Source organism: Telopea speciosissima, chromosome 5, assembly GCF_018873765.1.
Source record: "Telopea speciosissima isolate NSW1024214 ecotype Mountain lineage chromosome 5, Tspe_v1, whole genome shotgun sequence".
Classification (NCBI taxonomy): domain Eukaryota; kingdom Viridiplantae; phylum Streptophyta; class Magnoliopsida; order Proteales; family Proteaceae; genus Telopea; species Telopea speciosissima.
The window spans coordinates 11,116,408-11,179,535 of record NC_057920.1 but is presented as its reverse complement, the minus strand read 5'-3'; the positions used below and the strand labels follow the sequence as shown (position 1 = coordinate 11,179,535).

General features: G+C 38.2%; 7 protein-coding genes and 1 pseudogene across 9 annotated transcripts; 4 read left to right on the top strand and 4 right to left on the bottom strand.

Moving 5' to 3' along the window:
* Positions 1–4,381: 4,381 nt before the first annotated feature.
* Positions 4,382–8,231, top strand: LOC122662351. Its single transcript, XM_043857964.1, has 2 exons — positions 4,382–4,856; positions 4,959–8,231. The coding sequence occupies exon 2, from the start codon at positions 5,054–5,056 to the stop codon at positions 7,889–7,891; it is 2,838 nt and encodes a 945-aa protein (XP_043713899.1). The 5' UTR covers positions 4,382–4,856; positions 4,959–5,053; the 3' UTR covers positions 7,892–8,231.
* A 17,149-nt stretch (positions 8,232–25,380) lies between these two features.
* On the top strand, positions 25,381–37,750 carry LOC122662353 (B3 domain-containing protein Os11g0197600-like). Of its 2 annotated transcripts, XM_043857965.1 has the most exons (5): positions 25,386–25,506; positions 26,855–27,221; positions 28,148–28,377; positions 29,265–29,585; positions 29,632–29,762. In XM_043857965.1, the coding sequence occupies exons 1-4, from the start codon at positions 25,420–25,422 to the stop codon at positions 29,535–29,537; spliced, it is 957 nt and encodes a 318-aa protein (XP_043713900.1). In that variant the 5' UTR covers positions 25,386–25,419; the 3' UTR covers positions 29,538–29,585; positions 29,632–29,762. The 2 variants fall into 2 exon arrangements, with proteins under 2 accessions (XP_043713901.1, XP_043713900.1); XM_043857966.1 differs by lacking the exons at positions 29,265–29,585; positions 29,632–29,762 and adding an exon at positions 37,429–37,750 and having other exon boundaries at positions 25,381–25,506.
* Positions 32,595–36,042, top strand: LOC122662354 (B3 domain-containing protein Os01g0723500-like). 2 transcript variants are annotated; one of them, XM_043857968.1, is made up of 3 exons: positions 32,595–32,686; positions 34,747–35,110; positions 35,637–36,042. In XM_043857968.1, exons 1-3 carry the CDS (start codon positions 32,600–32,602, stop codon positions 35,906–35,908), a joined length of 723 nt encoding a protein of 240 aa, XP_043713903.1. In that variant the 5' UTR covers positions 32,595–32,599; the 3' UTR covers positions 35,909–36,042. The 2 variants fall into 2 exon arrangements, with proteins under 2 accessions (XP_043713903.1, XP_043713902.1); XM_043857967.1 differs by having other exon boundaries at positions 34,744–35,110; positions 35,637–36,040.
* Positions 37,751–42,953: 5,203 nt separating the features above from the next.
* On the top strand, positions 42,954–44,169 carry LOC122662356 (B3 domain-containing protein Os11g0197600-like). Its single transcript, XM_043857971.1, has 3 exons — positions 42,954–43,191; positions 43,303–43,547; positions 43,633–44,169. Exons 2-3 carry the CDS (start codon positions 43,512–43,514, stop codon positions 44,008–44,010), a joined length of 414 nt encoding a protein of 137 aa, XP_043713906.1. The 5' UTR covers positions 42,954–43,191; positions 43,303–43,511; the 3' UTR covers positions 44,011–44,169.
* A 4,806-nt stretch (positions 44,170–48,975) lies between these two features.
* On the bottom strand, positions 48,976–52,939 carry LOC122662771 (annotated as a pseudogene).
* Positions 52,940–56,552: 3,613 nt separating this feature from the next.
* Positions 56,553–57,155, bottom strand: LOC122662770. Its single transcript, XM_043858488.1, has one exon. The coding sequence runs from the start codon at positions 57,153–57,155 to the stop codon at positions 56,553–56,555; it is 603 nt and encodes a 200-aa protein (XP_043714423.1).
* Positions 57,156–59,739: 2,584 nt separating this feature from the next.
* On the bottom strand, positions 59,740–60,576 carry LOC122662769 (B3 domain-containing transcription factor VRN1-like). Its single transcript, XM_043858487.1, has 2 exons — positions 60,328–60,576; positions 59,740–60,077 (listed from the first exon to the last, which is right to left on the bottom strand). The coding sequence occupies exons 1-2, from the start codon at positions 60,574–60,576 to the stop codon at positions 59,772–59,774; spliced, it is 555 nt and encodes a 184-aa protein (XP_043714422.1). The 3' UTR covers positions 59,740–59,771.
* On the bottom strand, positions 60,502–62,408 carry LOC122662355 (B3 domain-containing transcription factor VRN1-like). The gene is made up of 2 exons (XM_043857970.1): positions 62,218–62,408; positions 60,502–61,052 (listed from the first exon to the last, which is right to left on the bottom strand). Exons 1-2 carry the CDS (start codon positions 62,326–62,328, stop codon positions 60,576–60,578), a joined length of 588 nt encoding a protein of 195 aa, XP_043713905.1. The 5' UTR covers positions 62,329–62,408; the 3' UTR covers positions 60,502–60,575.
* Between the last annotated feature and the right edge of the window lie 720 nt (positions 62,409–63,128).

The window sequence follows — 63,128 nt, the reverse complement described above, 5'->3', positions numbered from 1 at the left end:
GTACAGAAAACTGCTTCCCAAAAAATAAATAGTAAAAACTAAAACATGGAAGACTAATGAATAATGTTGGGTCAAATTAACAAGTGTAAAGCCCATCTTACATTCTTACCATCAATAAGGACAAGGAGACACCTTAACTGCATTAATAAAAAAATTAAAAAAGAAAGTCCTGCTTTTTAGGCCATTAAGGTGTTAGTTTGAAAATCACCTCCGTATATGCACCTTAGCATCTCATTAGACACTAGTGATTAGACCAGTTGACTGCCACGTGGTTTTTAATTGTTTACATTTCATATTTCACCATCTCATAAAACCAACGTGTAAACAAAACCTAAGGTAGTTAACCAAAAAAAAAAAAAAAACCTACGGTATCTATCCATAGTTTGAGGGGCAAAACTGTCTTTGAGGAATTATTATCGAATCGCTCGTATCAGGTGATACGTATCAATTTTTAAATGATCGATCCAATACCATGATGATACTGTATTGGTGACATGATATAGATAATGGGTAAAATAGTCAAAAACCCCATTTTTAAAGAAGAATCAGAGGCAAATTTGTCTGAAATGGCTTATTCGTGTCGATATTGATTCGATACTATATCCATTTCTGGGTTGACCGATACCCGTTCTAATACCATCACTAAAACCATGATTCATATCGATATCAATCGACACCCATACAGGTATGGATACCAATACCAATGCCAAAAATCTTGACTCTAGTTTTTTTTTTTTTTAATCTTTTTTACTCTTCCTACAATTTGTATTTAAACTTGGATCGTAACATATGGGAAATGGATAAGATATTATTTGTTTTTTTATTCCCTCTATAGGCGTATTTAGAACTTGACATTTTTTAATTGCTCTTTATCTTATTCTCGAAAGATTTTTAATATAAGGGCATAAAAGGATATGCAACTGTGTATATGAAATGACACTATTATCTTCACTTAAAAAAAAAAATTACGTGTCATACCAATAAGGTAAAAAAATAAAATTACAAATTTGATACTTCAAGAAACCAATAGGATAATTCAAGGGGGGAAAAAAATTTGATTACACTAAACAAAAGAGTGGGCATAGAAATTCACCATTTGAAAACTACCATATATCCATATATGTGGAGGTAGGTGTCCATAAGACTTCCTTTCATTTCCTTTGTCTATATATGTTTTTGTAGTTACTATAGTTGGGGAAGGCAGCTCATTACGAATTTGCTCTTCTCGCCCCTCCCCCTCCCCCTCAGACTTTTATCCCATCAATTTGTCTATCCGTTAATTTCCTTAATTCCATCTAATGGGGGGGGGGGGGGATGATCACCCGACCTCCTGCTTGAACATATTGTCTGAGTGGGATCCACCTCCTTCTATTAGAGGGAATTGAGGAAATTGATAGGTAAGCAAATTGAGGTGATAATTTTCTCTCCCCCTCCCTTTCCCCTTCCCCTTCCCCTTCCCGCTCTACTTCTCTCCCTCTTCTTCTTTGGCTATGGTTGGTTTTGTGTGTGTGCTTTTTTAAAGGGGGGAATAATCTCTCCAGGAGTGTGGCCTTGGCACCAACACAATTGTCAATGGGAATGCACGTAGAAACATCAACAGAGATACGATATCTACCTTTTATTGAAGGTATAACAGTCATTTCACAAGGCCTGTGTCTAGACATAGGAGCACACTCCCGGACAGACTTCTTTTTCCCTTTTTTTTAATTCTCATGATGGTAATATGTAGCCATCATGCTACTAGATGTTGGCCACCTGTCCGTCATTGTTGCTGAAGTATTGGCACATGAAACTCATTCGGTAACACCGATTTGGATCCATTGAGCCAATTCAATTCCCATGTTGTACATGCTATAAACGGAATCCTCAGTTCTTCAAAAATAAATCCTCTCCACCTATACAGGGTGTATGCCTAGGAAAAATTTTTGTTACTACATTTAAAGCAGGAATATTCCTGCTACAAGATTAAGCTGGCAGCCAAGGAAATAGAATAATTTATTTTTCCTTTGGGTTCATAAATACCCTCTTAATTGTTACTATTTTCTAAAATACCTTTCAAGATCCCATTTCCTTGGCTGACAGCAGCGGAAACATTCCTGCTACTAATGTAGTAGCTAAATTTCGTCAATCCGCCTGCTTGATGAGGGGAATCTTCACCTACACTGTTTACATGACATATGCCAAAGGGATTAAAAAAAATTAACTTGCAAAAGTGATGTTACTACAAGCACGAAGTTCAATGAGAAGAGTAGGTTGTTCACCTCGGAATGGGATCCTCTCCCTCTCTCCGAGAAGGAGGAGTAATTATCCTCCATGGATTAGCTTATAACCGAAGTGTACTTACTATTCTTGCAATAATTATAAATTATTTGACCAAAAGCTAGGGCATTGTGTGCAACCACAACAAGGGTTCACTATTATTGAGAGTGGGAATGCCCGCCAAACCCCACCCCACAACAAGGGTTTAGGATTTTAAGGCTATACACTGTTGTACCGGGGCAGAGATCAATAGGAGTGCACACAGGGGCATCAATACGAAAGGATTTTTTTATTTCAAGAGAAAAAAGGTTGAACGTTAATTGGAAATTGTATGATAAGGTGAAGGATTAAAGAATCAAAATCAACCGTGATCTCAAATATACCTGATCCGACTTGACTAATCCCTTTAAAAAAATCTAGGGTTAAGATATTTTTTGGCCGATTCCTCACTAATATTTTATAGATTTCGATTCAACTAATCAAGCTCTAAAAATCATAGAATTGAGAATCGAAATGGTCAGTGCCGATTCCTATCCAAATCAGCCGGAATCGACCAAAATTGGATGAAAATGGAGTAGAGTTGCCGGATTCAATCGGAATTGACTGGATCAATCACATTCGATTCTTATTCAAATCGGTCCATTCACCGATCCGATTCACGATTTTAAAACCAAGATTGGAATCCGATTTTTACACCTTAGAAGGAGTTGACTGAAATAGTCTCATGTTACACACCCAGGTGTCCACCCATCATAGCTTCCGCATTTCAAGGAGCCAAAGAATCCTCTCTCAAGTCTCACTCACCCGTAGGCTACACTGCTACAGCACCAAAACCACATACATGAAGGGTAATAATGTAAAAGGACAGATGAACGTACATTATTTACTTGCGCCATTACTCATCACCGGCAAAACCCACCACCACTTTACGTGAAGTTCGTGATTACGTGGTTGCCAATCTACCCACTTTAATGAGGTCGCATCCGTCAAATATCCTCTGATTGGGTGGGTAACCCTATTTCTTAACCACAAAAAGCTGATGCGAAACCCACAGATTCATTTCTGGTGGCCCACCAACCCACCAGGCACCAACGACCACTAATGCTCTTAATTTCCATATTAATCCGTCCCTATCCAACCATCGGATTCGAATATATTTTGGGGCCCACAACAAATTTGCAATTCGTATTAAGAGTTAGTAAAGTTATGACTTAGGACAGATAATGGCTTTATAAAGTGGGCTAATTTGACTTTTTAAGCCTTTTGCCACTCTCCGCCATCCAAAGGAAGAAATTGAAAAAAAAAAAAAAAAAGCCTTTGTGGGTCCCATCAGAACAAAAGCATTAGCTTTAATTAATTAAATTCAATTTTCTTTGATGGAGTGATGTAGGATTATTTATTTTAATGGATTGAATTAATTAATTAATTAATAATAATTAAAATTGAAATACATTAATAATTATTTGTTCCAGAGATGAGAAGTCAATGCCTGAACGAAGGTTTTGGGAGAGAGAGAGAGATGAAATGAAAATTTGAAAATTACGTGGCAGTGAGCCAGTGATCATGAGGTTCTGTAAGATAAAAGGGTTTCCTTAATCCTTTAGTAATGGTAGAATTTCTCTTAAAAAAAAAAAGGAAAAAGAGTTAATTTTTTTGGGGAGGATAGGAGTAATAATGAGGGAGGAGAAGAGCAGAGGGACAATCAATGCAGACATGTTTGGAATTGGATTGACTGCAGAAGTAATGAGAAATTGATGTCAAGAAAGGGTCTTAATTTTGTTGCAGAGGTAGAGGAGAAAAACTGAAGAGGTGGAGGTGGAGGTGGAGGTGCCCACAGTGTTTCTGTCTTTTTTTCTGGTTTTAGTCTGAGGGTTTTGATAGGGTTTTTGAGGGAATCCTAGGCTGCCTTTTAAAGGTGAGATATTTTTCAGGTTTTGAGGTGTTGGGGATTTTTTCTGGATCTGGGATTTCTTGCACTGGGGATTTGTCGTTTGGGTTCTGGTTTTGCCTCTGTTTCCATCTAACTAGGTTCAATTTTAATTTTCAGGGGAATTATTTGTTGGGTTTTGGGATTCTGTGAATAATTTTTGGGGTTTGAGGTTCCTTTACGCTTTGGTGGAGTGTGGGGGTTGCTGGATTTGTTTCGGACTCCCTGGTTTTCTGGGGTTTTTGTTTGGTTGTCTGAAAATGTGAAGTTTCATTCTTCTACGGGATTGAAACCTGGAATTTGTTTTGGGATCTTATATGCTCTCTCATTTTCTGTGATGTTGATGTGTTGAATTGTTTCTGATTTGAATCTTGGTGGTTTTGAGTTTCAGTGGTCAGACTCGGAATAAAATTAGGGTTTGACTGATTAAGGTTTAAGGTCAGAGGGGAACCGGATTTTTCTTTGGTCTTTTTCCCCTTTTCCCTTCTTTTGGACGTAGTCTTGGAGTTCTTGTTAAAGTTCTGGGTGTTAATGGAAGAATCTCTGATTCAGAGTGTTTGAATGTTTGGAATAAAGTAAAGCCTCCTGGGTCCAGCCAAAGTTTGGAATGTCGTTGATTCTATGCGGTTTTTCCCTCCTCAAATTAGGGTTTTGATTTTCGAAAGCAGAGGTTTGATTTTTTCGGAAAGCTCAGATTCCTTTTGCTTTCTGTTCGACCTTCTAGGGTTTGAAAATTTGGAATACTGAATCTGTTTTTGTGTGGTTTTTTTAGATGGGCTAACACCTGCGTTCGAGTTGCGCTGTGGCTGGTTTTCATTTCTGGACTTCTCACGTCGAAGATTGATCTTGTGAGGAGCATTTCAATCAATGCATCTTTCACTATGGAAGCCTATATCCCACTGTGCGTCCTTAATCCTTGACAAGAAGAGTAGGAGGAGAGATGGATTGGATTTGACGGAGGAAAGCAGCAAGGGCAAACCTTCGATCCTCCGGCAGTTACAGGAGAACAAGCTCAGGGAGGCTCTTGAGGAAGCATCAGAAGATGGGTCACTCGTCAAATCGCAAGATATGGATTCTGAGTCCTTCTCCAATCAAGATGGGAGCTTCGGCAGGTCGAGATCACTCGCCAGACTCCACGCACAACGGGAGTTCCTTCGTGCCACCTCCCTTGCTGCTGAACGAACCTTCGAGACTGAAGACTCCATTCCCGACATCCATGAAGCCTTCTCCAAGTTCCTCACCATGTACCCCAAGTTTCAATGTTCCGAGAAGATCGACCAGTTGAGATCGGACGAGTACGGGCACCTCTCTGATTTGGTTGCCAAGGTATGTCTTGATTACTGTGGCTTTGGGCTCTTTTCTTATCTTCAGACCCTTCAGTATTGGGAGTCTTGTGCCTTTAGCCTTTCTGAGATAACTGCAAACTTGAGCAACCATGCTCTCTATGGTGGAGCCGATAAAGGCACTGCGGAACACGATATAAAGACTAGGATAATGGATTACTTGAACATCCCTGAGAATGAATACGGCCTTGTGTTCACTGTCAGTAGAGGTTCTGCTTTTAAATTGTTAGCAGAATCATATCCTTTCCAGACGAACAAGAAGTTGCTGACAATGTTTGACTATGAGAGCCAGTCTGTGAACTGGATGGCTCAGAGTGCGAAAGAGAAAGGTGCTAAGACTTACAGTGCTTGGTTTAAGTGGCCGACATTGAAACTTTGCTCCATGGAGCTGAAAAAGCAAATCTCCAACAAAAAAAGGAGGAAGAAGGATTCTGCAGTTGGGCTTTTCGTGTTCCCTGTCCAGTCGAGGGTCACTGGAGCCAAGTATTCTTACCAATGGATGGCGCTGGCGCAGCAGAACAATTGGCATGTCTTGCTTGATGCTGGGTCGTTGGGTCCCAAGGACATGGATTCACTCGGCTTGTCTCTCTTCCGGCCAGATTTTATCATAACATCGTTTTACAGGGTATTTGGGTCTGATCCTACTGGCTTTGGTTGTCTCCTGATTAAGAAATCTGTCATGGGAAGCTTGCAAAGTCAGTGTGTGAACACTGGGTCTGGGATGGTGAGGATTGTGCCTGTTTACCCTCAGTACTTGAGTGATTCGGTGGATGATCTGGACGGATTGACCGGAATTAAAGATGAAGGGATGGACGATAATGAAGAATTGACACCTGAAACTCACCGTGGTTTACAATTGCCTGCTTTTTCTGGTGCATTCACTTCTGCACAGGTGAGGGATGTGTTTGAGACCGAGATGGAGCAAGATAACAGTTCTGACAGGGATGGTGCAAGCACAATATTTGAAGAAGCTGAGAGCATTTCTGTTGGAGAAGTAATGAGGAGCCCTGTTTTCAGTGAAGATGAGTCATCGGACAACTTATTTTGGATTGATTTGGGTCAGAGCCCATTTGGATCTGACCATTCTGGCCAGTTGAACAAAACAAAGCCAGGCTCTCCATTACCACCCTCATGGTTTACTGGCAGGAAAAACCATAATAGGATGTCTCCCAAACCAGCATCAATGATGTCTAGGAGTCCAATCTACGATGACTGTAGAGTAAATCTCAGACCACATGAAGAGCATGTTTTGTCATTTGATGCGGCTGTATTATCAGTCTCACAGGAATTAGATCGTGTTAAGGAAGTACCTGAAGAGGAACAGTTTTCTGAAACAGATCCAACTTCACAGAATGGCGGAAAGGATGCGGATTTTCATCATGTTAGTGAGATTGAGGAAGAATCAACTCTATCTGGTTCTAGGTTGTATTCTACTGCAAATGGATCTGCACTCAAAGATTCTTCTTCAGGTGTTAAGCATGGTAGCCATCAAAATGGCTCAAACCCTGAAGTATGCAAAGAGACCAAGGAAAGTGCAATAAGGAGAGAAACAGAAGGCGATTTTAGGTTGCTGGGAAGGAGGGAAGGTACCAGATTTGGTGGAGGTAGATTCTTTGGGGTGGAGGAGAATGAAAGAGTTATGAGCATGGGTCGGAGGGTATCCTTCAGCATGGAGGACAGCCATAAAGAACATCGAAGTCATATCCTTGAGCCTGGAGAAGTTTCTGCGACAACACTTGGTGATGACGAATTATTGAGTGATGGAGAAGATGAGGATGGCCTAGAGTGGGATAGAAGAGAACCTGAGATAATATGCCATCATCTTGACCATGTTAATATGTTGGGTCTCAACAAAACTACCCTCAGATTGCGGTACCTGATCAATTGGCTCGTGACCTCATTACTGCAACTTCAGTTTTCCAGTTCAGATGGTAGTATGGGAAAGCATCTTGTTCACATCTATGGCCCAAAGATCAAATATGAAAGGGGTGCAGCTGTGGCTTTCAATGTGAGACACTGTAATGGGGGGTTAATTAGCCCAGAACTTGTTCAGAGGCTAGCGGATAAACATGGCATATCTCTGGGCATTGGTTTCCTTAGTCATATACGGGTTGTGGACAGCCTGAAACAGCATAGTGGGTCCTTAGACCTAGATGACACTGCCTTGTGCAGACCAATGATGAATGGCTGCCAAGACGGTAAAAATGCATTCCATCGGGTTGAGGTTGTTACCGCATCCCTTAGCTTTTTAACTAATTTCCAAGATGTGTATAAGATGTGGGCATTTGTGGCCAAGTTTCTTAACCCTTCGTTTGTTGAAGGGGACAGACTACCCACTGTCCCTGAGGGTTCAGAAACATAATCTATGCTGGTGGTATAGATGTTTTGTTTCAAGTTTAAAGTGAGATAGACCCCCACGGCTGCGAAACCCTTCTCATCTTTTCTGGGGAAAAGAGATGATGAGCATTCTTTGTGGTGCACTTTCTGGGACTACCAGGGGGTTGGATATCCGGAACAGTCTTCTGATATTCCTGAAGAGGTTTTCCATGAGCGGGTGGATTTGTTTATTCTTGGTTTTTTTTTTCTTCCTTATTTGGTATGTATTTTTCTCGGGTTCATGTAGAGTTTGCTTTAGAAATGTGTATCATCTCAAGCAGACTTTGGAACTGGATGCATAATGAAATGGGCAGCAATCAAGTTCCGCTATTTTGATTCCCCCCCCCCCCCAGTTTTGTTTATTCGCCTTGTTCTGTGTACATGATCAGTGATGGGATGCTATGATTTAAATGGAGGTTTAACACCATATTTGTGAGTTGTGTGTTGATGTAAGCAAATATATCTGCTTTGTGAGTGATATTCATTATTGTATTTCTTGATGAAGAAAATGAGGAAGTTTTGCTAATGACGAGGGGACTTATAATTCTGTTATTTGACACGCTCTGCATTCTGTAGTTTAACTCTCAGGGTTGCAACATTAAGTTGACAGGAAAGAGATTGGTTCCTTGTAACAGTAATTAGAGCTGAAGAAATAAAGAAATAGATTTACTATTTGAGGCAGGGTGGAAGAATTAGTGGGGGCAATTTGATTAAACAGGTCTGGTAATGCTGGTTTATGGTATGATCTTTGTTTTATTAAGAGAGGGAATTTTATCTATATGACCTCCAATTTCTTTTTTTAGCATGTTGGATTTTGAATCGAGCTAGGGTTTCTTTCTCTTGACAATATTGTTCCGCAGATTTTTCTATTTTTTATGCTTCATTGGCCTCTGAGTTATATGTCTCTCTGCTCCTCCTTGCACCCATTTTAACATCGTTGAATTCAGTCAGGTTATATTGCTGTGAAATTGATGACAATTTGGGTTTCATTATCTACTTTATGAAAGATCACAGATTTCTTACAGTTGCTTGGATTGCAGTGCAAAGCAATTGAGGCTGCTGCAATTCTTTATTTTCGATGACATTATCTTTCTATTGAATGATGGGTTTATGGTTCTTGTTTATCTGTTCTGGTTGCTTTCTTAGGAGGCTATAGAATGAAGTTTCCCATTTCTAATATGCTTCCAACTTTGCATGTTAGATCTGTCATACATTGCAGAGTGCAAATAATTTGTTTGGTAGATAAGCATGATCTTATTTCTGAACTCTTGATATACCATGTAGAGGCATCATGTTTGATTAAATGAGATTTGACTTGGGTCCCTTGGTGCAGAAGAAAAATCCTAATCTTCTGGATTGATTTTTAGTCATACATGAACATAAGAAAACTTGGAACCTTCTAGTCTAATCTTTACTCTTATTTTGTTTTGATTCAGAAGGTCAGGTTCAAGGAGGATCTAGTTTTGCTCTTATTTTGTCTTGATTCAGAAGGTCAAGTCCAAGAATCTGATTCAGAAGATCAGGTTCAAGAATCGTTTTTAGAATAATTCAATGGAGATGCTTATCCCAGAAGACTCACTCCACTCTTACATTAAATATTGAAAACCTATCAAAGTCAGCAACCAAGAAAACTTTATTAATATGACAAATTGTTGTTCTAAATGTAGAATTAACGTGTCCATGTTTTATTTGCTCTATTCAATTAAAGAAGATGCAGAAATTTTGGGCTGTTGACATTATTTTAAAAAAAAAAAATTAATATCGAATTGATCGAATGGGCCGATTTGTATTAGACTTGGCTGCGATTGATCCTATTTTGGACATTCCGGTTCAGTTGATTTTAGGATGCTTTGGTTTTTTTCATTGGATCGTTGGGTTTTCATAACCAAGGGGTCGATTCTAGGATTTCTGAGATCAATTCTAGTTGATTCTGATTGATTCTGATTTTCATAAATCTAGCTGTTGATGATTCTCCTTTATCTTCTTTTTTTCCTTCCCTTCGCGGCTTGAAGATATTTTTAAATAGGGATTGTCTAAATGATGGCAGCTCTAAAGATATACTTGGAATGTATAACCTTCTTTTAATTGTTCTTACTCTGTAGTCAAAAAATATATATTTAAAAAAGGAATTGAGTTTCTTGTCCAGTTGCATAGCTATCATGTCATAGAAAAGAAAAGAGAGATAGCCACAAGGAGGCACCGGGGTTCGCCATGCAGACTGGTAGTGTTCTTTTTTTCTTAAAATAATTTGAAAGTGAATTATTATTATGTTATTATCAAAAGGTGTCACTTTCGTATACATATGAAATGATATAACTTATCTTTATTTGAAAAAAAAAAAAATGTTATAGTAAAAAGGTAAAAAAATAAAATTATAAATTATTTAACACCTTCAAGGTATCATGAAGAAAATCCCTTTTTAGAAAGGAAAAATAAATATGTAACTACGCCTAGTGTATAACGTTTCATTCTTTACTTCCTTGAGTCCTTGTCAGCGAGAACAAAGCAAACATCTCATTAGTACAATTTGGGCATAAAATGAGTGAAGGAAAGTAACTAAAATTACAAAAGATTTCATTCTTTATTTTATATTCATTTTTTATGTTATTTTGATAATTTTACTAAAACTTTGAATAAGAGTTTGAGTCACTTTATATACTTATTTTGGACTAAAATTCTGTTCATTAAGGTGTACATTGTGTCTTCTATCACATGGATGAACCCAGTATTATCGAGTGACAAATACTGAAACATTATACTTCACAAGGTATAGTGATGCCTAGAAAAACCCTTTAAGAAATAAATAAGATTGATAAGTTGACCTGGAAATAGAATTTAACTCCATTTATGGGACTTGGAAGTTGGAACCCCTTTCAACAATTTTTTTTGGGTGATGGGTTTGTGTTTAGGTTTTAATTTCCTTTTTCTGGCTAACAATTAATGAGCCATACCCATTAGGTTCTGTTTGCCAAGCAAATAAATAGATACTTAAATTCTACTTTTTAGCATTTGCAAAAGTTGTTTGGCCTGGACCCTTCCTTTATGACCTGATGATGGTGACTAAAGAGAACAAACAAATTGGTTCCATGATCATGGTGCACCTCAAAAGTTCACCATTGGATCAGGTAGATCCTCAAAAAGACCATTAATGGTCTACCCATGATCCTAGTGGTCCACCAGGTCCACCATGGTCAAAGGGACCAACCTAGCTTTTCCTATGTGAAACAAGAACAAAGCTACAAAAAACATTATTTGGTTCTCCTTTGTTCTTGATTGAAGACCTACATGGCCATAAAAAAAAATTATATAAAAGCCCTTATTGTGGTTTGGTTAGATGAAGAATATCCATTAAAGCTCCTCAAGATATTGGTTACCATCATCATCATCATCATCAAGATAGGTTAATTAGGGAAGAACTTCTAGAATAAAAAAAGAGCAAAAGATCTCTTCAAAGATATCAATGGCTCATATAATAAGCTATGTTCACATGAGCAGATAAACAATCTTATCTAACAATGGCCCCCATAGGATTTACTAAAAGAAGAGAAGCACCCACAAACCATAAGATGATTTGTCTTCTAACCATTTTAATTTTAAAGCTCCTGTCTATATCCCTTTTGCTGCTTTAGTACAGGGGCCAGATCATTCATACTGAACCAAAAGGTGGACCCCCTTAACTAGAAAACACACCCTATTAGAATGGGAGATCAGAAAATATTAATCAATTAGCTTCTAACCCTGTTTGAACTTGTAAAAATGGGGGGATTTTGATTATGGTTTTGCATTAATGCATTTTGTTGGGCCTAGAAGGTCAGCGTCTCCTCACGACTATGAGAATATCCGTCCTTCCTGCATGTGGTAATAAAGTTACATCATTAATACCACTAATTGGTTTTAGTGTAGCGATAAGCGCATAATCTGAAAGACCAACAATTGATATTAGAGCCAATGTCTCTAGTCACTCGGCAAATGCTGAAAATGATTGTTGGACCTAAAAGGTCAGCATCTCCTCACGACTCAGATGAATCAACTCTATTGTAATACTTTGGAATCATGGGGATCGCCTGATTCAATGGTAAGTTTACGCCCTAAATTTAAATCAAGATTGGATATTTCGACAGATCCGGCTTGGGCTGATTCTGTATGGAAACTAGGGTTAAGGTATTTTTAAGTCGATTTTGGATCTTGATTTTGGGTTTTTAAACACTGGTTTATGGAGAAGGAACTTCAGGAGCCACTAAGAACCCACCATCATATTGATATTGATAAAACAGAGTTTCAATTTTGAATTGGAATGTGCAATCATCCCAGTGTTTTTACAAAGGAATGTGGCTAAAAGTGATTTGATTTGCAGGAATGGTTCTTCCACAACAACTGAACTACCTTTGGAGACTCAAACATGAGTTCCACTAGAAAAGTGAAAACAACCAGAGACAGGGGAACATAGTCATCATCCACATATGCACATATATACTAATTAATTCAAAATCTGATACCTTATTAGAAGCCTAAATATGAACTATGAAACACTCAAGTTGTAATGATATCAATAAAGTGTGTGTGTGTGTTGGGGGCGGGGGGGGGGGGGGGAGATTGGCTTTCATATAACTACAATTCGATTCCTCTACTTCCACCTGTCCTACTGTCGTGTGTGCCCCACACACAAGCAAGGCGGAATGTACCGCCTTACCCCTATTCGAGCGTCTTATTTGAGTGGGGGTAAGGCAGTACTTTCTGCCACACTTATGTATGGGGGCGCATGACAATACCAGACAGGCGAAAGTAGAGGAGTCGGATCCCATATAACTATGACCTATTTAAACTAGCTGAAATACCTACTCATAATTGGTTGCTAGGTCATTTAAGTAGTGCAACCACAGCAGAACTTTTTTTGATAAGGATGCAACCACAGCAGAACTCCAGAAGAAAAATGGTGACCCAAGAAAAAGAAACACTCTCTCACCATATGGTGGTCCAGACTCCACATTTGAAATGTCATTTTGGATGGACCCCATCTATAACCAAGAGGACCCATAGATTTGAACTTATCACAATAATTTAGAATGTCTTGATGTCAACTTCATAGGAATTCATGGTTCCAAATAGATACCATTAAATTTTTACATTCAGAGTTTTCAATATTTCATATTTCTTTACCAAAAAAGAAAATTTTCTCATTTTTCTTTTCTCCTCTAAATGGTATCTTCTTGTTTGCTATTTAAGGGATTGAAGTTGTCACTATTCTTTCTCTCTCTCTCTCTCTCTCTCTGGTTTATCTAAGGATTATGAAAGGACAGAGATTGTCATTTTAAGAGGGTACTTGGATCAAATATTAACCATGGAAAAACATTTATTCAAATCAAATTATAGGAACTGGTTCCCGAAACCAGAAACAGCTGTAGAAGAAAATGCTTAAGGGATGGATTAGAATATACATGTCAGATGGGTACGATCTAGCGAAAAATTATCTCCTCCACCCGAGCAGAGTGTTCAGGCAGAGATAGGGTGGTCATTCCAACCTCCCTCCCCCTTATTAGAGGAACTGGAAAATTAGATCGGACAAGAAACTTGGAGGAGATAAAGATCCTGATTTATCCTTCTCTTGAGAGAGTATTACGATCCATTGATTCAAGCAACATCTCAAAAATAGGAGAAAGGGGGTTTGTTTGTTTCTATTTTTGTCATGCAGAATTGTTTCTAAAAATGACTTATGGGTCTGATGAGGATCATAATGTATGCCACTTCACCCCTGAGAAAAGCTGTTTCTAAAAAAATCGAATCAAAATGTTATACTTTTGTCCCACTACCTTGACATCTGTCAAAGTAGGGTGTAGCTATTATCTGTAGATCATTTTCTTGAAGATACCGAAGATCTTTTGGGCTCTAAAGTAACCATAATCATATTGTATTGATGTAATCCTCTGAGTGCCTACTCAACAACTGTAGGCATGGTATCTTGTTGTAATTGATGTTTTAGATCAAGAGTAAAAGATTTTTTTTTCTTTTTCAAGAGGGGAAGAGATCTTTTTATGTGTGTCTTGAATTCTTATACCCGTTTCGAAGATTGACTCGCTCCAACATTTTTGGTGGCTACCTAAATGAAATTTTTTCTGAGGTTTGTGATGGTAGTGGAGGGCTTCGCCGATAAGTCTGGTATGGTTTGATCTGACTCAAATTCTTGTACCCATTTCAAAGATTGGCCCGCTCCGACAGTTTTTGGTGGCAACTTGAATGTGATTTTTTTTTTTTTTTTTTTTCTGAGATCTATGTTGGTAGTTGAGGGCTTGGGTCGATAGGCCCACTACAGTTTGATCCGACTCGAATTCTTGTCTCTGTTTCAAAGATTGGCTTGCTCTGACATTTTTGGTGGGGACACGAATGAGATTTTTTTTCTTGAGGTTTGTGATGGTAACAAAGGGCTTGGGCCGATAGGCCCGGTACGTTTCGATTCGACTTGAATTTTTTGTACCAGTTTCGAAGATTGGCCTGCTCCGATATTTTTTGGTGGTGACCTGAATGGATTTTTTTTCCTGAGGTTTGTGATGGTAGCAGAGGCCATGGGCAGATAGGCCCGGTACAGTTCTCTCCGACTCGTATTCTTATACCAATTCAAAGATTGGCCAGCTCTGACATTTTTGGCAGCAATACGAATTAAAATTTTTTTTCTAAGAATTGTGATGGTAGCGGAGGGCTTGGGTTGATACGGCTGGTACAGTTCGATCCAACTCGAATTCTTACACCCTTTTCAAAGATTGGCCCACTCTGACATATTTTGTTGGCGACCTGATTGAGAATTTTTATTTTTTTTTCTGAGATCTGTGATGGTAGCATAGGGCTTGAGCCAATGGAACGACCTGTCTAGGAGGAGTATTAACCTGTTTCGTGTCTTGTTTCGAGGAGGGAAGAGATATGACCCAGTCGAAAAGGATAAATTTCCAAGAAGAAGCCCACTGCCCACATTAGTATAGAACAAGCAATGTATTGAGGGGAGGGATATATAGCCCAGTAGAAAAAAGTTGAATTGGTAGAAGAAGCCCACTGCCCACATTAGTAGCAGATAAGCCCAGAGTAGAAAAATGTTGAATTTCTAAGAAAAAGCCCACTGCCCACGTTGGTAAGTACTAGAATAAGCAAGGAATTGGAGAGGAGGAAAGATTTGACCCAGTAGAAAAAGTTGAATTTGCAGAAAGAAACCCACTGCCCACAACAATAAGCCAATAATTAGGGTTGTAAATGGGTAACCGAAAATTCGAATTCAATCCGCATCCGTATTCGTTTAGAGATATCCGGACAAAAATCCGAATAGTCCGATAAAAATTCGAATCCGAATACTTAATTATAAAAAATTAAGTAAATAACGATCTTTGGGGTTTTTGAAGATTCAATAGGTTCTAGACGGAAAAGAGAATCATGATCTAAAACTATGGGTTGAGAGTGAATTGTATCCACTAGGGGGAGGAAGGTTCGGGTTACACAAGGTAGAGGTGTAAACTGATGGCCAAAAATCCGAATTCGTTCCGCATCCGCATCCGAATCCGTTTAGAGGTATCCGTATACGACCAGAAAATATCCGAATCCGATTGCATCCGATCCGTATCCGAGCCGAATCCGATCCGTTTACAGGCCTACCAATAATAGAAAAACTTCAATTTCAAAGAAAAAGTTCACTACCCGGAGGGAAGATATGACACAGTAGAAAAAGTTAAATTTGCAAGAATAAGCCTTCTGCAGTTCTGCCCATATTAATAGTAGAATAAGCCCATAGTAGAAAAAGTTGAATTCCAAGAAGAATCTTGTTGCCCAAATTAGTAGTAGAATAAAAAAATAAATAAATAAATTTTAGGTTTGAATTTAGGAGAAACCCACTGCCCACATTGTGTCTATTTCAGTCTTGGAGTCCTAATTTATTTGAATGTCTTAGAGTCACTCTTTTGTTTAGTGTCTAACTGCTTTTTAGAGTTCCTTTGTTGACATCATGTAGCAGTGATTTTCCTAATTTTTTGGGTTGTACCTCTTTCAACTTACTTTCACTTATTTAAATAATTATCTTTTTGGGGAGGGGGGTATTGCTAGTTCAATCTCAACTCTTTAGTTAGTTCTAGAGGTGTAAATGGATAGCCGAAATTCGTTTCCGTATTCATATCCATATCCGTTTAGCACTATCCGAATCCGTCCGAAAACTAAACGGATGCGGATACGGATAGGCTATAGCTATCCGAAAAGCTATATTTACATGTAAATGGATAAAATATCCGATCTGTATCCGTGTCCGTATCCGTTTAGCATTATCCGAATCCATCCGATAGCTATTCGGATGCGGATGCGGATATAGCACTATCCGAACTGAATCCGATCCGTTTACAGCCCTAGTTAGTTCCCTTTTCCCTCAATCCTTTTCTTTCTCTTTCATATATTTTTTCTCTAACCTCTGGTTTGCCACTTTGATAATCTGAGTTTAGCAATTGGTTTTTGTTCAGCCATTGATGTGGATAATTTGTTGACGATAGACTACTCCACATAAGAGATACATTCGATCCAGAATATTGGATCCATCTATTGGTTGAGATTTGGGGAGTATTTATATGTTTTCATGTTCTGTTGTGCAAGCATGTGTGAAACAAGTGAGATTTTTGAGGATTTTTTAGGGTTTTTGGGCGAGAGTTCTTGCTACAGTTTTGATGTTCTTGAGAGATCTCCACTACAATCTTCTTCCATTTGCACAGTAAATCATCTTCTTTTTCGCCCGTAAACATAGCACATCATATTGATATGTAAACCACGTTAAATCTATGTGTCATTTTTGCTTTGTTTTTGTTTATTCTTATTTCTTGATTTTTTTGTTTTAAGTTTATAGCAGATCTTTATAATGACATAATCTCAAATCCTAAAGCATTTGATTTTTTTTCTCATGAAAAAAAGCCAGGCAAGACAAAAGCACCATTAAACATTTTAATCTTCTTTCCCTTTCTCTCTCTCTCTCGGTTTATCTTTTCTTCCCAGGAATCAAAAAGCCCGCGCGCGCCAGGTGGATCTTGTCCCAAAAGCCGTTAGAGAAGATGGAAATTTTCTTTTAAAAGACGACGTCAAATTACTAGAATAACCCCACCCTTCCATTCACTAGGAAGAGTGCAGAGAAAGCTTTGAAAGGTGATTAGAATGATCGAACGGTTAGGATTGATCAGATTTATTTGTTGACCTTCCTTCCAAAACTGGTAACTGTCAAAACTGAAAGCTGGACACTGGTAGCTGATAAGAGCTAAGACTAGCACTTTTGTTCAAACTTCACTCCTCCCTCTCTTGCCCTCTCTCTCTCTTTCTGCTTGTTCTCCAACTCTTATCACTGCTGCCTCTGCAATCTACAACACTCAAAGCTTGGAAAAAAAAAACAAAAAATGGAGAAGAAGAGCAAGAACATACCTCCAGACGAGAGGCCTTACTTCTACAAGATCATGTATCCGCGAGTTCCCACAAGATTGGTTGGTAGTTATTGTCTCTCACATTTAAGAAAAAATTTATTTTCATTTCCATCTTCTGGGCTTAAATTATTTTTTTTCTCTATCCCTGTTGATTCTTGCCGTATTTTGCTAGCAGTTAGAACAGAGGTCTTTGGTTTAGTTTAGAGTTCTTTTGAAAAGAATATTGTAACCATCCTTTAAGAATCAGATGTCTTCCATAGTTTCCTTCTTAATGCTAGCTTGCTTTCTTGTTAAAATGGCTATGAATGTGTTTGGAAGATTGGGTGGCTGATCTTAAACATCTTTTGATAGGTCTGAAAAAAATGTAGATTCATATAGGTCTACAAAAAGAAGTATATCCTTATAAGGGGAAGGTTGGAATCGCATAGGTTTTGTTGGTTTAACCCATTGACTGCATGTTGATGATCTATGTGTATTGTGTTCCCAGGTTTTGATTTAGGAAGGAAGCTCAGGGGAGTAGTTACTAAAATATTTCTTCAGCTATTTTCATTGATTTGATTTACTAGCTTGGACTGTTCTCTACTGGGGAGATATAGGAGCAGTAAATGGCCTTTTCTGCCCTAAAATGTCAAAGAAATTTTTTATGTCTTTCCAATAACAACCTATCAGCCCCATCGAAAAGTAGGGTTTTGGATCATGCTTTGCAAAGGAGACCTGAGCTACCAGTTATGAATTTCTTCACAGAGCTCCATTACTATCCAATTGAAATCCTGTGCTGTAACCTGTAAGAATGTGTACCTGAACATATCCATCACCCTGTAAAATTCCAGATGTCATAGTGTTGGTTGGAACTCTCCCATTTTCACTGGTTAGGACCAGAGAACACCGAACAGTTTCAAGTCAGATACCATTTGATCATAAGGCAGTGGTGGCATAGATGCAGAAAAGGAAACTGAAGAATTATAACTTCATCAGCCTGTTTCTGAAGAGTGCATGGTCTTTTTGGTCCATTTGGACAAATGCAATACCCAGTAGACAACTGTAAATACAGGATGGAGAAGAGCACATGAACAAGATCTCCTCCATTGTCGAATAAGATTCGATAACAACAGTGACAGGTAGTCCTGATATAGAAGTACAATACTTAGTTTCTCTTTTTCCTTATTTTTCGGTTATGTGTAGCTGAACTTTTAACCCATGGTGTTTCACAAACAATTTTAACCAAGCAACATTTGTGTATTGTGCTGCCCTGTATGGACTCAAAACAGGATCCAGCAGCTTTTATTTTCTTTGCCCCTCCATTTTAGATTCTATTGGTATCATGTATGGTCTAACCAAATATTTACTATTCATCCATGCTCTCTCCACCCCAGGTGTTTTTTTCTGCAGCTATGATGAGATTGTTCTGAAAGTTGATTTATTTAGAAGATGGTTTTCACCATACCAATACTTCATTTATTTAATTGTCATAACTTGCAGCAGATCCCACCAGACTTTGTGGAGCACATTTCAACTGAAGCATATAAACTTGCCACCCTAGAGGATTCTTGTGGTAATCACTGGCACGTCAAATTAAGTAAAACTACAAGTGGAACATATATAGAGGATGGTTGGCAAGATTTTATAAAAGATCACTCCATCTATGACCATAATTTTCTTGTCTTTGGATATGATGGAAATATTTGTTTTGATGTAAAAATTTTTGATGGGAGTGCATGCGAGAGAGATTATGTGCTTAGTACTAAACCCAATCAAGAACCTGCCTTCTCCGATGGAACTAAAAAATGTGATAAATCATCAGAGACTTCCACTGATTGTGTTCAAAAAGCCAGTAAAGATGATCCAGGTATGAATTTGAAAAATTACTCGCAGCTCTTGAATTTCTAGCCATATCTTTCTGCTTTAACTGTAAATGCAACTGTCCCTCATGCATTTGAATGCACATGCAGATATTTCCCGGGAAAAAAAAGAAATAAAAGAGATATTTCTATTTTAATCAATCAAAATGGTTAGGAGAAAGTTTTTCTTCACCCATGGTGAATGTTCACCCACCACAGTGATATCATAATTACTCCCCTTATTGTACAAAGGTCCGAAATGCCCTCGGCGCTGCTCCTGGAGTTCCATCCAACCGCCAAAATTGGACACCGGGTGAAGAAATACTGAGTCCAAATGTTTCTAAGATTACCATAACTTCATTAGTTGTTTAGTAAATGTGCATTTAGAGCCTTAGACATGCCACTGACTGGATGTGGAAATGAGAATGCTTTTGATTCATATTCCATAACTTTATATCTCTTTTGGATGCTGCTTCATCGAATAAGTAAGAACTTCTACATAAATATTTATTTTTACTTATAGGTACCTTATAAATGCTACTGTTACATTGGTTTACATGCTACAGGGCAACGCCTTTTCACTTCTACACCAAAGGGGCTTGAAAAAGCTAGAAGAGAGGATGTTGAGCGGACCCATGAACCACTTTCAAAAACTATATGCTCCTCGTCAAGAAGGCTGCCTGCAACTGAAGAAGAAAAGGCAAAAGTTTGGAAAGAAGCAGAGTCTTTTACTTCCAAGTTTCCTTATTTCTTGAGGCGTTTAAATGCATCAAATGTGTGCAAGGGTTCTTCTATGGTGAGTTTTTATGCAACTTGTTTGCTTCTTTTTACTATCTTATGATCAATATTTATATTAAGCCAAACCTATACATAACTAGCTAAATAATTTCTGTAATAAAAATTTCCCGGTGCACTATCTCCAAACTTAAAGAGAGCTTAATGCAGTTGCGAACTGGGCCATGGTCTAGAAAGATTGAGTCAAATTACTCTTAAAGGGCATTGTAAAGCGCCTCATGACCAGTTAAGATCATAAAGGAAGTAGATTAAAAGACTCTCAATTTGACTCTCCATCTTTGGAGCATTAAACTTGCATTCCATTTTTTATCCTTGCAGAGGTAAGAGTTCTGCATGAAACCCAAGCTTATTGTTCCCTACGAGTATATTTCAGATGGCTAGCTAAAATGGAAAACCTTAGCATCTTTGTATGGATTAGCTGGATTAATACGTAGAGAAATACCAATTTCCAAGGATGTTTTAACTCTCTCAAATTCCTTGGTCAGCATTAGATAAAAATGTCAAAAACTATAGAAGTTTCTAGATGGGATTTCATTTACATGGTTGATGGTTTGGTTGAGGTGGAGAAATTACCCATAAAGTAAATAGTAGGGTTGCCTGTATTTGGATGTCAAATGGTGATTTGGTTTGTCAATTTTTGTTTGGTATTCCTTGTTCATGTACACAATTAATTGGAAATTGAAGGTTCACTGTTTTGGTTTGTACCATCTTATTACGCTTTCATTTGTTTTTTGGAGAAGCCTAAGTTTTCTTCTTTCTCTGTTAGTTATCCTATTGTTGGTTTTTGTCAGGCTATAAATTAATAGTGTTGCATTGTTGGCAGAACTTATCTGTGTGTTTCCCAAGTTTGTTCTGTCCATCTTGTCAAAACTATACTAACAATTAGTCTCAAGGAATTTAATTTAGATTTTGAGGGATTTATTGTTTCTGACTTGTTTATCTATGGTGCTGCTTGGACTTCTAAAAAGAATTGTATGTATCTGTCTTGACCAATGTGTGTTTTGGTTGCTACTTTTGTGAAGCTTGGATTTGCTTCCATTTCCCAATCTATCTTCCCTCCCAATGCTTTTTGTTATTTCAGTAATTATAGTTTTGGATTAGGCTAGATGCCCACATGCATTAAAATAAAAGAATCAAATTTAGAAGTGAGTATATACATGCACATTGATCATTGGCCTTCCAATTTCCAAAAGTTTGAGATAGAAAAATATGAACTCATTATATGAAATTATGAAGGTAAGCTAAAAAGTCCAGATGTGGATCAGCTTCTCTATGAAGGTGCTAAACCTTGCTGTAAAATATTAGAAAAAGATATCTAGTAATGATAATGGTGGATGGCACCTATTCAAAACCTTCCAAGGACAAGCACATTTCATACATGGTTGTTATAGCAAGCTATTCTTTTATTAACAGGAATTTTTTGTTATTATTATTGATTTTTCTTTTACTAATTGAACATTATTCACACAGTATATCCCAGTTGACTTTGCCAGAACACATATTCATCTTCCGCAGAACGGAAAGGTTACCCTTTGGACCAGAAAAGGCCAAGCTTGGAGAGTAAACATAAAAAGATTCGGGGAAAAGATTTTCCTAACTGGAGGTTGGCCAGCATTTGTACATGCTAATAAACTTGAAGAAGCAGATACCTGCATTTTTGAGCTTGTGGGTAAGTTTAAAATGCAGGTCCATATTTTCCAAGCAGGTAAGAAAGTGAAATTTGCGAGTGAAGAACAAATTTGAAATCTCCTATCAGGATGGGGAATTATCCTGTTATCTCCTAGCTCCCTATGATAAATCCATAGACACAGAAGAAGGTAATTAGATTGTTGTTGGAAATACTCCTCTAGGCTTTTCATTTGTGCTTGGACAAAGACAATGTTGCTCCGGCATGGTTCCATTAGATATTTCAGCACAGAAACTCTTAAAAATTTTTGTATGCACCATGTTTTGCTTTCAGCTTATATATATATATATAGTTACGAGTAGAATTCTTAGCTCTGTGAATAGAAGTGACCCATATGTGATACAGCTTAGATTTGATTGAAATATTCCATCACAAAGGTTGATGGAATGTTTTCAAGTTCCATAATTGGGATTTTAGTCCATGTGTATTGAGACAAAGATTATAATCCAACAGTTTTTTCACAGTTTAAACTTGGAGCTATTCATCAATCCAATGGAAACATTCCCATCCAAATGTTTTTAGGGGAATGGGACCCTAGAACTGAGTTTAGTTCTACCATATTACATTAAAAGAATAATTTGGGTAGGGATGGCTACATGTTAGGTTCAGCACTTATCATTTCCCTACCAAATCTATCCATCACATCCTGTGGTATATTAGTGACCACTGACCATGTAACCTGGATACTCCAAACTTTGAGCTGTACCCATGTTCAACACTTCAGCCAATGAGAATTCTGGAAATGGAATCTTTGCCACACCCATTCACCCATTGTATCCTTTGCCATGTCTGAAAACATAGATTAGGGACACCTACGAATTTTATGGAGTAATCACAGGTCTTTTGCATTCTTAAACCATCCCTTATTCATCAAGGATCATACAAAAATTTATCCAGTTGGGACAAGGCAAAAGGTCTAAGCCAGTTGATCCCTCCCATAAGAATGAAGCATATCGTCGTATATTCTAAACATCCAAGTCTCAAGGTGCCTGTTGGAAATGCTTCTGACAGATCTCACATTTTTTACACTCTTATAATACATCAGATCAAGAACCTCCATTTGAACTGTTGATTATGAAAGTTGTTCATTTACTAACAAACAGTATAATATAAGATGGAAGGAACTTACCTGATTAGATTTTACATGTGCTGTTCTCAAAGTTACCAGTAATCTTTGCAAGAGCAGACTCTGTCTCATAAAAAGTAGAAGTGATTTGCATATCTTATGGCATGTTCTCTTCCAGTGACCTTGGAGGTAAATTTTCCCACTTTGTGACAATTATTACAGGAACAAAGATTCTTGTAATTCGAATGGTAGTACCAGGTTGGGTTCTCATAACCCAAAAGCTATTGCTAGCTTCTCACTATGGTGATACAGGATGTTTATCTGTCTCATCTGGTAGATCCTGGAAAACATAATTGGTGTCTGATACATGTCCTGCTGCTTCAATCTTTGTAATCAAACCCTTTAACGTCTCATAAATTTCAGGATACTGGGGGTGATCTCTGTCTCTGGCCATTAATGTATGGATCACTCAATCTATCTCAATTGAAGTTAACCCTGGGGCTTCTTCAATCCCTTTGATCTCAATAATACTCTGGTCATTTTGATACCCTCCAAGTTTCCAGCAGCAGCATACATATTTGAAAGCAAGATGTAGTTACTTGTCAGCATCATCTGGATCCAACTCTAAAAGCTATCGCGAAATCTGTAGCCCCAAGTCTATATTTCCATGAACTCTGAAAGCACCAAGCAAGGCCTCATAAACCCCAGCATCAGACTGCGCATAGTGTTGCAAATTCGTCATTATAAGCCAATCTTTAACCATACAATTGATAATATGGAGCCCATGATCAACCATTCCAGAATGGTTACATGAACACAGTACACACTAGAGTAGAATGAATTTTCAGGCTCTAAGCCAGACCTATTCATTTGCAGAAAGAGATGAATTGCATGATCAACCATACCCATTCATCCCACCACCAGAAATCATGGAATTCCAGCAAGAGCCTATTCTCTGCATCAACTTCACAAGATTTTTTTTTTTTTTGTTGGGCATTCTGTCAAACAGAATGAATGAGAAATGTTTCTATAATGGCATTGACATCCAAGCTGAACTGAAGCAAGAAACAGTCCAATGTTCCCTATATGACTCAAAGTCTCAAACACAAGTTAGCAATGGCAGGTAGGAAGGGGAGGGGAGGGATTTTGAATTGACAGGGGATAAAGAGAGGTGGAAGTTTGTTTTTTCTTTAATAATTAGCCCATAAATAAATGAGTACAATCTAGGGACTGTCTTAAATAGGATTAGTACTAGATTCAACTACTACAAGAGGGTTGACCTTGAGCTTCAAGGAGCTCACAGGATCAGGGTTTTAGGAATCAGTACATGGGGTTGGTCTTGGCCGATACCGATGTAGAGCAATCCGTATCGGTCTGGATAGGACAGATTTACACTTGATTTTCATTTAAAAAGTGATTTTTTATTTTTATTTTTTTGCCTTTGGTCTTTGCTGATCCACCGATTTGGGATCACTCATGACCGATACCATTTCGATCCAAGCGATTCTGCCGATCCACTACGATCCCTAAAACCATGCACAGGAAATTAGGAACTCATTGTTGAGCCTCAGTTCCTCCCTTCTCCAACTAGCCACTGCCCATGATGCATGGCAATGGACTTCGCCTAAATCAAGCGTTCAAATAAAATAGGCTATAAAGTGATTAGAAAAGATCGAACGGTTGACCTTCTTCCACTTGAGAAAAAAGAATCATTTACTTCTTACAGTTAAGGGTGTCAAAATGTAATCAGAACCGAATCCAAAACCGAGTCGAATTAACTAAATCGAATCAAACCGAATTAATTTGAATCGACCAAACAAGATTTTATTTCGATTCTATTTGGATATGGTTTCAATGTAAGAACCATCGGTTCTAACCGAATGACCGAACCTAAATCCCTAGTTTTTTTAGTTTTACAACTTTACGTTTAAGAGTTGACCTTTAGGTTTTAGGCTTTAATGCTGTATTTCTTCATTCCTTTGTTGCAGGAGACTCTTTACCTTCCAAAGTTCCAAGTTCCAACCTTTTATAATTTTAAAAGAGTTTTATTATCTCTATTATCTACAACTCTTCGTCTCTCTCAAATCCCAAATTCCAAGTTCCAACCTTTCATAACTTTTTAATTAAATGGATTTTCAAACTGTGCATTTAAAAATATAAGGCCCAAAAATACAAGATGGGCATTTGTAGAACTTTTAATAGCAGATGTTGCTGGGAATTTAAAGCCAAATAGTAGAACCGTTTAGCAAACCGAATACGAACTGATCTGTATAATTGAATTAAAACGTATCAAGACTCGAATTGAAACCGTATTCGAACCGAATCGAACAGGTTTGGATTTGGATTTGGATTTAATTCTAGAACCGTTCTCGATTTGGATGTGGATCACATCATTACTTCATGAAATCGAATCGAAACCAAACTGAATGGCCGAAACCGAACCGATTGACACCCTTGTAGTTCGAGTCTGGAATATGGATTCCCGCAATTAATGATTTGATATAACCGCAAGTCTTCCCTTTTGTTGCAGTTGCAGTATCTGTCTCTCTCTCTCTCCCTTACTGTTCTCCAACTCTTATCACTGCTACTCTGCAATCTACAACACTCAAAGCTTGAAAAAAAAACCAAAAAATCTCCCTTACCTGTTCTCCAACTCTTGTCACTGCTGCTCTGCAATCTACGACACTCAAAGTTTGAAAAAAAAAACCAAAAATGGAGAAGAGGAGCAAGAACATACCTCCAGACGAGAGGCCTCACTTCTTCAAGATCATGTTTCCGGGCTTTTCCACAATGAGATTGGTAGTTATTGCCTTCCACCTCTAATCATAAGTTTATTTTCATTTCCATCTTCTGGGCTTAAAACTTTTTTTCTCTAAGCTAGAATAGAGTTGTCTTCCTCGGTTTCCTCCTTACTACTAGCTTGCTTTTATGCTATGAATGTGTTTGGGATATTGGGTAGTTAAATGACAGACGCAGTGGCTGATCTTAAACATCTTTTCAGTTGTCTGAAAAAACGTAGGTTCATATTGGCCTTGTTGGTTGGACCCATTATGTTGATGATCTATGTAAGTAGTGTCATATTGATCCCAGGTTTGGTTTTGATGTAGGAAGAAAGCTCAGGGGAGTGGTTAAATATTTCTTCCAACTATTTTCACTGATTTAGTATACTAGCTTGGGCTGTTATCTACTGGAGAGATATAGGAACAGTTTATGGCCTTTTCTGCCCTAAAATGTCTGAGAAATTTTTTGAGTCTTCCCCAAAACATCCTATCAGCCCCATCTAATGGTTGGGTTTTGGATCATGCTCTGCAAAAGTGACTAGAGCTCCCAGTTGTGAATTTCTACACACAGCTCCATCACTATCCAATTGAAATCTTGTGCTGTAAGAATTTGTACCTGATCATATATATCCATCACACTGTAAAATTTCAAATGTCATAGTGTTGAACTCTCCCATCTTCACCGGTTAGGACCGGAGAACACCGAAAGTCTCAGGTCAAATACCATGTGACCGAAGGCAGAGGTGCATAGATGCAGAAAACTTCATCAACCTATTTCCAGAGTACATGGTCATTGTGGGGGCATGAATATATGTGCACAGCCTGTTCTGGTCTATTTTGTCAAGTACAATATCCAGCAGCACAAATGAAAATACAGGATGGAGAAAAATGTATGAACAATATCTCCATTGTTGTATCTGATTCGATAACACTAGTGATAGATAGTCCTGATACAGCAGTACAATACTTGTTTCTATTTTTTTTTTTCTGGTTTTGTATAGCTGAACTGCTAACCCATGGTGTTTCGAATACAATTTTAACCAAGCTACATTTGTGTATTGTGCTGCCCTGTAGTAAATTCATGGAAGGGTAAAAACTCATTGCAGGGTAGGTTCGATCATAGTTAAATTCAGACACAACTCTTTTGGTTTAGAATTAGAGTATTTATCTGCTTCATGGAATCAAGAATGGATCCAGCAGCTTTTATTTTCTTTCCCCCCTTATTTTATAAGAATTCAAACATACTAGCATTATATGGGTATCATATGTGAATTGACTATTTATGGTCTAACCATCCTGGGTGTTTCTTCTGCAACTTTGATGATATTTTTCTGAAAATTTGTTTATTAAATTGTTATAACTTGCAGCGGATCCCACCAGACTTTGTGGAGCACATTTCGACTGAAGCATATAAACTTGCCACCCTAGAGGATTCTTGTGGTAATCACTGGCACGTCAAATTAAGTAAAACTACAAGTGGAACATATATAGAGGATGGTTGGCAAGATTTTATAAAAGATCACTCCATCTATGACCATAATTTTCTTGTCTTTGGATATGATGGAAATATTTGTTTTGATGTAAAAATTTTTGATGGGAGTGCATGTGAGAGAGATTATGTGTTTAGTACTAAACCCAATCAAGAATCTGCCTTCTCCGATGGAACTAAGAAATGTGATAAATCATCAGAGACTTCCACTGATTGTGTTCAAAAAGTCAGTAAAGATGATCCAGGTATGAATTTGAAAAATTACTCGCAGCTCTTGAATTTCTAGCCATATCTATTATGTGCGTCTTGAATTCTTGTACCCATTTCAAAGTTTTCCCCCGCTGCGACAATTTTGGTGGCAGCCCATTTTTCCTATCCTATGGATCAACCTGACAGTGTTTCTTTGTTTTATTGTCCTGTTGTTTAAGCAAGGAAAAAGAAGTGAGATTTGGGGCTTTTTCATGTTAGGGTTTATGGGGAGAGTTCTTATAGTGACTTTTGGTGTTCTTGAGAGATCTCCACTGTATTCTTCTGCCATCACATAGTGAATCATCTTCAGTTTCGCCCGTGGATTTAGCACATCAGATTGGTGTGTCAACCACGTTAAATCTGTGTCATCTTCCTTGAATCTGTTTTGTTTCTTCGTGTTTCTTGGTGTTTGTGTTAACACTATCTTTCCACTTTAACTGTAAATAGAACTGCCCTTTATGCATTTGAATGTATGTGCATATATTTCTTTAAAAAACTCAAAATGTTTAGGGGAAAGTTTTTGTCACCCACGGTGAACATTCACCCACTACTGTGATCTTATAATTATCCCCCTTATTGTACAAAGGTCCGAAATCGGCACGGCTCCCAGGAGTCCCATCCATTTGCAAAAAGTGGGCTGTGGGTGAAGGAATTTTAAATCCAAATGTTTATAAGATTACATAACTTCATTAGTTGTTTAGTATATGTGCATTTGGAGCATTAAGACATGTCACTGGCTGGATCTGGAAATGAAAATGCTTTTTTTTTTTAATTAAAAGAAAATCACACTAATTGAAAAAGTTCATGAAACATTGTTCCGAGGAGTTGAAATGAAAATGCTTTGGATTTATACTCCATAAGGTTACATTTTTTTTCTAGGTACCTTATAAATGCTTTTGTGACATTGGTTTACATGCGACAGGGCAACTCCTTTCAACTTTTAAACTAAATGGGCTTCAGAAAGCTAAAAGAGAGGATGTTGAGCTGACCCATGAACCACTTTCAAAAACTATATGCTCCTCGTCAAGAAGGCGGCCTGCAACTGAAGAAGAGAAGGCAAAAATTTGGAAAGAAGCAGAGTCTTTTACTTCCAAGTTTCCTTGTTTCTTGAGGTGTTTAACTGAATCAAATGTGCACCGGGGATTTTATGTGGTGAGTTTTATGCAACTTGTTTGCTTCTTTTTATAATTTTATGATCAATATTCTAATTAAGCCAAATCTATACATAACTAACTAAATAATTTCTATAATAAAAACTTCCTGGTGCACTATCTATCTCCAAACATAAGAGAGCTGGATGCAGTTGCAAACTAGGCAAGGTCTAGAAATATTGAGTCAAATTAATCTTAAAGGGTATTGTAAAGCACCTCATGACCAGTTAAGATCATAAAGGAAGTAGTTTAAAAAGCTCTCAACTTTGACTCACCATTTTTGGAGCATTAAACTTGTATCATCCCATAATTTGTCCTTGTAGAGGTAGAGAACTGCATGAAACCCAAGTTTATATTGCCTTAAGTTGTCTCCAGAACCTAACTAGAACCTGAAATCATCCACAAGGACAAAAACATGAGTGAAATATATCTCGGTCAATGTGTGTTTTGGTTGCTACTTTTGTGAAGCTTGGATTTGCTTCAAATTCCCAATCTTTCTACCCTCCCAATGCTTCTTGTTATTTCAGTAATTATAGTTTTGGATAAGGTGAGATGCCCACAAGCATTAAAATAAATAAAAGAATCAAATTTAGAAGTGAGTATGTTCAAATTGATCATTGGCCCTCCAAATTCCAAAAGTTTGAGATAGAAAAATATGATCTCATTATATGAAATTATGACAGGAAGCTATAAAGTCCAGAGGTGGATCAGCTCCTCTATGAAGTTGCTAAACCTTGATATAAAATACAAGAAAGAGATATCAAATAATAATAGGAATTTTTTGTTATTATTATTGATTGTTATTATTGCAAGATATTCTTTTATTAACAATAATTTTTTGTTATTATTATTGATTGTTCTTTTACTAACCAAACATTATTCACCCAGCTAATCCCAAGCGACTTTGTCAGAACACATTTTCATCCTCAGAAGAAAAGAAAGGTTACCCTTTGGAACAGAAAAGGCCAAGCTTGGAGAGTAAACATAATTTATACCACAAGAAGGACTTCCCTATGTGGAGGTTGGCCGGCATTTGTACGTGCTAATAAACTTGAAGAGGCAGATATCTGCGTTTTTGAGCTTGTGGGTAAGTTTGAAATGCAGGTCCATATTTTCCGAGCAGTTAAGGAAGTTAAATTTGCGATTGAAGAACAAATTTGATGTCTCCTTTCAGGATGGGGGATTCTCCTCTTATCTCCTAGCTCCCTATCTATGATAAGTACTTACAGAAGATGGTAGTTAGAATGTTGTTGGAAATGCTGCTCCAGACTTTTCATTTTTGCATGGAGAAAGACAGTTACTCTGGCATGGTTTCACTAGATATTTCAGCTCAGAAACTCTTAAAAAAAATTTGTATGCACTGTGTTTTGCTTTCAGTTTAGCTATATATATAAGTAGAAATCTTAGCTCTGTGAATAGAAGGGACCCATAAGAGATGCAGCAGCTCAGATTTTATTGAAATATTCTATCACAAAGGTTGATAAAAAGTATTTAAGTTTTCCACAATTGGGATTTTAGTCCATCTGCATTGAGATAGAAGATTAGAATCCAACAGTTTTTTCGCGGGTTAAACTTGGAGCTATTTCATCAATCCAATGTAAACATTTCCATCCAAAGGTTTAGGACAACCCTAGAACTGAGTTTAATTCTACCACATAACATTAAAAGAATAATTTGGGTAGGGATGGCAACATGTTAGGTTCATCACTTGTCACTTCCCTACCAAATCTATCTGCAAACTAGTACACCAAAAGATATCCATCCCACCTATGGTATATATTAGTGACTATGTTATCTGGATACTTCAAACTATGATTTGTACCTGTGTTCAACACTGCATTTAAGCCAAGGAGAATGCTAGAAATTGAATCTTCTCCACACCCCGCTGTATCTTTTGCCGTGTCCGATAACATAGATTAAGGTTATGGGGTAGTCTCAGGGCTTTTGCTTTCTTAAACCATCTCTTATCTACCAAGGATCATACAAATCTTAACCAGTTGGGGCAGGGCAAAGGTCTGAGCCAGTTGATCCATCCCATAAGAATGAAGTATAGCATTGTAAATTCTGAACATCAAAGTTTCAAGGTGTCTGTTGGAATTGCTTCTGACAGATATCACATTTTGTACACTCTGTATCCTTATTCAGTGCACCTGCACTTTACTTACATATCAATTAGAGCAGTCTTGGCCATTTCTAATTGTGTAACCATGAATTGCAGTTCCTGTCTGTAAACAACCTCAAATTGAGCAAACAGATATGAAGCTCGTAATTGTCATGAGATCTACAAGGAACCCATTCTTTGCATCAATGATACATATAAGATTAGCTCACCAAAGGGTAAGCGCTACATGGTAGGGACTCAAGCTTCAAGTCATGTAAGCAAGTCCACACATGAAGAGACAAATTCTGTTCAACGATTCTCGCTTGGATCTCCTGCCCAAACTCGAAAGTATGTGTTCTGCATGAGCTCAAGACTACGTGAATCTGAAGCTTACGTAAACTCAAGACATTCCTTCCTCGTCCTATGAAGAGAACTACAACACTTGAAGTACACAGGTGAAATCAAGCAATCTTAAGCCTACTGCTCTTTATACTCTCTCGCTCCACTGTTGTTTCCCTGAGATCTGACTTAGGCATCGAAGAGTCCCCCAGACTCCCGGAGCTCACTCCAATTAGCTCTTCGGTCATGCTTCTTGGCTCTCTATGTGCAGGTTCACCTCATGCGGATTTCAGCCGCAACATCAATTTAAAAAGACACAAAGAACCACTTCATTAAATCCATTATACGAATAGCCTGAAATAAGACATCCCAAGAAACATTTTTTTTGTTGGGCATTCTGTCAAACAGAATGAATGAGAGCTGTTTCTATAATGGCATTGACATCCAAGCTGAACTGAAGCAAGAAACAATGCAATGTTCCCAATATGAGTCAAAAACAAGTAAGCGCTGTCACATTGGAGAGGAGTAGTTGGGGGGGGGGGGGGGAGGATTTTGAATTAACAGGGGAGAAAGAGGTAAAAGTTTGCTTTTCTTGGATAAATCAGAAAAATAAAAAAAAAGTTTGAAGTAGAAGAATTTGAATAAATATAGAGCAAATATAAAGGAGTGATAATAATGACCATAAATATCTGAGTACAATCTTGAGACCATACTTTTACCAAAAAAATCTTGAGACCGTTAAGTTGACCTAATGCTTCAAGGAGCTCACCGGACCAGGGTTTTAGGAATCCGTATTGGATATGGATCGGTCTCGGTAGATACCGATCTGGATCACCCAATGTCAGTCTGGATCGGACGGATTTACCCTGGATCTGTATCTCCTCCAGTTCTCCCGGCCCAGTTCCCCTAACAAGGGGGGGGGGGGCAATGACCACCCTACCCCTACATGAACACTCTGCCTGGGTGCAGTCCACTGCCCCCCTTATTAGAGGGACTGGGGAACTGGAGGAGATAATTTGGTTTTCATTTAAACAATGATTTTTTACCCTTTTACCCTTGGTCCATATTGATCCACCGATATTGAATTGCCTAGAATCGGGATTGCCCATGATCGATACCGATCCAATCAAGGCGATTCTACCAAACCACTACCAATCCCTAAAACCATGCACAGGATATTAGTAACTCATTGTTGAGGTCGGTATCCATCCAAATTCCAAAATGGAGATTCTAAGATCCAGTCCTCACTTCTCCAACTTGCCACTCCCTGCGCCAAAGGGAATTTTTTTCCTCTCAGATTCGCTGCCCGGTTCTCTCATAGAGGGGCGGAAATGACGACTTAACCTCACTCGGGCAGTGTGTTCAGGCAGGAGATTAGGTCGTCATTTCCGTCCCTCTATGAGAGGAACCAAACAACTGTACTGGGCAGCGAACTGGAGAGGATGATGATCCCACCAAGGGTTGAGTGGGAAATTTCATTTGAAAAGAAGACCCAGATTACTAGAATACCCTCCATCCGTCCATTAACAAGGCAAATCAAGCGTTCAAATAAAATAGGCTATAGGTGACCTGCCGTAAGAGGAAAAAGTATCATTTACTTCTCACGGTCTGAATTCCCGCCAATAGATATAACTGTCAAAAACAGTAGCTGGAGATGAAATGACAGCATGAGTTGAGAGCTTCAAACTTCACTTTTCTTGCAGCACTAACCCCCCACCCCTCTTTCTCTCTCTCTCTCTCTCACACACACAAACACACTTGTTCTGTAACTCAAAACCCAAAAATGGTGAATAGGAGCCAGAACATACCTCCAGACGAGAGGAATCACTTCTTCAAGATCATGTTTCCCGGCTTTTCAACAAGAAGATTGGTAGTTCTTGTCTTTCACCTCTAAACATAAGTTTATTTTTATTTCCATCTTGTGGGTAAATTTTTTTTCTCTCTCTTCCTGTTGATCCTTCTCTTAGTTTGCCAGCTGATAGAAAAAACAGAGGTTTCTGGTTAGTTTGGAGTCTATGAAAATGAATAATGTACTACCTTTAAGAACCAGAGGTGTCTTCCACGGTTTCCTCATTAGTACAAGCTTGCTTTTATGCTATGAATGTGTTTGGGAGATTGGGTAGTTAAATGACAGACGCAGTGGCTGATCTTAAACATCTTTTCAGTTGTCTGAAAAAACATAGGTTCATATTGGCCTTGTTGGTTGGACCCATTATGTTGATGATCTTTGTAAGTAGTGCCATATTGGTCCTAGGTTTGGTTTTGATGTAGGAAGGAAGCTCAGGGTAGTGGTTAAATATTTCTTCCAACTATTGTCACTGATTTGGTGTACTAGCTTGGCCTTTTCTGCCCTACAATGTCAAAGAAAATTTTGGAGTCTTCCCAATAACATCCTATCAGCCCCATCCAATGGTAGGGTTTGGATTATGCTCTACAAAGGAGACTTGAGCTCCCAGTTGTGAATTTCTACCCTGAGTACCATCACTTCAACAATAACAACTCAGGTATCCCAACTAAATGGGATTGGCTACACGGGTCCTTGCGAAGACAAAATATTAAAAATAAAAGTAAAAGTAAAGGAACACAACAACAACTATTACAAATCAGTCTTATACAAACTAATTGGGGTTGGATACACGGATCCTTGCCTTCCAATCAACTCTATTCGACGTCATACTAGAGACAAGACCTAAACTATACATGTCTTTCCACAACACTTCTCCTAGGATCATTTTAGGCCTGCCTCTAGCTCTTTTAGTACCTTCAATATGAATCAAGTCATTCCTCCAAACTGGAGCGTCCAGAGGGCTCCGTTGAACAAGGCTACTCCAAACCAGCTCTAATATGGTCATTCCTTATTTTCATCCTTCCTGGTTTTGCCACTCATCCATCTCAAAATCCTGATCATCTCTGCTACACTTAGCTTACCTATATGACGCTTCTTAACTCTCCAACATTCCATGCCATTCCTCATAGCCGATCTTATGACTGTCCTATAAAACATTCCTTCAAGCTTTAAAGGGCTCTGTCGATCACATTACCCTCCGGAAGCCCCTCTCCACTCCATCACTATCCACTTGAAATCTTGTTCTGTAAGTATATGTACCTGAACATATATATCCATCACATTGTAAAATTCCAAATGTCATAGTGTTGAACTCTCCCATCTTCACTGGTTAGGACCAGAGAACATCGAAAGTCTCAGGTCAAGTACCTTGTGATCGAAGGCAGCGGTGCATAGATGCAGAAAAGGAACTGAAGAATTACTACTTCATAATCCTGTTGCTAGAGCACATGGTCAATGTGTGGCATGACTATAAGTGCACAGCCCACTCTGACCTATTTGGTCAAGTGCAATACCCAGTAGCATAAATGAAAACATAGGATGGAGAAAGACGGATGAACAAGATCTCTATTGTTGTATCAGATTCGATAATAATAGTGATAGATGGTCCTGATATAGCAGTACAGTACTTGTTTCTATTTTTCCTTTTTTGGGTTTTGTATAGCTGAACATCTGACCCACAGTGTTTCACATACAATATTTAACCAAGCTACAATTGTGTACTGTGATGCCCTGTAGTAAATTCATGGAAGGGTAAAAACTCATTGCAGGGTTCAAGCACAGTTCACTTTTAAAAGCACAGATATGGCTTAAAATCAGGCAAAACACTTTAGGTGTAGAATAAGAATATTTATCTGCATCATGGAATCAAGACAGGATCAAGCAGCTTTTAATTTCTTTCCCTCTTCTTTTTAGAATAATTCAAACATAAAAGCATTATATCAGAATCATATGTGAATTCTATTTATGGTGTAACCAAATATGCACTATTCACCCTTGCTCTCTCCACCCTGGGTGTTTCTTCTGCAGCTTTGATGATATTTTTCTGAAATTTAGTATATTTAATTATTAATAACTTGCAGCGGATCCCACCAGACTTTGCGGAGCACATTTCGACAGAAGCATATAAATTTGCCACCATAGAGGATTCCAGTGGTAGTCACTGGCGCATCAAATTAAATAAAACTACAGATGGTACATATCTAGAGGATGGCTGGCAAGATTTTGTAAAAGATCACTCCATCTATGACTATAACTTTCTCGTCTTTGGATATGATGGAAATACGTGTTTTGATGTAAACATTTTTGATGAGAGTGCATGTGAAAGAGATTATGTGTTTAGTACCAAACCAAATCAAGAACCTGCCTTCTCCAATGGAGCTAAGAAATGTGATAAACCATCAAAGACTTCTACTGACTCTGTTCAAAAAGACAGTAAAGATAATCCAGGTATGAATGCGAAAAATTACTTGCACCTCTTCAATTTCTGGCCATATCTTTCCACTTTAACTGTAAATGCAACTGTCCCTTTTTTGCATTTGAATGCACATGCAGATATTTCTATTTTAATCAATCAAAATGTTTAGGAGAAAGTTTTTCTTCACCCACGATAAACATACACCCACCACTGTGATCTCAGAATTACTTCCCCTATGGTTTAAAGGTCTGAAATGCCCTTGACACTGCTCCAGGTTTCTCATCTAACCACCAAAAGTGGACTGTGGGTGAAAGAATACTGAGTCCAAATGTTTCTAAGATTACCAAAACTTCATTAGTTTTTTAGTATGTGTGAATTTTGAACTCTTGACAAGTCACTGACTGGATCTAGAAATTAAAATTCTTTTGATTCATAGTCCTTCAGTTCATATTTCTTTTGGATGTTGCTTCGTCCAATAAGTGAGAACTAGTACAGAAATATATTTTTACTTCTAGGTACCATATAAATGCTTTTGTGGCATTGGTTTACATGCAACAGGGCAACGCCTTCCAACTGTTAAACCAAAGGGGCTTAAAAAAGCTAGAAGAGAGAATGTTGAGCTGACCCGTGAACCACAATCAAAAACTATATGCTCCTCTTCAAGAAGGCGGCCTCCAAGTGAAGAAGAAAAGGCAAAAGTTTGGAAAGAAGCAAAGTCTTTTACTTCAAAGTTTCCTTGTTTTTTGAGGTGTTTAACTACATCAAATGTGTCCAGGGGAGTTGTGGTGAGTTTTTATGCAACTTGGTTGCTTCTTTTTACAATCTTATGATCAACATTTTAATTAAGCCAAACCTATACATAACTAGCTGACTAATTTCTGTAATAAAACTTCCCAGTGCACTATCTATCTCCAAACATGGGAGAGTTGGATGCAGTTGCAAACTGGGCTAGGGTGTAGAAAGATTGAGTCAATTTAATCTTATAGGACATTGTAAAGCACCTCATGACCAGTTAAGATCATAAGTGAAATATTTTAAAAAGGTTTCAACTTTGACTCTCCATCTTTGGAGCCTTAAACTTGCAGCCCATATTTTATCGTTGTAGAGGTAGAGTAGAGATCTGCAGGAAACCCAAGCTTATTGTTCCCAGTGGAATATTTCAGATTGCTAGCTAAAATGGAAAACCCTAGCATCTTAGGGTTGAATGCTTGGATTAATACTTATACCATATTCCAAGTATGTGTTAGCTTTCCAGAATTCCTTGGTCAGGATTAGATAAAAAGGTAAAAAAACTATTGAAGCTTCTAGATGGGATTCCATTTACATGGTTGATGGTCCCTGGCTGAGGTGGAGAAGTTACCCATGAACTAAATAATTGGATTGTCTGTATTTGGATATCAAATGGTGACGTGGTTTGTCATTTTTTGTTTAGTATTCTTGGTTCATATACAAAATTGGGAATTGAAGGTTCACTGTTTTGGGTTGTAGCATCTTATTATACTTTCATTTGTTTTCTGCAGAGGCCTAAGTATTTCTTCGCTGTTAGTTATTCTACTGTTGGTTTTCTTCAAGATAAAAATTGATAGTGCTGCATTCTTGGCAGAACTAATTGCCATGTATGTGTGTTTTTCTATATCTGTCTGCCCATATTGTCAACAATGTACTAACAATTATTCTCGAGGAATTTAATTTAGATTTTGTGGGATTTATTGTATCTGACTTGTTTAGCTGTGGTGCTGCTTGGACTTCTAAAAAGAATTGTCTGGGTAGAAAAATTTAGAACAATATTGCTCTGAAGTTCACAAAGTTGAATTTGGTATTCACCTTCTAAAAGCCATCATGGTAGACGTCGTGGCACCTATATGGGACATTAGTTGCATCCCTGCATATGTTAATGCACTTGTACAATCGTTCCTGTTATATTTTACAAGGTTCTAGATTTCATATGTGAGTTAGTTAAAATATTTCACAATGACCTCTGAAAGATGCAAAAGCAGTACTGAAATGTTCAACTTCTCTATCTATCTTCCCTCCCAATGCTTCTTGTTATTTCAGTAATTATAGTTTTGGATTAGGCGAGCGATGCCCAATGTCCAAACGTTTGAGATAGAACAACATGATTTCATTATATGAAATAATGAAAGGAAGCTAAAAAGTCCAGAGGTGGATCAGCTGCTCTATGAAGGTGCTAAACCTTTCTATAAAGTTAAAGAAAGAGATATCTAATAATAAGGATGGATGACACCTATTCAAAGCCTTCCAAGGATGTTGCAAGCTATTCTTTTATTAACAGGAATTTTTTGTTATTATTATTGATTCTTCTTTTACTAATCGAACATTATTCACACAGTATATCCCAATCAAATTTGCCAGAACACATGGTCATATTCAACAGAACGGAAAGGTTACCCTTCGGAACAGAAAAGGCCAAGCTTGGAGAATAAACTTAGTTTATACCAGCAGGGGAAGGACTTTCCTATGTGGAGGTTGGCGGGAGTTTGTACGTGCTAATAAACTTCAAGAAGCAGATATCTGCGTTTTTGAGCTTGTGGGTAAGTTTGAAATGCATGTCCATATTTTCCAAGCAGTTAAGAAAGTGTAATATGCTACTGAAGAACAAATTTGAAATCTTCTGTCAGGATGGGGTATCATCCTGTTATTTCCTAGCATCCTATGATAAGTACAGTCCCAGAAAAAAGCCAATAGAATGTTGTAGGAAATGCTACTCCAGTCTTTTCATTTTTGCATTGAGAAAGACAATGTTGGTATGGGCATGGTTTCATTAGATATTTTAGCATAGAAACTCATTAAAAAAATTTATATGCACTGTGCTTTGCTTTCAGTTTTGCTATATATGTATGAACAAGTAGAAATCTTGTCTCTGTAACAAGAATGGGTTCAGTTTTGCTATATATGTATGTACAAGTAGAATTCTTATCTCTGTGCATAGATGTAAAACCTAACACGATGCAGAGAAGAATGGAAATCGCAAACACAATCACACAATGCACACAAAGATTTACGTGGTTTGGCAAGGTTGCCTACGTCCATGGTGAGATGAGGATCTGTTTCCTTATCAATGGAGAATAGGGTTACAGTCACTCGTTCCTCACACCTCTCCCAGATTTTTTAATACAAAGAAAGAACTCTCGCTACAGATTTATAGCGAAAACCCTATACAGAAAATTTACCGAAATACCCATATAGTCCTTAAAAAAATAGAATGGTTCAGTTTTGCTATATATGTATGTACAAGTAGAAATCTTAGCTCTATGAATAGAAGGGATCCATATGAGATGCAGCAGCTCAGATTTTATTGAAATATTCTATCACAAAGGTTGATAAAAAGTATTTAAGTTTTCAACAATTGGGATTTTAGTCCATGTGCATTGAGATAGAAGATTATAATCCAACAGTTTTTTCACAGTTTAAACTTGGAGCTATTTCATCAATCCAATGTAAACATTCCCATCCAAAGGTTTAGGACAACCCTAGAACTGAGTTTAATTCTAGCACATAACATTAAAAGAATAATTTGGGTGGGTATAATGGGGAGAGAGATGCTTGGACTTGGAGGAGGTTGTTGCTCAATTGTATACCAAGTTGTAGACATCACATTTTGTCACTTTGGAGAAGTTATCAGCAATGTTGAAATGGATATTTTTATTTGGACTAAGTTTCCTTCTATCCATAGAGGATGGTTCACCCACCATCCTAGGGTTCACAAACCGCTCCTAGGGTTTTGTAGGTTCCAAAATACCCTCATGATACCCATTCCTGCCCCACAATGAATGGGATCCCATTCATGGAGGGAAACTCGGTCCTTTTTATTTTTGGTGGGAGAGGTGACCCATCTCTCTCTCTCAATGAAAGGTTTTAGGATAAATGATCAAAATAACCATAGTAAGATTGACCCATAAAACTATTTAAAATTTGTTTAAACTTCATAATTAGGTATGTTTTATCAGTAATTAAATAATAATAAAAGAGGACAAACCCAATGCACGAGGCTTCCGCCATTGCGAGGTCTGCAAAGGATCATAATGTACGTAGCATTACCCTTGCTTTTGCAGAGGGGCTGTTTCTAGATATGGTTTATCAGTAATTTGACACTTACCCAAACCATTGGTTTGACTAATTACATTTGAAACCAATCTCTTTTTGAAAAGAAAAGAGAAATTTATGAGTCCTAAACCCAAATCTAGATGGCGACCATTTGATTTCATCTATCATGAGAAGATATGACCCAGCAAGACCCCTCTCTCCACCATGAGAAAGGACTGGGTGAACCAAAAATTTCTTGTCCCCAAACAAGTTGGGAAAAGTAAGCTTGGCAAGTGTCCGTACTATGGATTAACGTCAGAACTGGTTTATCCGGGTGAACCAAAAATCCCTTGTACTCAAGTTAGGGAAGTAGGGTTGGCAAGTGCTCGTGTTACGAATTAATGTCACAACTGGTTCAACTGGGCTGAATTTATGTACAATCATAGGCCAAAGGGTTTAAGCTCATCTTGCTCATAGCCTTTTCTTAGGTTCTGTCTAAGGCATGGTTCTAAGTATCGGTATTGTATCATCCGTATTGGGAGATACGTATCGGTTTTATTAGTCATCGATATCGATATCGTATCAATAGCACGATATGAATAAAGGGTAAAATGGTTAGAAAACTCATTTTTAAAGAAATTTTAAGGGTAATTTTGTTCGATACAGCCGATCTACGCCGATACCATATTGATATCATATCGGTTTTACATGTTCCCGATATCCGTTCCGATACCAAGCACTAAATCCAGATCGTCAACTTTCGAGGCAATATTGGGCTAAAAAGTTTTGTTCGGTCTCCTTAGGCCTTGTATGTCAATGGAGCGTGTTTTCCTGCTTTGAGGCAACTAGCCTTAATTTATGGACCAGTTTTGCCCTACATTCTAATTGGCAAATTATGGCCCAAAAGGATGAAGCCACATGGAACGAAGTTTTGAGAAAAGGGATAAAATATAAATAAATTTCAAAATAGAACAAAAAAATTAAATTTGATTAATTCCACTTATAAGAATTTGAAACGGTTAAAAAATTACAAAAAATGAAACTATTTAGTTTGAACAACAAAGAACTATGAATCAAGTCCGACAACGAGTTTTCCAACAAACCTTAAAATGGGGATCAATTGATAGTCCAATCTTTATATTTTAGCATAATGGTTTTCTCACATGAGTAATGTAATAAAAAATTTACCCCTTATTAGCACTTGTTCACTGGTTTTTCGTTTCGAGTTTAGATCTATTTTTAAAGTATATATTGAGATGACCTAATTGTTTATTATAAAATTTTCATATTAACTTCTATGTGGCCACAAACTCCATTGACTAAGCTCAAAATGAAGACCTTCTGATCGGAGAGAAGACATGGAGAGAGAAAGAGAGAGAGAGGTTTTGCAGGTTTGAAGAGGGAGGGTTGTAGTGGTGACTCGGTTGCAAATTACAACAGAAGATTGCTAGTAGAGTGAGGGTTGCAACGGTGATTCATGGTGGTGATTCTATATCTCTCTTTCTTGGATTGGGCCCCTCTCCTTGGAGGGCATCGTCCTTGGGTCTTCTATAGTGCGACACAATGTGCAACGTACATCCAATGGGCTGTAATGCTTGGACACACCGCCCAATACCCCGGTCATCGGATGATGCATTACACATTTTTTCACACTACAAAGATGCCCCGATGGTTGACGATGTGTGCCTTCTCTCTCTCTCTCTCTCTCTCTCTCTCTCTCTCATATGATTATTAAAGGTCAGTTTGGTTTTGGGCTTATTTTGGTTGGACCAGATTGGTTTAAATGGTTTCTGAAACACTATAATCTCCACAATTCACAATGGTTCTCATAGCCCCTGATCTGTTGATCCGTATAAGGGTTGCTAGATCTTACATGTCCTGGGTTACCCGGTGATGGTTGGTTGGACCGTGGGTTCCTCTAAAGGCTAAAGCCCCTCGATCATGGTTTTAGTACACGGTATTGGAACGGGTATCGGCAACATATAAAATCTATACGATATCAATACGGTATCGACCTAGATCGATTATATCGAACAAAATTACCCCTGAAATTCTTTAAAATGAGTTTTCTAATCATTTTACTCTTTGTCCTTATCGTGCTACCGATATACTATCAGTGACTAGCAAAATCGATACGTATCGTCCAATACAATACCGATACTTAGAACTATGCCCTCGATTGTATCGATTTGAACCATCTTTCTCCTTTATCTTTCTTCTGTAACGTCACTAGTTATGAGGCTTGTTCCAGAGGCTAATCCCCACGCGCAGTGAGAGTAAAGTAGTCAAATTGTAACTCCACAACTACATGATCTCCAGGTGGTTATTTGGTGAAACTGCAACCTGACAAAGCACCACTTATTTCTTTCACCTTCACCCTGCACCTCTTATCTTACTTTTCCTTCTCTTGTCCTTTTTTTAGTGCTCTCTCCCTTTCCCTTTTCTGTTCTTCTTCTTCCTTGGTATTTTTGGAGCAGTTGGAACAAAAATGGATGAAACCTGCATTAATCACGAATATGTTTACTAGACCGGGTTTCAGTCCAAGCGATTCTACCAGGTTCTGCCTTAGGGTTTCGATCGTCAGCTCGTAAGTCTAATTTTACCTCTTTCCTCTCTCTATTTCTCTGTGTTTTATTAATGATTTCCATGTTCTTTGATAATTGCAGAGCAAATATGAGCAAGTTTGTTCAGAATGTTTAGGAGCTTTGTGGAATTGTTAGTCTGAAAGGTCCTTCTAGGAAGACTTGGTGGGTGGAGTTGAATAAGATCCAAGATGGTTTCTTTTCCCAAAATGGTTGGTCACAGTTCGTAAAAGATAATTGCCTGGAAGCAGGGAATCTGTTGGTGTTCAGATACACTGGCATTTACATTTCGATGTCTCCATTTTCGATCATGAAAGCTTCTGTGAAGCTGGGTACATTATGACCCATTTTCGATCACGCCCTCGTCTAGAAGCTCCACCGCTCTGAGTTTTACTTGCGCTGCTGCCCGGCCGAGGAGTTCTGAGGCAAGTCAGGGGAACCATCTCTTCAACCGTTCCAAAGATGCGAACTTCTAAGACAATTTTCTGCTCCTCTCGCCTCTGATCGACAAGCTAACAAACAAATGTCATCTTCCTCTATGCTGTTCTCTAGATCAAAATCAGCCCAACCCTTTGAAAACGTTCCACCAGCAGGGTTTTGTCTAGGTTTAAACATGACAATCTTTTTATGGCCTTCGTAGAAGAGGGTGCAATATTTGTTTTTTTGGAGGAAAATGCTTCAGAGCGAAGTCGTAAGGAATCGGCTACAAATACAACGATTTGGTAGATTATGGAATAAAGTTACAAAGATGCATAAACCAAAGAAGTAGAGCTAAGCTTTATAGTTACCAATTGAAATCCTCTATAAACATGGGACTTTCGCATGACGACCAAGAAGCTCCCATTCGAGGGAGCAGCAAAGACTTCGTCTGTCAGTTGTTGGATTTTTTTCTTTTCTTCTTCAGTTGCAGGTTGTCTACCAGATTTATGTTCACGAACACTTATACTTGAAGCCCGACGGTCGAATTTCACTTGGTTCATCTAATTCATCACCTGAAGAACAATCTTCACCTAATTCATCACTAAATGCCGAACCTTTCAATCGAACAATGGAGAAGCAAATCGGAATTACAAAACAGAAGACCATACATTGTATTACAAAACTACAGCAGGGGTAAGGCCGCGTACATTATGACCCTTTCTAGACCTCGCGGTGGCGGGAGCTTTGTGCATTGGATACACCGTTTTTTAAAGCTTCTGTGAGAAAGCTTGTTCGTTTTTTCGTCGAGGCTGCCACGTCACCTGGGACGATTATGAGGAAGTTTCACCTTCAGCCCCTCGTTCACCCAACCTATTTGGAGCACCCACATCATCGAAGAAGCATCGAAGCGACAGGGTGAAGCCACACCCAACGCTGCCGCTGCAACCATCTACTCAACATACTCCCTCTGAAGCTCCTGTTGCAAGGGTTGGGATACTGTCCGAGCACTAGAACCGTCACTGTGAAACAGAAATTTAGGAGTGAAGAGCACGAATCTTCTAGTTCTGGTACCAATTTCCTTTTGTTTATCTTCCCTTCTAATATATTTGTTTTTGTAATTCAGTTTGTGGTCTTCTGTTCTGAAATTCTAATTTGCTTCTCCATTGTTCGATTGGAAGGTTCGGCTTTTAGTGATGAATTAGGTGAGATTGTTCTTCAGGTGATGAATTAGAAGAATCAGGTGAAATTCCGCCATCGAACTTCAAGTTCAAGTGTTCGTGAACATAAATCTGGTAGACGGCCTACAACTGAAGAAGAAAAGAAAAAAATCCAACAATTGGCCGACGAAGCCTTTGCTACTTCCTCGAATGGGAGCTTCTTGGTCGTCATGCGAAAGTCCCATGTTTATAGAGGATTTCAGTTGGTAACTATAAAGCTGAGCTCTATTTCTTTGGTTTATGCATCTTTGTAACTTTATTCCCTAATCTACCAAATTGTTGTATTTGTAGACGATTCCTTACGACTTCGCTCTGAAGCATTTTCCTCCAAAGAAAAAATATTGCACTCTTTGCTGCGAAGACCATAAAAAGATTGTCATGTTTAAACCTAGACAAAACCCTGTTGGTGGAACGTTTTCGAAGGGTTGGGCTGATTTTGATCTCGAAAACAACATAGAGGAAGATGACATTTGTTTGTTCGAGCTTGTCGATCCAGTGCAGAAGCAGGAGAAGCAGGAAATTATCTTAAAAGTTTGCAGCTTTCGAGCGGTTGAAGAGATGGTTCCCCTAACTTGCCTCAGAGCTCCTCGGTCGGACAGCAGTGCAAGGAAAACTCTGAGAGGTGGAGCTTCTGGGCAAGGGCGTGGACGTAGCAAGAGTTCCTTGTAAGCTTCCTTTATCCATCATATATTCTCTGTTCTTGATGCTATATTCATGTAGAAGGCCCTTTTCGCTGAGGAAATCCAATATGGGGTTGTGAATATTATGGGTCCAAGCAGCATCAATTTTAACTTTTCACTAGGCAGAATTTCAATTTGGAACTACAGAGCCGATGAAGTACTCAATTTCTATGCTGAGAGATTGAGACTCAATTTTTGCAGGATTAGTTATGAGTTAGGTTGCAACTTGGGCTGTACAAACCTGAATGCTTTTGAGAGGCAAAATCCGCAGTGACCCAGTTTTGAAAGTTTCTCAAGGATAGGCTAGTGTTGAAGTCTCATATGACCTGTCCCAAATTGAAATTAAGCTCAAAATATGGCACAAAATGATATATATATTTTCAGACTTACTGATGTCTTTCTAGATGTATATATTACACTTAAAATATTTTTATGGTTGGGTGGAAGCATGGTTCAAGTAAGCGTAATCAAATGGAATCAGTCCCTGCCGATTCCAGTTCAGGCCGATTGGCCTGAACCCTAGAAATCAAGTACAAATTGATCAATTTGAATCTGCCCGAATCAGAATCGGAATTTCCTAATCCTGATCGGATTTGACTGGATTCCTCTTCCTATTTTGATCGGATTTAACCGATTCCTCAAACCATGGGTGGAAGAGTTAATTTTTAACATATACTAGTCATTGTAGCGTTACCTTTACATGGTTATATGGACATTGTAGGGGACATAATTTGCAGGTCACGAGTATGTTTGAGGGGTAGGTCGTAACATTGGTATATGCTAGGATCCATTGTCCCTGCCCTAGTTGCACTCACCTGGAAGCTGGTGTGCAATTGTATTCTTGGTACAGACATTCTCAGGACGACCTGTCTCAGGAAAACACAACCATTCTATTATTATACACTAATCTTTGGAAACAACATTTAGAATCATTTGAATGCTTGCAAAGAGTTTTCTTGTGTATTCCAAAATTTAATAGTTCTTTAATATGGTCTCCAGGGAAAATTTACCTTTTTGCAAAATGTATCCAACAAATAATTATTGGCACTCTAGGACATTTTTGACATGTACCAACTGTATTGTGATATGGTACTTGTTTTATGTATTTCTGTTGCGCATCTGGAGAATACTAATTATTTATGGCACCATCCTCGTGTTTTGCGTATCATGTAGTTGTTTCAACGTAGTTCTTTTGTATATGGGGTCTGGATGTTCTTGATCAGGTTACTAGCTTCCTTTTATATCTTCTTAATAGAAGTTTTTTGCAGAAATTGTTTGCTTTCCTCTTTCTTCTCAATGGTAGTTGTTAGAACTTGTAGAGAAGAAAGGAAATACAAGTTCAGAAACAAAGCTATAAACAAAGCATGCACAAAACCATTTTTTACCACATAGAACTGCACCATTTCTTGGCAACTACTGTGTTTGAGTTAGATCCTAAATGAATCTGTATGGAGTGTGGCTAATGTTGATGACATTTGCAAGATTCTTTGATCCATGTTAATACTCTCCACCCTTTTCTTCTGAGGCCTACACGGCACATACACACACACACAAACATAAAGATCTCTGTCTAGGCTTGACCAAGGTTGGTTGTTGCAATTGGGTTTGTGCTTCTACACTTTGGATTGGATTTCAGCTGGTCGCCATAAACTACAACTACACATTATATTAGATTCCAGTTCATGATGATATCTATATGTTCTCTGTGTTGTAATATATCTTTCTAATGTTGCTCTATGTTTGTCATTTTGGACTTTACCTCTGTTTTGATTTGAAGTAAGCTGATGAGTTACATATGCTATAACTAGACTGTTAACTGTAACAATTTTGTATTTTAGGTCGTGACCTCCTAAAGAGTGGCACTTCAATGGCTTTCCTTATACACCTTCAGTAACCTCTGCTTGGCTGGACTGCTTGTGGGATCAAACCTAATTAGCTGAGCATGAATGGGCTCCCTGGTTCTTCCCAACTTTTAGAGGTTTAGTTCCTGCTTTTGAGTACTTTGATATCACCAAGAACAGGGTTGTTTTTTCGATTGATGCTTACTTTCTTACTATATATTGGAATTGGACCTGCATTGGCTGTGTTAGTGAATCTGATTTCATGAGATGGTTACCATAGCTTGATTTCATCACAGTGCCACACACACTCTTTGCATATTTACAATTTCAGACATGAATAGAAGGTATGTCTTTGGTCGATGGCAGTTCCTTGGGTTGTGCAAGTATATTTAGAATCCAACGCTTCATTGAGAGATGCTATGGACTGTGTTTTTGGATTGCCTTATATTGGTCCATGCTCAGGGATTTAAAAGTTCTGTAGAATCGAAGAGAAGTGGAATTCAAAACTAAAATGGAAACTTTTGGAATCATTACTTAATATGATTTGGTTATTAAATTAAAGGGAGAAAGAAACCCACTTGGTCAAGCAGCGCATGCTGTCGCTGCACCCTGACACAGGGGTGCCTGAAATGACCGCTGCACCCCTGGAAGTCTGGAACCCCATGACCAGGGGTGTGGTGGTCATTTTGAGTGCTCGTGTCAGGGTGCAGGGGTGGCATGTCTGGTGCCACCGGGTGACGGGTGACGTTCTCTTTCCCTAAATTAAACTACATTTTACAATCACGGCTGTTTTGGGAATGGGAATGAACGACAATGCATCAAATAGGGGGTTGCTCATTTCGATCCCAAACCACCACAACCATCAACCACCCCCCCCCCTCGTCTTTTTTTCCATATTTCCTATCCGATGACTGCGTAGAAACTTTTGCATTAACATAAGGGAAGCAATTTTCTGTTCGGGAGTGTGGCGGACACCAACACTCTCATGAGTCTATCTCTCTCCTCCTTAAAACAAGGTGGCAGGGGGTGTCTTTTCACATGGGGAGGAGAGAGATAGACTCATGGAAGTGCTAGCATAGGTCACACTCCCGGACAGAGATCTTTTTTCCTTAACATAATTAATAATAGTTTGAGGTAGCTAGGAAAAAGACCGCCTCACCCCTGCCCGGGCTGCACCTGTAGCGCCAGACACAGTGAGGCATGAAAAGATTGCCTCACTCCTGCCCGAGCAAGGGTGAGACAGTCTTTTCATGCCTCACTGTGTCTAGCACTGCACATGCAGCCTGGGCAGGGTGTTGGACAGGATCCTTTTGGAGGAAAAAGAAGGCTACTTAGTGGCAGCTCTTACACCCAACCAAATGGGAGGCAAAATGACCACCCCGTGGCCCTGACACCCATATTGGATGCTTTGGCGTGTGATCCCATTGGTTCCTATATAGGGACCAACGGGACCAAGTAGCGTTCTCTCTCCACAATCATAATTTTGTCAAAAAAAATTATTTTTAAAAACTTATTTTACTTTCCCTTAACTTTTAACTTCTTTTTTTTTTTTTTGTTGTTGGAATTGGGAGCTTTATATATATTTTTTGTATAAAGGGGGGATCGAATCGGGGAGGGGATAAGGTACCAGCTAGGAGACTCGAACTCGAGACCTCTTGGTGAGCATGGGCATGAAACGCACCTACTTATTTTACTTTCCCTTAGCTTTTACTTGCAACAATGACGGAGACCATGGACCTTCTTTTTCTGCCATGTGGTGGCTTACTTGGCAGCAAAAGTTCCGCCTTCGGCTCCTATCATCAGATCCCCTCTCCAATGTGCATCTGACGGATGGGTAGCGCACTAGGATGCAAGCCAGGTGTGCCAACCGTAGGATGCGCACCAGAGAGGATGTGCACAGAAAGATTAAAAAGTAAAAGACCACAAGGAGAGGTCGAACATGGTAATGAGGGAGGGATACACCAAAGCTCAATTGAGGGTAATGGGAAAGGGGGAACCAGTGACAGATCTCTAAACATTACAAGATCCAATTAAATGGTTCACAGAAAGGATTTGTAAAAAACAAAAAGATCGAGTTGGAAGACCTTTAGTGGTATTTACCCTCATATTTTAAGTCATTTATTTCTTTTCAACCATAGTTTTATTTTTAATTCAAGATTCCTTAGGCTTTAATTTGCCACTTAGCAAGCTCTACTTGGATTGAATCTTTGGTTATGAATCAGGGACATTGGAATCTACCTACCTCTACACAAAATTTCAATTCAATTAATTCCATTTGATGTGCCAAGTGGATATTTGGCTAAACAGAAAGGGTATCCTAAGTGGGCAGTCTAGGAGAAACCTTCAATATTGATAAACTGGCATTTCTATAAATAAAAGCATTCCATCAACTCTTATGTCATTCATCCATATTTTAGGTTGCTGTTGAGAAAAAAATGCATTCAAATTTCAAAGTAAGCACTCCTATTTATTATGTCCACCATAGACATGAATAGACTGACTTTTCTTCTATTATACTCAATACTAAGAGTATTAGTAATAACCTTACTAAAATGGAGGGTTATTTTTCTAAACCCAGATCCAGTACAGAATTTAAAATGACAGTCACTATCACTTAAAAGAAAGTTTGCTCTAAAATATGACACATACAAATATCCCCATTGAAGCATCTTCTAAGAAATGCTAAAGCCAGTCAACAATCAATCAATTATCCTTCTAACAGACTCTGTAGATGTAATAAAGCTGTAACTCTCTCAATTCTCAAGGTCTAAAACCTGGATAATACAACTAAATTATATCCTATATGGAAGATAATTAAAGGGGAGAAAAGTTGGGAATTGATCAAAGCTAGCTCAGAAACAAGTCATGTTCAGTAGATATTGTAAGTGCCCATAGAAAATTACTGTCACTAGATGGTTCATATTGTAGCTTTCGCATTTGACATACATTAAAGGTAAAAAGAGTTATCACAATTTTCAGTGAAATTGTGGAATCATATCATTAGAAAAAATGGCACATCCCCTCCAGGAAAATCTTTAGCCTCGATCTACTTAGATCCGACATTGGCATATATCATCCTTCAGCTGCATAAAAAAATACCCATATTTGTAGTTACTACATCCACATTGTATTTGTTGAAGCAATAAGGGTGTGATTTGCAACTGTGTATTATCTCAATGCATCATTAATTTATGATTCATTCTATTTTTTATGTTTTGTCTTTTTAATTATTTCTAAATTTCTAAATTTACTATTTTCAGTTACAGTCTAATGCAACCACTGACTTACCTAACTTTTTTGTGCTTTCACATATTCAGTGAGTCGGTATATGAACACTTTCAACTCAATAGGGCTCTTCTTAACTCGCTCGAAGATGCAAATATCACCTTCTTCCAAATTATTCTCCTATGCAAACCCTTTCCACCCCTTTGTTATCTTGGTGCCGCTTCCAGGTGAAGGGCAGCAGTACACATGCCACCTTCTTCCATCTGGAACCTGGAGTGTGACTCCCTCATAGGTCCCTGTCACAAATGTCCTGGCAAAGCTTCTCGGCACATTCTGCAGAATTCATAGAAATTGATTGGTTGAACTTTGTTAGATTTAAGAATACAACAGAAACAAAGTTGAACAAAGGTTTAGGTATGAATCCTTTATGCTCCTGCTTCTGCAAGGAAATGTGTGTGGTCTACCCACAAAGACGATATTTGGTTTCCTTCACTAGTCCAATATAAAAGTGGAAAGCAGTAGAATATATGATGAGTGATGATTACAAGGTACCCAAACTTTGAACGAGTTTAAGTTTGGAGCTCACCAACATAAAACGACGAGACACATAAGATGGTTGCATTTTCACCGTGCAGAAAGGGTTTGTAGACTTGAAAGCTATGGCCGCTTGAAGCTCTAGTTCTCTTTCCTGGGCGATAATAGGCCTTCTTGACACTGAATCCATTGCATGTACATACCTTTGAGCAGAAGGCATGTTCTTATTCTCTTCTTGCTTCAGTCTCAAACCAAATTTTTCTGCATTTTTGTACACCAAATTATGTGAAATAGTCTGCACCTCATCAAACTGCATTATATAGGCATTAAGTTTGTAATACATGGAGATGATGGATTACCTCTACTTTTAGTCATTCTTTTCTCTTGTGGTTCATAACTCATCACCTTTCTTGAAACAGCAGTAGTTTTGCTTGGCCTTGGAGGAACATCAAAGATTTCTTCACAAGACTGCTCTTCGATTTCCTCAATTTGGCATCCACCCTTGGGATTGTTTTCTTCATAATCCATAATATCACATGGATATTCTATCTCGCAAGCATTTGTATCAAATATACAAACATAAAAATTTGAATTCCCATCATATCTGAAAACTAAAAAGTGATTCTCAAGTATAGAATAGTAGTCTACAAATTCCTGCCAGCCTTTATCAAACCAAACCTCCACATTGGATTTACTTAATCCTATAGACCATATTTTCCCACTGGGAACCTGGAGAACTGCAATGTCAGAAAGTTCGTCTCTGAATTCCCTGACAAACTTTCCAGGAATCCTCTGAGAAAGGGAAGGAGGGAAAAATAAAGTAAGTTTAATATAAATTATACAAGGAAAAAGAATTATTTTCCTCTAATGCCAGGCAGTTCTAAATAGATATCTACTGATGCTAGCACTGTAATAAAGGTCTTCAATGCTTTCTAAAAGGAGTAATACAATTCTCTGTAAAAATTTCAATAGCTGAATGTGCCACCAAAACAACTTGCATCAGTGGTCTGGATGAATAAATGAGAGTTACTTTCTGGAAAATGATTGGGATAACACCTAGGAAGTTGCATCGATATCAAAACAAATAATAAAGATGCTAAAGCATGATTTAAGCAGTTTTCAGTGATTAAAGTTGGAAAGGAGAAAGCGCTTTTTCTAATTTTGACACATTGAAATTGTTATAGAATAATAAGTTGATAACTAGCAACTCAACAGGTAACTAGTATAATTTCTGGTAATTGAGAATTTTTTTAAACTTATTATCCTAATTATTATTATTATTGTTATATTTTTTTGGGAGGAGGGTGACAAGAAATTAGCATAAAAATAAAAGATGAAAATTTATGGTCTGAAATATCTAAATGAGACTAAATCAAAGAGATCTCTAATTTACCGCTGAAAAAGTATATTGTAATTTGCTCACGAAATCAAATCAAATCAGTTAAACAAAATTTTGGAAGAAATTTGGGTACCTCTTTTAAATTTCTTACAGGACATAGATGAGATGTTTCTTTCTTTTTTTTTGGTTGGGGAGGGGGGGGGGGTGGAGTGTGGGGGAAAGAGGGAGAGGGGAAGTGCAAGAGCAACAAGAAGGGATAAATGAAAAGAAAACTTGAGTATGCCTTTACTGAGGAAGAAGCTATCTGGGGTGATGGGCACTGCCTCTGAGTTATATCGACAAAGTTGAGAAGGGATAGACATTTTAATCCAACCAAGATCAGCAACCACATATCATCCGCATTCCAACCATATCTCTATTATACGGCGGCCTGTTTTAACAGATCTACAAGATGCTAGTGAATAGAGATAATAACATGAAGAAGCTAATAGATACACCATATCTTTAGTGCCTGCTCTTGTCTGTGTAGCATTAAAATATAAAAAGCCCACTTTCCTCACTGGCTTTATCTTTTCAGATCTTAAATACTAGAATAAAGAAAAGAATTCCATTCCAGTGACAATTTATTTCCTTGAGGAATATGGTATATATTCTGATGAAAAGGTTTCTTTTACATTTTGATTCTTACTCATGAGATCCAACAAAGAGGGTCAGACCCTATTGTTTTTCTATTACTCTTAAAAATTTATCCAGTCCATAACAGATAAAAATTTATATTTTTCCTGTGCTGCTCCATGCAAATATCTGCAAAATTGAATGTCTATCTTCTTCACCTTTTGTAACTAATCAATCTACTCTGTAAAACTTTGTTTATCTCAACTCAGCTCTAAGCCCATATTTAGTTTGTGTTAATCATATATGACCTGACTAGAGATAATAAAATCAGATCCCTTGGTGTTTTTTTTTTTTGCTGATTATATTGCTTTAGTGATTGAAAACAAACAAGGACAAATGCGAAGTTAGAATTATGGAGATTAACACTGTAATTAAAAGTTTTTAGGATAAGTAAATTAAAAAAAAGAAAAGAAAGGGTATAACTTTAATAACAATAGAACTGAAAATAGGATGATGAAAATTGATGATAGGGAGATAGCATAGAGTGAAAATTTTAGATACCTAGGATTCAATCATAAATAAAGAAAGAGAAACAGAGCATAATATTACACAAAAAAAAACTAAAATACGATGAATGAAGTGTAGGGGTGCATCCGGAGTGTTGTATGATCAACGTGTTTCATTAAAACCCAATGAAAAATTTCATAGCGACCAGTAATGCTGCAAGAAGTTTAAATGTTGGGTAGTAAGGAAAGAGAAATAAACTTAGTTTAGCTAAAATGAGGATGTTGAGATAAATTAGTGATACACAGGGAAAATAAAATAAGGAATGAACAAATTAAAGATAATTTAGAAAAATATTGTTTAAGGTGACATGAACATGTTCACCAAGGTCTTTGAATGCTTCAGTTTGAACTTCGAAGGGGTGAATTGGTTCAGATTGAAGGAGTTGAAAGAGATAGTGATGTGCATAAAATGACTCTACGAGAAGTGATTTTGATCTCCACCTCAATCAATTTTTCGCATGCAAGAACGCTTCAGCCAACATTACTTTCAAAATTAGAAGTGAACTCAGAGCAAGGATTCTTCCATCCCCTACTCTGAATGGACCGGAACTTCATGATTCATTATGAACTAAAAGATCAACACAAGCATAAACAGCTGAACTTCTATAATATCCAGCATTTTTTTTTCTAAAGTGTCATAATCATATATCAGAAATATAAAACCAGAGTATATAAGACAGAGCAAGAGAGAGAAAGAGAGATTACTAGCCGTCGATATCGAATATTGGCCTGGAGACTGATCTTGAAGAAATGACATTTTCCCGCCGGGAGACTAAGACGATTTCTCTGGTTAAACATTGAATCGATCACCAAGGAAGGTTTATGTGACAGACACTTTTGATTGCGCTAGGGCTCGACTGAAACTGGAGACTGCAGGTTCCACATTCCACGCCGAATGAATCTAAGAAGAAGATGAAACGAAAAGAGAAACTTGTGGCTGCCCCTTTTTGGATTGGAATGCGAACCATCCATCGTTTCATTACTCCTTCAAACTTCTTCGGATTCCCGAGGTCCTCAGATTGCTCAATCTGCTGGTGACTCTTGGGCTGCCACCAAAATTACTTTTTCCCTCTCTCGATAATTTTCTTTACTCCTTCAAAGTTCTGAAGCTAAAGTGTACAATTCCATGGAAATTTATCCTCTCAATTGCGGATTAAAATTCTCTGCAAATCTTCTCCCAAATCCTTCATCTTGCTGTTGCATAGGATAAAAATTCATCTTGCGGCGCCTTGCAGTTGGCGTCTGAGAGCATTCTTCATCCAAAGAGTTCGATTGACCCAGTTTTTGTTTTTTTTTTTTTTTTCTTGAGTTCGGCACTGTTGGATGTCGCATCTTCCACGTGTTGAGCTCTCAGACCCGAATTGTAAAATACCGCAAGATTAAGGCATTATAGAGGATTTTTCCCTCAAGTACAGTGCATTGCCCAATGCACCCCACTTGGGAAGCCAACCGACCTGGGATCAGCTCCCATGGCTAATATAGAATAGTAACAATCCATCACAGCTTCCAAACTGACGTCCACGATAGCCTACTACAAATCAAGTAAGCCTTTCTCAGCGGCTCTCCTCTGCACCAGTGTTTCTATATGGTGGTAGGTAATCGTTTCCTAGTGACTTCACTCTAGCACCAGGTCCATGGTTTCAGTGCACGGTAATGGAACAGTTATCGATTAACTCATAAACTGATATGGAATCGGCAAGGATCGGCCGTATCAAATTTTACCCCTAATTTTCCTTTAAAAATAGGGTTTTTTTTTAATTATTTATTTATCGATTTAGTCCTTGTTTGTACCATGTCACTGATACGGTATTGAGATTGGCAAGGTGCAAAATTGAAACGAATATGCGCAATCCGATACCGATACTTAGAACCATGACCAGGTCGCCCTCATGCTAGGGTTGGGACTAAAGATGTCAATTTAGGACAGAAACTGGGATCCGTGCCGCTAAAACTCGGTACCCGACCATCCCATTAGTAAATGGAACAGTACTGGTATTTGATTTTGGTACCGAATGATAAATGGGATGGGACGGTTCTAGGATGGGATTCCCAACGGCACCAGTACCGAAATACCAATTAGGTACCGGATGGTACCGAAACTACTAGTATCGTTTAAAAAGAAAGAGTATATAAGATCTTTTTTTTTTAAAACAAAATAAAAGGTATAAGAATTATGACTCATTAGAGTTTCACTAATTGCCTTTTGAATACGAAGAGGAACAACAAGCCAACAGCCGTAACTTGAAGTCTCTCCTCACAGAACCTGCAACAATGCTACTCCCTCCTCCCTCGACCATCTACATCTACCAGGTTCTTCCTTTTTGCACTTCATATTTCGTACGATACTACCATGTGACATGTGTGATAAATAGAGTTTTGTTTGGAAAAATCAAAGAGGAAACACAACGGGATTCTTCCATTTTGTAGAACTTCTCTAGATTTAAAAAAATAAGAAACTTATTACATGTGATCTTAGGGAGTTTGAAGAAATAAAACTATGATTTCATAATTTAAGTTGCTTTATAAAAATCAGTAGACAACTTAGATTTCATGATAGTGAAAAATTCTACAACACTAATAAACCCGCCTTGTTAGAAACAATTAAACTTCTTTTCACTTTTTCTATAGTGCCTAGAACCGTTTAAGCACTGGTACCGTCCCGTCCCGCTAGTAATCAGGACTGGGATCTAGGTCTGGTGCCATTAACTAAATGGGACGGTACTGGGATTGGCACTTTTGGTACCGGTACCGGTACTGTCCCATCCCAAATACCGGGAACTATCCCAATTGACACCCTTAGTTGGGACTGAGGATCGGCTACTTTGATACCACACTGATACGTATCAATTACGTATCTTGGAACAAGAGAGATGGAGAGAAGGAAAATTTGGTTGGGTAGCGGTGACCTCCTCATACAAAAGATTGGGATTGACTTTGGGTTCAACATTTGATCCCCCAAGGAGATGTCTTTCCATTAAAATAACAACCCTAAAACAATACTACTGCGGGTAACCTATCCACTATGGTTAACCACCCTACTATTTTGGATAACTACTAGAACTACCCACTACAACACCCCTCAATTATAGTAATTGCCCCACACTACAACAACACCCACACACTAATCTATCACGTAACATTCCTTCCTGGCTTCCTCCTTAAAATTCGGGCTTGTCCTCAATATCCAAATTTGTAGATTGCTTCTTGATATCTTCGAGCTCTTCCCACCTTGCTACTATAGGAGATAAGCCACTCCATGAATAAGGATTTCTTTCTTTCATTCAGCTATCAAGGATTGCTTGAGGATGTTCATGAAATCCTAATCTTGTAACAAAGATAGATAAGGTGCAGTGACCATGGACGCCATCCCCTAACTTTTTCTTTAAAAGTAAAACATGGAAGATTGGGTATGACACCAAGGGACGGCATAGTACTGGTCAGTCTGGAAGATTGTTGAGAGGTCCTACAAAAAAAGGACATAGTACCAAAGAGTTTAAGAAATTGTCGAGGGAGTGCAAACTTTAGTCCCACATCTCAAGTACCCCACCTTAGCATGAGGCCTTTTGAAACCATGAAGCCCATGGGTCAAAACGGACACTATCATGCTAGTGGTGTGTGTGTGGAGCGTTACACTAGGAAGTCTTGACCTCGTCTAGTACCTGATGCTTTAATACCACTTGATAAGTACCGGTTGCATATTTTAGAATAAGAGAGATGGGATAGAAAGGAAATTTTACCGTATAAAGGCGACCTCCTCATACAAAAGATTATGTTTTGATTTTTGGGTTCAACAACTTGATCCCCATGGAGATGTCTTTCCATTACATAACAATCCTAAAAACAACACAATTGCAAGTAACTAGCGAATGGATCATCTGCACGTACCAACAGGTGAACGTACATCTCAAAGCCAATCACATTTTAATTTTCTTTCCATAAAAACCTCTCCTCCCCTTGTAAATGGCAAAAATATAACAGGTGATTGGCTCTCACATGTATGTTCACCTGTTGGTACATGCAAAGGAACCGAACTCGAGTAACTATCCACCATGGTTAACCACCCCTACCATTTAGGATAACTAGTAGAACAACCCACTACAACACCCTCTCAATTATAGTAACCGCCCCAGACTACAACAATACTCACATACCTAATAAAATTTAGGGCAAATTTCACGGACAATCCCTATAACTATTGGAAATGATAAGTGCACCCTAAATTTTATCAAAATAACACAAATTACCCTTATTTTATATTTTTACTTCAACTTAGTCCACTCTGTTAGGTCTGTGAAGTTAAGTGGTTGTTAACTCTTTTATAATGACAAAATTACCCTTACCATAGGGTGAACTTTCTATTATACCCTTAAGGTTAAATCCCCAATATCCCAAATACAAACCAGAGAGGAACTTAGAAAGAGGGTTTGGGCGATTGGAAGATACCCAGTTGATTATCAGTGAGATGAAGCAGAGGCATTTGCAACTGAACACTCTCAGGGTGTATAGCAGGAAGGATCTTTCCCTTGAACTCAGCCTTCAACTGCTGAAACTGAGTTTCTCCAATCTGCCTCTCAATCCTCTTCGGCAAAAGCACGAAATGATTCCGTCCTGCATAAGGAATTGTCTCCAAACTCCCAAAGTAAACAGTAATCAACACACCTGAACCGACAAGAACAACAACGAGCACGATCCGTGGTTTTTGGAACCATCGGTTAGGGCCTCTGGGTCTGAAATGCTGAACTCGATACCGATCTACATAGTAGAATCTCTTCCCATAGCCAAGAAAGGGAAGGTGATGACTCTGTTTCCCTCCAATTTGAAGATTTGTTCTCCAGGAAATCAAGGATGAACCAGAAAGGCCAAAAGTCCTAGCGTTCCCAGTTCCAGAAATCGAAGAATGAGGCTGGCGCTTGAATCCCTGGCTTGCCTCTCCAATCGGAGCTCGGGTTATGATCCTCGAAGCGAAGCCCCGAAAGGCATCAACAGCAAGCTTAGCTTTCCTGTAAGAACCCATGATCTTAAAACAGTATGCCTCAACTGTAACCAACTTCCATCAATTCATACTATTTCTATTCAGAAGAGAGAAGAAGAGCCGAGACCAAAAAAAAATCGAAAAAGAAAGAATTTGGTGGTGGGGGAGGGAGGGGGGAACCAGAAGGGGGGAGAAGATGAACCAAATAGGACACATCTTCACCTGCAACCAGTGGAGCAAGCTTAAAAGAAAAGGAGACCATCACCTGCTCCGGCTACGGCGACTTAGCTGTTGCAGTGAGGAGAGGAGCGAAAATAGTTGGTAATGGCTTTCTATACGACGACGCCCACAGCTTGCCTAAGCCGTTGCAGTGCTTCAGAAGAGACTCTTCTTCCATCACCAGCTTTCAGGGCACTAAAATCAGTGGCGGCGGTACCGGAAAGAAAGGTGGTGGTGGTGGTGGTGAGATAACCTGTGGAAGTAAAATCAGTGGCGGTCGGAGAGACAGTGGTGGTGATGAGGAAGTTCGATTTGGGAAGATGATGGAATCTTAGTCATTTGTATTTAAATTATTAAGAGGGTAAAATCGACATTTTAATTTTGGAGGTAACCTTGCTTAACGTCAGGAGGAAAATTGATATTTTAATAAAATTTAGGGTGTATTTACCATTTCGAATAGTTATAGGGGGTGTCTGTGAAATTTGCCCGAAAATTTAACATATTGACATGGGCAAATTAGCCACATCCAACCCTCCAAGTGACATCAATGAACTGCTCATTTACAATTGTTTGGTTGGTGGGGAAACTTAGTGAATGCGTTAATGGCATAATTTCCTGAACTGTAGTTAAATTCAAAAATTTTATTACCTTGGCCTTTGTTGCACTCACTCTCTGGTTTACTTAGAGATGGAGAAGGAAAGTGAAATTTTTGAAAGACTCCCCTTTAGTTGCAACTTGCAAGGAATAGTAAAGGTCGAGGAAGCATGTCTCTTCTTTTGTTTCGATTAACTAACTACTTAACAAAGTCAAATATACACCCTCCTTTGTAGTGGCATTTACCATCGTATTTTCAGTAATTCATTTCTTTTTAATCGTAGTTTTAATTTTGGACTACATTTTCTTCCACACATGGGGAATGAGATCCCATTCACAGCGGGGATAGGAAAGAACATCACGAGGGCTTTTTGGGAAAAATACTAAAACCCTATTAGGGTCTGCGAACCCTTGGATGGTGGGTGAACCATCCTCTAAAGGAGGAGGAAAACTGTCCTTTATTTTTTTGAGAAAAAAGAATGCTACCTGTGAGTGGCTTATGCGACTAGAGACATGAGCATGACAGAGTAGCACCTTTTCCCCCAAACCCCCTATGAAATCAAAAATCGGATCTGTGATTATGCCCGTACGTGCGCTCTCATTCACCCTCGTGCTGTTGCAGGCACTACAAGACCACACAACAAACTCTTACCCATATTTTTTATACTAGATTCTCTAAGCTTTTTTTGCCATTGCAATCTCTGTTTGGATGAATCTTTGTTTGAATCAAGGACCTTGCAATCTATCTACACAAATTTCAGTTCCAATTGATATGCAACATGGTTATTTGGGCAAAGAGAAAGCTGACATTTTCATAAACTGTCATTTCTAATCATAAAAGCCTCCCATCAACTCTAATGTCATTCCTCCATATTTTAGGTTGCAGTTGAAAAAAAATGCATGTGTGCACCCCCATTTATTATGTCCACCATATACATGAATAGACTGACTTCTCTTCTATTGTACTCTATAGAATGGAGGGTTCTTTGTTTCCCCCTACAAAATATTATCCAAATAACTTTAACCCAGATCCAGTTCAGGATTTAAATAGAATGCTACTATCACTAAAGAAAGTTTGCTCTACATTATGCCATATACAAATATCCCCATTGAAGCATCTTCTAAGAAATGCTCACACCTATCAAGAGGGAGGAAGCATTCAAGAACCACTGTGATGACCACCATATCCATTGATGACTGATAGCAATAACCCATTTGTTAGACCAACAATTAATCAATTATCCTTTTAACAGACTCTGTATATATAATATCTGTAACTTTCTCAATTCTCATGGTCATCACACCCTAAATCTTATTTGTTACCCTGTCACTGTGGACCTAATGGTCTAAAAACTAGAAAATAGAATTCAATCAATATCAGATATGGAAGATGATTAAAGGGAGAAAAAGTTGGGTATTGATCAAATCTAGCTCAGAGCCAAGTCTTTTGTTTAGTAGATATTGTAAGTGCCCATAGGAATTGAAATTACTATCACTACATGGTTCATATGGTAGCTTCTCGTCTGAAATACATTAAGGATAAAAAGTTACCACAATTTTCAGTGAGATTGTGGAATCATATCATTGGCAAAAATGATGCATCCTTCCACAAAAATCTTTAGCCTCGATCTAATTTGCAACCAGATCCAACATTGACATTTATATTGTTCTTCAGTCTTCAGCTGCATAAGAAAAAATACCCATATCTGTAGTTACTGCATCCACATTGTATTTGTTGAAGAAACAAGGATGTGATTTACAACTGTGTATTATCTCTATACATCATTAATTATAATTTATTCAATTTTGTATAAGTAGTTGTCTTTTTAATTATTTCTAAATTTACTATTTATAGTTACAGTCAAATGCAACCACAGACTTACCTAATTTCTTTGTGCGGCCACGTTCAGTGAGTCGGTATATGAACACTTTCAACTCAATAGGGCTCTTCTTAACTAGCTCAAAGATGCAAGTATCACCTTCTTCTAAATTATTCTCCTGTACAAACACTTTCCACCCCTTTGTTACCTTGGTGGCGCCTCCAGATGAAGGGCAGCAGCACACATGCCACCTTCTTCCATCTGGAACCTGGAGTGTGACTTCCTCATAGGTCCCTGTCACAAATGTCCTGGCAAAGCTTCTCGGCACATTCTGCAGAAATCATAGAAATTGAATGTTTGAACTTTGTTAGATTACGAATACAACAGAAACAAGTTGAAAAAAGGTTTAGGGATGAATCTTTAAGCCCCTGCTTCTGCAAGGAAATGTATGTGTTCTACCCACAAAGATGATATTTGGTTTGCTTCACTAGTCCAATATAAAAGTGGAAAGCAGTATAATATATGATGAATGACGACTATCCCATTCTCAAACTTCGATCTAGTTTAAGTTTGAAGCTCACCAAACTAAAAACACGAGACACATAAGATGGCTGCATTTTCACAGTGCAGAAAGGGTTTGTAGACTTGAAAGTGGTGGCTGCTTGAAGCTGACATTCACTTTCCCGGGCCATAATAGAATCCTTTGCAAGCACACACCTTTGAGCAGCAGGCATGTTCTCATTCTCTTCTTGTTGCAGCCTCAAACTACTTCTTTCTGCGTATTTGTAGCCCAAATTATGTGAAATAGTTTGCAACTCATCAAACTGCATTATATGGGCCAAGAGTATGTAATACATGGAGATGATGGATTACCTCTACTTTTCAAAATCTGTTGCTCTTCTAGTTCATCACTCATCATCTTTCTTGAAGCAGCAGTAGTGTGGCTTCGCCTTGGAGGAACATCAAAGATTTCTTTACAGGACTGCTCTTCGATTTCCTCAATTTTACATCCACCATTAGGATTGTTTTCTTCAAAATCCATAGTATCACATGGATATTCTATCTCGCAAGTCGTTGTATCAAATATAGAAACATAGAACTTTGAATTCCCATCGTATCTGAAAACTAAAAAGTAATTCTCGAGTATAGAATAATATTCTACAAATTCCTGCCAGCCTGTATCAAACCAAACCATCTCATTGCATTTCCTTAATCCTATAGACCAGATTTTACCACTGGGAACCTGGAGAACTGCAATGTTGGAAAGTTCGTCTCTGAATTCCCTGATAAACTTTACAGGAATCCTCTGAGAGAGAGGGGGGGAGGAGGAGGAAATCAAGTAAGTTTCATATGATTTATAAAAGGAAAAAGGATTATCTTCTCTAATCTTAGACAATTCTAAATAGATATCTACTGATGCTGGCACTGTAATAAAGGTCTTCAATGCTTTCTAGCAGGAGTACTTCAATTTTCTGTAAACATGGCAGTAGCTAAATGTCCCACCATAACAACTTGCATCAGTGGTCTGGATGAATAAATAAGAGTTACTTCATGGAAATGGTTGGGACAACACCTAGTGAGTTGCAGCTATATCCAAACAAATAATAAAGATCATAAAGCATGATTTTAGGCACTTTTCAGTGATTAATGTTGGGAGGGAGAAAACAATTTTTCTAATCTTGACACATTGAAATTGATATAGAATAATAAGGTGATATCTACCAACTCAACAGATCACTATATCAATTTATGGTAATTGATTTTTTTTTTTCAACTTATCATCCTAATTGTTTAGTTGAAACCTCGAAAACAGCCTATCCTGCGAAGCAGGGGGGTAAGGCTGCATACGTTTGCTCCTCCCAGACCCTGCAGTAGCAGGAGCCTCGTGCACTGGGTTGCTCTGTATTATCCTAATTGTTATTATATTGATTTTTTTAGGGGGGAGGGGGGGGGGGAGAGGTGACAAGAAATAATCATCAAAATAAAAGAAAATTTATGGACTGAAATATATAAATGAGACTAAATCAAAGAGAACTCTTATTTACCCCTGAAAAAATATATTGTAATTGCTCTTGAAATCAAATCAAATCACTTACATGATTACATAAATTTGGCAAAAATAAAAAATTTGGATACCTATTTTAAATTTCTTACAATACTGGATCGACAAAACTTAGAATGCAATGGCATTGGTGGAGGAGTTCTTCAAAGGTTGATCTCCACCTCAATCAATTTTTTGCACGCAAGAACGCTTCAGCCAGCATTACTTTCAAAATTAGTAGTGAACTCAGAGCAAGAATTCTTCCATCCCCTTCTCTGAATGGATCAGAACTTCATGATTCATTGTGAACTAACAGATCAACACTAGTATAAACAGTAGAATTTCTACAATGTACAACATATTTCTAAAGTATCATCATAAATATCAGAAATAAAAACCAGAGTACATAAGAGAAAGAGAGAGAGATTACTAGCCGTTGATATCGAATATTGGCATGGAGAATGATCTTGAAGAAACAAAATGTTTCCGCCGGGAGTTTCAGGCTATTAGGGATTTCTCTGTTTCTCCGGCAACGGCGCATTGCATCGACCACCAAGGAATGTTAAAGTGAATGACACTTTTGATTGTGCTAGGGTGGGCTCGACTGAAACTGGAGATTGCAAGTTCGTTCAACATTACTTGCCGAATCAAGCTAAGAAGAATTGAAGAAGACGAAAAACGAAAAGAGAAACTTGCCTTCTTTTTGAATTGGATTGCGAACTGTTCTTTCAGTACTCCTTCATACTTCTTTGGAATCCCGAGGTCCTCAAGTTGCTCAGTTGGCTGGTTAGTGTTGTGATTTGACTCTTGTCTGGTCAAATCAAGCAAGAATAAACAGATCCCAACTGAGTAACTTTAGAACACAGCCGTTGGATTGGAAATGAATCGTGACTGTCAGAATTCGGAAGAGTGAGTATTCGAGTTTTACTGTATTAGTGGATAAGAGTTTCATGTATTTTTGAAAGCTTACGGGAAGTTAATATCGTTGGTGTTCGCACACGGGAGATTCTCCCGAATTTTTATCTCCTATAATTCTGACACCCTCCAATTCTCCTACAATCCCTCACATGGGAGTTGAAATAACCCATTGCCTGGACACATTTCAACTCCCATGTGAGGGATCGTAGGGGAATTGGAGGGTGTCAGAATTGTAGGTGATAATGATCCAGATTCTCCCATCACTCCAAATAATTGATTCAGGGGTGTAGGGGTTTATGTCGAATCTAATTGCATTTAATACATATCATGCACATGCATAGCCGTATAATAAAATTGTTGCCAAAAAAATATAGAAAACCATTTGTTAACACCATGGTTCTAAGTATAGGTATTGGATCGCAC

Coding starts and splice junctions, on each gene's coding strand:
- LOC122662351 (XM_043857964.1), top strand. CDS start 5,054: ATGCATCTTTCACTATGGAAGCCTATATCCCACTGTGCGTCCTTAATC.
- LOC122662353 (XM_043857965.1), top strand. CDS start 25,420: ATGGAGAAGAGGAGCAAGAACATACCTCCAGACGAGAGGCCTCACTTC. Junction 25,507..26,854: donor GCTTTTCCACAATGAGATTG/GTAGTTATTGCC, acceptor TATAACTTGCAG/CGGATCCCACCAGACTTTGT. Junction 27,222..28,147: donor AGTCAGTAAAGATGATCCAG/GTATGAATTTGA, acceptor TACATGCGACAG/GGCAACTCCTTTCAACTTTT.
- LOC122662354 (XM_043857967.1), top strand. CDS start 32,600: ATGGTGAATAGGAGCCAGAACATACCTCCAGACGAGAGGAATCACTTC. Junction 32,687..34,743: donor GCTTTTCAACAAGAAGATTG/GTAGTTCTTGTC, acceptor AATAACTTGCAG/CGGATCCCACCAGACTTTGC. Junction 35,111..35,636: donor AGACAGTAAAGATAATCCAG/GTATGAATGCGA, acceptor TACATGCAACAG/GGCAACGCCTTCCAACTGTT.
- LOC122662356 (XM_043857971.1), top strand. CDS start 43,512: ATGCGAAAGTCCCATGTTTATAGAGGATTTCAGTTG. Junction 43,548..43,632: donor TTTATAGAGGATTTCAGTTG/GTAACTATAAAG, acceptor TTGTATTTGTAG/ACGATTCCTTACGACTTCGC.
- LOC122662770 (XM_043858488.1), bottom strand. CDS start 57,155: ATGGGTTCTTACAGGAAAGCTAAGCTTGCTGTTGATGCCTTTCGGGGC.
- LOC122662769 (XM_043858487.1), bottom strand. CDS start 60,576: ATGCAGTTTGATGAGTTGCAAACTATTTCACATAATTTGGGCTACAAA. Junction 60,078..60,327: donor TGTCTCGTGTTTTTAGTTTG/GTGAGCTTCAAA, acceptor TGATTTCTGCAG/AATGTGCCGAGAAGCTTTGC.
- LOC122662355 (XM_043857970.1), bottom strand. CDS start 62,328: ATGCGCCGTTGCCGGAGAAACAGAGAAATCCCTAATAGCCTGAAACTC. Junction 61,053..62,217: donor ATATTCGATATCAACGGCTA/GTAATCTCTCTC, acceptor CCTCTCTCTCAG/AGGATTCCTGTAAAGTTTAT.